General features: G+C 38.3%; 2 protein-coding genes across 2 annotated transcripts; both read left to right on the forward strand.

Moving 5' to 3' along the window:
* The first annotated feature begins 1,232 nt into the window (after positions 1-1,232).
* On the forward strand, positions 1,233-16,673 carry LOC754460 (protein arginine N-methyltransferase 5). Its single transcript, XM_030975259.1, has 13 exons — positions 1,233-1,335; positions 2,682-2,800; positions 4,149-4,366; positions 5,226-5,382; positions 6,312-6,475; positions 7,426-7,587; positions 8,468-8,604; positions 9,398-9,520; positions 11,090-11,265; positions 12,417-12,526; positions 12,986-13,193; positions 15,096-15,160; positions 16,229-16,673. Exons 1-13 carry the CDS (start codon positions 1,247-1,249, stop codon positions 16,379-16,381), a joined length of 1,881 nt encoding a protein of 626 aa, XP_030831119.1. The 5' UTR covers positions 1,233-1,246; the 3' UTR covers positions 16,382-16,673.
* Positions 16,674-21,592: 4,919 nt separating this feature from the next.
* On the forward strand, positions 21,593-49,603 carry LOC100888295 (chloride channel protein C). The gene is made up of 22 exons (XM_030976129.1): positions 21,593-21,720; positions 23,667-23,785; positions 24,570-24,819; positions 25,457-25,586; positions 26,589-26,669; positions 27,259-27,434; positions 28,516-28,608; positions 30,344-30,467; positions 31,173-31,292; positions 32,712-32,906; positions 34,068-34,153; positions 34,672-34,817; positions 34,897-34,956; positions 35,082-35,246; positions 36,378-36,549; positions 37,735-37,906; positions 38,337-38,503; positions 39,054-39,236; positions 39,915-40,017; positions 40,960-41,055; positions 41,525-41,785; positions 47,800-49,603. The coding sequence occupies exons 2-22, from the start codon at positions 23,773-23,775 to the stop codon at positions 47,842-47,844; spliced, it is 2,838 nt and encodes a 945-aa protein (XP_030831989.1). The 5' UTR covers positions 21,593-21,720; positions 23,667-23,772; the 3' UTR covers positions 47,845-49,603.
* The last annotated feature ends 10,389 nt before the right edge of the window (positions 49,604-59,992 follow it).

Below are 59,992 nucleotides of genomic sequence, written 5' to 3' on the forward strand. Positions count from 1 at the left end.
ATGACCAGATATGAAAAGGGGCACTTATAAGAATGAAAAGGGTATAAGGAAAATGTGCGTAGTTGAAAGAAAAGGGGCACCGAACAGCTTATAATAGGGGCATTTATCGGAGGTGAAGGGGGCACTCATCTGTAGTAAAAAGGAGTAACTTCTCGTACCTGGAAGGGTCATTTACCAGAGATGAAAAGGGGCATCTATGAGAAGGGGAAGGGGCTCCTTTTTAAATGGGGGCACTTATTATTAGGAAAAGGAGCACTTATTTGAAAGGAAAGGGAGCACTTGTCAAATTAAAAGAGGCGCCTCTCAGATTTGAATAGGCCAATTATCAAGGGTGAGGGGGCAATTATCAAAACTGAAAAGGGACACTTCTCGTACCCTCGAAAAAAAGTACTTATGAGAATGGAAAACGGAAACTCTTTGCGAAGGAAAATGGGAACTTGTCGGAGGAAAGAGGCACATGTCAGAATAAAAGGGGCACTTATTAGAAGTGAAAAGGGGAATTAAGGGGCACTGTTAAAATTTATAGGGGCACTTGTCTAAATAAAAGAGGCACTTTTCCCATGTAAAAAGGGGTACTTGAAAAAATGGAGGGGGCATGCACTGTGCCCCCTACCCCCCCCCCCCGGAGGGCCCCTTCTGGGCATATATAATGTAATATGACCTGAACATCACTGTGTTTTTTTCCTCTTAACCCGTTGACTACTGAATTAATTCATTTTCATAGAATACGGGGACCACCACAGGCAATGGGTTAATGAGTCCCCGACGTACCCCTTCAGGTGGTCTGAAGTGAAATAACTGTAAAATAATACTTCGGGTGAAATGGTTTGTTCCTATTAACCCCTTCCATGCATTCCATCTTGGACTTAGAAAGCAGCTGAAATTGGAGTTTTTTTGTGTGAGTGTGCTCTTGCATGGAAGATATTTCCCTAACTGGACTTGCCAGTGATCGAAAAAAAAAAATTAAAACAATATGGTATATTTTTATGATCACGATCCTTTTAAAAGTGCAATTTTGACTGAATTGCCTTAAAACCCAATCAAACACCCCCTCAGGTCACTCATGCCACCCTTACGGTCAGAAGTTGAGATATATATTTAACAAAAAGAAATAAGAATGCATTTATCAATTTTGAGCCTTGAGGAACTTTTTAAATTTTTAACAGAGCTAAAAAACATAGTCTCGCGTTAATTCGCTTAGAATATTATGAGAAACGCGTTCCATACTTTTCATTCATTCATCACAATGGCGGCTCAGCAGCATGTGTCTTGCGGGCGATGCCTCAGCTGTGTTCCCGACATCTCAAACTCGATGCAGCTAGCATCATATGCAGGGTATATCTTGAAACCTTATTTATATGTTTGCAATGTAATTAATCTTTTATTGAACATGGAAACCTAGAATTTAAGTACCTGTATATGTAAGGCAAGACCATGACGACCGCTAGTCATTTTTGCGTGTGTCACAGTCGGTAGACACAGACTATACTAGACAGACACTGAGACAGTCCAGTCTCAATAATGTGTGTGTGTATGTGTGCGTGGTGCAGGTGTGAGATGACTGAGTGATAACTCGTCGGCCTTCATCTAGCCTTCTACAACTAGTACTAGGCCAGGTCTACTGAGTAATGTGTTTTTAGCCTAGATCCTAGGCGGCTATGCCTAAATAAAGCCTGGGGCATGCCACTTGTTGTTAATGTTAGATTTAGCTTAGCCTGAAATGGACCAGGGGACAACTCGGCCCAGCTGCAAAAACGGTCATTTTTTGTCATTTTACCCTAACTCTAACCCTAACTTTAACCCTAAACCTAACCCTAAACATGCAAAAAATTACCGTTTTTGTACCTGGGCCCGAGTTGTCCCCTGGTCCGAGTTAGCCCGACTCCCTTGAAATTACTGTAATAAAATCTCACTAGGGGTCTAATCCATTTGTTATTGTTCAACAAAATTTCTTTAGGAGAAACACAGAAAAGAACCTTGATTTTCACACTATTCACTGCCGTAAGAGCATTTTCTTCCGTAGGTTTTCATTAGTTTGTACTCTTGTATTGTAGACCGGCCACACTAGAATATAGAGTCTAGCACACATAGGAGCATCACTATCCTGGCTGTGTAGTAAAAGCTGTGCTTTTGATTCTCAACATTTCAACTAACGTACTGATGTTAAAAAGAATAATTTAAAAATTCAAATTGTAAGTCTAGTGTCAAACTTTTCTTACAGCTGCATCGACATGATTGTGTAGAGTCTATGCGATATTGTGTGGTGTGTGTATTTGTGTATGGGTATAATAATACCTGCCTCACAGCATGTATGCAGTGCTAGAGGTAAGTTCGCATTAGCATTGGCTCTCTATGCTTTGCTGGAGTGGAATATAGTTGTGTACCTTTCCAGTTTTCAGGGAAATCAAGGCAAAGGGTGATTTTTAATTGTTTTCTTTCTTTGTTTTTGCTTTTGTTTTTTAATAGTCTAGATTTCTAAAATGGAATTTCATGCTACTCCATCTTTACTTTAATTTGGTCCAAGGTTACTTTTGTTTGTTTCCTTTTTTTTCTTAAAAATCACAATTTAATAATATCTTGACTAAGTTTGTACCTTTTCGCCATAATTCACATTGATAATTTCAAAAGTGGTGTTGCATCCATAAATATCTTTTGTCATGTTTTTCTCCCTTTTTGCTCAGCTTCGACTTTGTGGCAATGCCCATCGTGCACCCGAGATTCCAAAGAGAGTTTGTAGAAGGAAAAGCCAAAGACAGAGTGGCAGCATTTGCACGATCAGACTTACTATTACCAAGCCAAGGTAAGTGTATTCAGCTAGTTTTCTCTGTTGAGAGTCAGGTGGTCATTAACTACAGTCAAAGGTCATTACCTACAGTCAAACCTGTCTATAGCAACCACCCAAGGGAAACACAAAAAGTGGCCTTTATAGACAGGTGGTCTTTGTAGACAGGTTCCTTTAGTACATGATTCAATGAGAAACCATTTTCAAGGAAAACAACAAATGTGGCCTTTGTAGAAAGGTGGTCACTAAAGCAGGTTTGACTGTATTTGCTATTAAAAGATGTGAGTGAACACCCTTCTGGCATAAAAGGTTAGGTTAGAACAAGTATTGCTCGGTGGAAAGACCGGCAGTTTTCAACAGGGTCACCTCAATTACATCCGTATGCTAATGCTGATGATGAGGATTTGTAGATATAAAGGACTATTTAAAGCTTATCTGTACTAGTTTATAGGAGGGATTAGACCAACCTGCAAGGTCACTGCACAGGTGGTTATCTCATCAAATCAGCTCTTAATTAACATAAGAAAAAAAGGATCATGGGGAACCAATGGTCACCGATTAGGCACTGTTTTCTATATAGAGGGAGCAAGTAGCTACAAGTAGTAGTACCGGTACAGTGTAGCTTTAATAGGTTACAGATAATAAGGTAAAATGTGAGAAATATTTTGACAGTGAAACCGATCCTTTAGACCTTCTTTCTAATAAGTAACTGAATTAAATTTGTGATCAGAGTTCTGTCTTCTACCGATTGATCAATTTTGCTGACTTACAGATTGTGAGTTTTGTAAAAAACCTATTCAGAGAAAGCACAGATTTTCGGCTAATTTTATGATCCACATCCTAGAACAGCCTGGACACTGCAAAACTGCTCCTAGAGACCAAATAACACTTGTTTCCAACTCTTCTTAGGAGCACTTTTTATGAATGATATTAATTTATGAATGATATTTATTAGTCTGCTGGCGCAAATTATTAGGTGTCTCTTGGAGGGACAGAGTTTCGAATGAAGAGGTGTTGCATCAAGCTCAAGAAAAGCGGGTTCTGATTCAAACGATTAGAGAGAGACGGACGAAATGGCTTGGACATGTAATACGGCATGATGAGGGCTTGATGCTCAGAGTCATAGAAGGTCGTATTCATGAAAAGAAGACCTTGTAAAGGCTTTCTAGACGATGTAATCACGAAATGTGGAGCAACAGGGTATGAAACGCTGAAACATATGGCTCAAGACCGAGGAACTTGGAGAGACACTTGATATAAAATTTTGATTGGGTCACTGAACCTGTCATAAACTGACAGATCACTATTGATGAGCCTTTAGAAACAGATTTGACTTCTTTTTTTTCCTTTTTTTTTAAATTTGCAGATTGGAGTGCCTTGGTTGTTGGCAAGCTGTCAGAATGGCTGCAGGTAGATGCGGAGAACACTGTAGTACGTCAGAACTCGCAGGTTGCTCTGATGCAGGAGCTGAACTATGCGGCCCATCTGAGTCTGCCAGCTGTCCTGGTGCCCTTGAATAATATCAACTGTGTTAATCTGGCGAGGTGCCTCTACAGTCACATGCAGGGTCACAGTAACCACCAGGTAAGGATGGATGGTAGGGTTCGATTGCAAAATGGGGCAAGGGGTGGATTAAAAGGAGGAGGAAGATTGGAGAGGGGGGATTAGATTATATAAGTGTGGAAGGAGGGGGTTGGTGTATCTTGAGTCTCCTAACTGTCTTTGAACCCTTTAAAGCTTATCAGTACTAGTTTACAGGAGGGATTAAGCTGCTCTGCAAGGTCACTGGACAGGTGGTTATCTCATCAACTCAGCTCTCAGTTAACATAAGAAAAAGAGGATCATGGGGGACCAATGGTCACCGATTAGGCATTGTTTAATATAGAGAGGGCGCAAGTAGCTACAAGAAGTGCAGTGGGCCTTTAATAGCATTCACTGCGTAAACCTTGCACAACACTTCGGGGCCATATCAGTCACAAGAATAGGAAGTTGCATTAGGGGAGGGGGTGGTTTGAAGTGTTTTATCTGTGACTGCCTTTGGTCAGGTAACCTTGGGCAATTCATTGTGTTACCTAAACAAGATGTCTGTACAGCGGGTACAGCCACCTGTAGTGCCATAGCAATCACCAGGTGGAAAAGAACACAAGAGCAGGAGATTTGGAAAGCTTAAGAAGGGGGGGGGGAATATGTTTATCCTGCTTTGTTGGCCCACCTGAACAGTATTCACTTCATCAATATGTATATGGTCAGCAATTAAGAGATGGGGTAGAGGTCTGGGTGGGGCAAGAGTATGGCAGTGCTGGGTGGGGGGGGGGGGGGGGGGGGGGTGGTTGATTGACGTCCCCTCAACCTGCCAAGATATCTGCACAGCCATAGGCAACATAAATATAGGGCACAATGATGTGAAATTTTCTTGACCCATTTCGTCTTGGTTCTTTTTCAGGTATGGATCCATGTACCTATTCAAGCTCCAGGCACAATGGTCGATGATGTGGTGGAAAACCCTGTATCCTTCGATGAAACCAGCAAAGACAACGAGCCCTGGCACTGGTGGAACACACTACGACGGGCCTGCAACCATCACAAGCGTCTTGGTATAGGTATGTGATGAACACCAAGTAGACTGACTACATGAATGTAAATTTATACTATTTGAAGAAATAGAATCCATGTTTTGATGCGATAAAAGAGAGATTAGTATTTTTATTGAGGTTGATAGGTCGTCATATGACTAGTAGAAACCAAGTTCTGAGTTGGACAGTTCTTTACTCAAAGTAAAGATTCAACTAATTTTAAATTTGAATAGTGTGTTTTGATTTGTAAAAGATTCTGTTCTTTTCTTTTCATGATTTAACAGTGTCTGTTACATTGTTATCATCACATTTTTAATGTTGTCGGGATGATGATGTGAAGGATTTTCCAATACTTGTCTCATGTAACTTATTCCAGCGGTCACACGTTCTTGATGAGGAAATTATAAAATGTCTAAAATACTTCAATTTTCGCTTTTGAATATATTTTATTTCAAGACTACAAATAGCTCTCCATAATTTTTAAGTCCAACTTAGAGTTAAAGATAAACTCCAGTTCTGGTAAAAAAAAAAAGAAAATTAATTCTCACAGAATCAAATGAAACTCTACACTGAATGTTCAAGATTACAAATAAATGACATGTGCCAAACAATTTTTAAGGAAAATGTATACTGGCTGAGTAATGAGCATAGAAAGACAAGGAAATCAAGGTAGTACTAGCTCCGACACCATGTGTGTTGTCCCATATATAGCTTTCTGTGTACAGTGCTTGTTACTTTACCAAGACTCGGTCAAATTTATTATGATTTTAATGACTCTAGAACCTTGCAGCGCACACCAATACTTACGTGCTACATGATCAACTGTTTCTGATCCATTCCACACCTTTTCTTTCACAATGCAATCGCATTACCAGAACTCACCTTTATCTTTAAGTTCAACTTAGGATCTTTGTGAAACACCCCCTGACTATCAAAAGATGCTTTACTTTTTTCAGCTCTTGAAGCAACACTAGACCTGCCATCACAAGATGTGATTGACAGATGGATGGGTGAACCGGTCAAGTGTGCAATCTTCTCTACTTCTCTCTTCCTTACCAACAAGAAAGGATTCCCAGTACTCTCGAAAGCTCATCAGTCATTGGTCGTGCAGCTCTTTAGGGTGAGTCTGAATGTGAAATCCTCGGGGGTATTTCACAAAAACTTGTCATCAGTGACAAACGACAGTTTTTGTTATAAGCTTCTGAAATCCTTGCCTCTGATTTGTTAACAGCAGATTTGTCTCTGATTGTTGTAACTTGTCCCTGACAAAATGCTTTGTGAAACACCCTCCTGTTGGTTATGCCCTGTGTAGGGTTGATTGGTGTCTGGCTAGTGCGTTGTCTCTTCATAGGGTTAATTGGCCAGTGAGTGGGTTCCATGAGTGGGTCATCATCATCATTTTCTCATCCTCATTAGCATCATTATCATCATCATCATCATCAACATTATCATCATCATCAATACAATTTTTTGTCAATTTTTCCCACATTGTAGGGTTGGTTCCTTACTGGCCTTCGAAGCCTTGTGCTGGTCTTCAGGAACCATCTGGGTTAGACCAGATACTCGCATATCTTCATCTCTAAACCCATTCATTCACTCCACATGCAAATTAAGATGGAAATATCAACTTAGGGTTGGATCAGGTGATAAGGAGCATTTTCAGACAGATAAAGTTCAACCTCATAGTGAATATCACCTAGAACAATTGATACACCAGTCCTGTAATAAAAGGTTTATGACCCAATTATCATTCAGTATTATACAAATAAGTCATGTTTGTGAGTGCATTTGTGAATATGCACTGAATGCAGGTAAAGCAGCAACGGAATAATGAGTGAAGGAGTGACCTCCACACTAGTTCTTTTGAGAAAAAAATAGCTGTTATTCATATTCTTTTATATAGGTATAACTATACTAGTCTTGCTATTTGGAGCTGTTTGTCTCTCAAATGGGCAATTAAATATCATGAAAACCCAAACCCATTGGCACTACGCTCAAAGATCTCCACTCTAAACTCGGAAACTTAAAAACAACCCTTCCCCCTTCTGTCTGTATTCTCTAAATCAACAGCTAGACGTGCAGATGATGATCAAAGGTACCAACAGGCATCCGGACAAAGGTATCAAGGCGTACCAGCAGTACATGGAGCATCTCTACCAGTCCCAGCCCCCTCTAGGAGGGGTCGATGCATTCGCCAAGGGCTACGAGGACTACCTACAGTGCCCTCTACAGGTGAGATTGAGAAAGGACATTTATTGTGTGTTAAATTGTATGAACTTGTGCCCTTCTGCCACTCTGCAGTTAAACTCCAAATGCTTAGGCCACCTAGCATATCGATATGATTTTTGAGAATTTGTAAAACTGTTGATGAATTGCTCTTTGGTTGATGCATTCGCCAAGGGCTACGAGGACTACCTACAGTGCCCTCTACAGGTGAGATTGAGAAATCCTGCGTTGAAAGCCCAAAAGGCATTTACTGTGTGTTAACCCTTTCAGGACGTGATTTACTTTCAGGGCTGAATTGATCACATGTTGTTCAAATTGGCAACAACAATATTTTTCTTATATTGCTTTATTGTCAAAATAAAACGTGATACCTCTAAAAACAATATACATGGGTCTGAATATTGTAGAAAAGTTGGAAAAATTTGCCAAGTTAGATTGAATTTGTCAAATTTCTAATCTCTCAACGTGTTGCGAATTTCAAGCTTATTTTCCTTTTCTAAATTCCTGACATCGAACGCGAGATGGTCATGAAACACAAAATGGATGCAGTGTGTGCAGACTAATTAACCTTTCTATTACTGCATCCGGCATATTTTTAGGGCTCTGAATGTGGAATGATTGTCATGTTATATAAGCTGGCGCCCTTCTGTTTCTCTGCAGATAAACTCCAAATGCTCAGGCCACCTAGCACATCGATATGATTTTGTGAATTTGTGAAGCTGTTGATGAATTGCTTCTTTTTTTTGTTGCTCATAAAGTAATATTTGTAAAGGCTTGAATGAGAATGCAGAATGAAAGCAATGAGGGATCAAATGTCTACAATACCTTTCTTCAATGCTTCATTTTCAATCTCATTTTACAATTTGTTTTACAATCTCATTTTCAGCCCTTGTCAGACAACTTAGAATCACAGACGTATGAGATATTTGAGAAGGATCCTGTGAAGTATACGCGCTATCAGGAAGCCGTCTACAAAGCTCTGATGGACAAGGTTCCAGAGGCACAGAAAGCATCTACTAAGACGTAAGTTATGGTAGCCACAAACCTGCAAAATTAAGAATGACCTTTCGTGCAAAGGTCACTCATACACACGCACACATATGGCGAAAGTATCTGTCACGCTGTGACACTCCTGGGGTCTTACAGTATTACTCCGGACATAAGCTGGTGGCCAAATTTTTAGCACTTTGGCATATCGGGTAGCCATTTACAGCTAGATGGGGAACTGAGATACCGTATTTGCCGGCGTAAAGGCTGCAGTATTTTCAGAAGAGAAAATATCAAATAGTCTGGGTGCGGCCAATACGCAACAACTAAGAATTCAGCGTTCAAAACAGCACGTCCATTCAAACATATGGGACTACAATGACTACACAATAGTACATGACATTTCTAGAATAACTATGTTGCTTTGTTGACATGAAGACGAAAATAAACTTTGTAAGTTATTTTTCTAACAAAATCTACTGGTAGATCTAGATCTAAGTTTGTGTCATTGCATCGCTAAAAAGTAAAAGGGACCGATACGGACCTAGCTGCCACGCAACGCATCTAGTCGCAATTTCGTATTACACCGCACATCGTGGTAGGGGTATATGTAGGATACCAAATCTGCCTGCGATACAGTACTAGCTTAAAATTGATGAAGATTTGCTAAATTGCGAGCATTTTTGAGGTAAATTTCCATTGTTGAGGTATATCTTAACTGATCTTTGATCATGTTCGTTAATCCACAATGTTCTTGTCAATATCACTTCTTGTAATACTTTGATAAAGTGTACTTCTAAATAAACCTTCTCTGTTGTAATTCCTCCAGAATAATAATGGTCCTAGGAGCAGGAAGAGGCCCTCTTGTGACAGCATCATTAAAGGCAGCCGAGCAAGCCGAGAGGAGTGTCCACGTGTATGCCGTAGAAAAGAACCCCAACGCAGCTGTAACGTAAGTAGATTTGGCATTGAATCTTCTTTTCCTGTATTATTTTTCTGACGCACGTTGATTTTGTACCTTTGTTAAAACCTCTTTAGTACCGGTATTTTCATATCTTTTATGATCACATCATGTATATTTGTCATTGTACACTTCTTTGTTATGTTTATTTCTGCTGTGACATGATCTTTGTTATTGTTTAACTAATTGAAAAAGAATCTCTGTTGAATGACAGATGAATTAATAAATTCAATTGTCAAAACTAATTCCTAAGGTTTGTGCCATGATGAGTTTTGTGTGAACTGTTTTTTTAACGAAATCACACAAAACATTTCATGAATCTGGTGCTTTGCAGGGAAGGCAATCTCATTCCTTTTTGCCTTATTAATGACATATATTTTTCAATGCGTCAAACTATGCTGATTCTTTCTCTTGTTCTTGGATTGAACCCACTGCCTGCCGGAACCAGGTGGCCCCTGTATTAAGCCTATGGCAATAAATGAATTCTGTAGGCAGCGGGTTTTTGCTGCTACTATCTACTGCACAGCTATCGAGAAGTAATGTAGAGTGCATTTGTAACGCTGACCCAAGGCAATCTTGCCCAGTCGGTAAAGATTGAAGCCTATTTTGTGTGCCCATTTTCGGGGTACTCGTTTTAAAAGCAAAATGAGCTGTATTTGGAACAGAGACCAATATTTGTGATGTTTCATAACCCCCCCCCCCCCCCTCTCCCCTCCTTAGCCGGCACAGGCAATTAGCAAATAAGAGTGATATTTTGATTAAATGTAGAGGTGTCGTGGTCTAGTGGAAATATCAATGGATTGTGCATCACATGGTTCGCGGTTTGAGTCCTGCAACGGCACTAATGTCTTTTGGCAAGATATTAATCTGCATTTGCCACTCTCCATCCAGGTGACGTAAATGGGTACCTGGTACGAAAAAAATTCCTTGAATGCTTGAGCGCCTTATCATGGCGGCTCAGCAAACCAGGGTATTAATATGATTCTAAGGCCCTCTGGGAGAACAATATTAAAACCTGTTTGTACTAGTTTGGCCAGGAGAGATTAGACCTCCCTGCATGGTCACTGACAGGTGGTTATCTCATCAAATCAGCTCTCAATTAACATAAGAAAAAGGGGATCATGGGGGACCAACGGATACTGCCTAGGCATTGTTTGCTATATAGAGGGCGCAAGTAGCTATAAGTAGACACTATGAACATGACGGACAAAGAAAGCGGACAAAATATAGAGTTCCTCATTCTACCCTCAACAATTGCTGTGATAGACAAAGGAACATCCCTTTATTGCTATTATGTAAAAATAAGTAGCACAGGTGTCACTCACCTGTGCTACTTATTTTTACATAATAGCAATGAAGGGATGTTCCTTTGTCTATCACAGCAATTGTGGAGGGTAGAATGAGGAACTGTATATTTTGTCCACTTTCTTTGTCCGTCATGTTCATAGTGAGTGCAGTCCAGCTTTAATACTGAGGAGGCTACCCTTGACAGACAAGACATATGATTATTATAAGTTTACTATTATTATTATTATCAAAATTGAACTCTTGAATTTGTAGGTTATTCACATTGAAGGAGGATAAGTGGGGTGACTTGGTCACTGTTGTCCTGACCGACATGAGAGAGTGGGAGGCTCCCGTGAAGGCTGACATCATCGTCAGCGAGCTCCTGGGGTCGTTTGGAGACAACGAACTCTCGCCCGAGTGTCTAGATGGAGCACAACCATTCCTCAAAGGTAAAATTCAAGCGCTACTGTTTGTAGAGAATTTTATAAAGTTTGATGTTTAGTGGTATCAAGGCACTATTTACAATTACAGTCAAACCTGCTTTAGTGACCACCTGTATAGAAAGACCACTTATCCACAAAGACCACATTTTTTGTTTCCCTTGAAAATGGTTTCTCATTGAAATATGTACTAAAGGAACCTGTTCATAAAGACCACCTGCCTAAAAAGACCACTTTTTTCTTGTCTCCCTTGGGTTGTTTTTATAGATAGGTTTCACTGTATTAAAAAAATGAACTTGATTTGAATTCAGCATGAATTCAGCTTCAGAAATATTTTTGTTTCTGGCAAAAAAAAGAGAAATGCGCACCGATTTACATTTCTTTGTATCTGGAGAGCATTCTGTAGATGCACCTGAGGAGGGTAACTTTTAAATCAAAAGTGGTTGCCATAACCTTGAAATTTCCCCCAAACCCATGGATAAGAAGTTGTTAAATGTTTGTCAACGAAACGGCAGCCATTTTGAATGTTCATGGTCAAGGTAAGCAATTTTACTTTTGAAAGTTGTATAGTTGAATCTGCCATGTCAGAAAACATATTATTAGACCCTAAAATCATTAGAATCGGACAATGTTAACTGTGTTGGTGAATTTGACCACCAGTCTAAAGTGCATTGACCTTTTTTAACAAAACGCCCTCATTTAAGGTCGGAGGTATAAAAAACTATACATTTTTGGAAACCTCACGATCAGACAATTAATTTTGTATGCAATTTGATAAGGTTTACTGTGTTGGTGAATTTGACCACTAGTCAAAAGTGTGTTGACCTTTCAACGTTTTTGACCATAGCGCCCTCATTTAAGGTCGGAGGTATAGCAAACTATACATTTTTGGAATCATCATGACCAGACGAGTAATTTCATATGCATATCGACACAATTTGAATATATTTGAATTTCTACCCTGTATGACCTCTGTTGACCCCTCACAAAAATGCCCGGGATTTTCAAGGGGGCAGCCCAAGTCAAAATTGTTCAGTATTCATCAGGGAACACAAAAACACTTTCAAATCTTTGTTCCCAGAGATTGGTCACGGGACCTACAGGCTGGTCTCCTACTATTTAAAATTTGATATCCATTTTGTCTTTGTTTGTACTTTCAGATGACTGTATCAGCATTCCATGTAAATACACCTCCTATCTTAGTCCTCTGATGTCTCACAAGCTCTACAATGAAGTCAAGTTATGTAAGGAGAAAGACAAGAATCCAGAAGTGAGTATATATGAACCAACCCTTCCTATGCCGCAGGTTGCATATCGAGCAGACCTGATAATTTCCTGACTTAAATGAGTTACCCAGCTTTTTAAAATAATTTTGTAATTGTATTTATTTAAAAAAAATCATGTTCCCCCCCCCAAAAAAAAAATTAAATAGTTCCAGAGATCGATGTGAATCTGGTTTAAAATTAGGGAGGGGGGGGGGGGTAAGGGGCCGTATTTTAGACCTCTTCTGCATGGTCACTAGCAGGTGGTTATCTCATCATATCAGCTCTCAAGTAACATAAGAAAAAGGGGACCATGGGGGACCAACGGTCACCACTTCGGCATTGTTGACCCATATAGAGGGTGCAAGTAGGTACATATAGCGCAGTCCCGCTTTAAAAGAAATCTTGATAGTAAGTTTTGTCCTCATTTTGATCTCTCCTGACTGAATTGCCTGATTGCCTTCCAGGCTCACTTTGAGACACCCTACGTAGTCCGTCTGCAGAACGTCTCGGTCCTCGACAAGCCCCAATCGGTGTTCACCTTCACTCACCCGGCTAAGCCACCGACGGACAACCAGAGGTACAAGCATTTGACCTTTGACATCAAGGAGGATGCAGAGCTTCATGGGTTTGCAGGGTACTTTGATACGGTGCTGTATGGTGACATCATGCTCAGTGAGTAGTCCAGTGGATTATTTCAGCAATACTTCTCTTCTCCCTCCTCCTTTAAAAGATATATTGGATCTAAGAGCAGTTTAGGCTTGAAAAGCCAAAAAGGAGGTTGTAGAAGAGAGATATTGAAACGTACCATCGAGAGAATATTTAGGGAAAGAAGAAAGATTGACTTTTGTAGGGAATTTCACAATAGAGTATAAGCCAGATGATTCAGTTTGTGTAAACTGTCCAACCTCTTTTATTAAATCAAAATTGGAATATGCTTTCTTGCATCCAATAGAATACTTAAAATCAACCTCGCACAAGTTGTCATTGCATGTGTCGAGTAACTTCTCTTAGTCAATGATAATAAAAAGTCGAAATTTTTCTTCATAGACTTATGTGTGTTAATCCTCTGTATTAGTAGATTTTTAAAAGTTGAATAATTGCCCAAATCTATCAAATTCCTTGAACAGTTCTAAAGAAAAATACACTGAATTCACATAACATAAGTTGAATGAGACCGCAATGTTTAATTAATCACTGTCAGAGCTCGCGCCACACACAAACTTTGTTTACACAATATACCCCTGTACTCCGGACTTGCTGCCGCTTGCTCTTCTGTCCTTTTCTCTCCCTTCCTCTTGTTACCACATCTCTCCATCTCTCATGTACCCACGCCTCTCTGCCTCTCTCTCTCTCTCGTACCTGTGTTCCTCCCTCTCTCTCTCATACCCGTGTCTCTCCATCTCTTTCCCTCTCTCCCTCTCTATCTCGTACCTGCCTCTCTCGCTCTCTTTCATACCTGTGTCTCTCCCTTTCTATCTCTTACCTGCCTCTCTTGCTCTCTCTCGTACCCGTTTCTCTCCCTCTTTCTCTCGTAACCGCGTCTCTCTCGTAACCGCGTTTCTCCATCTCTTTCTCGTACCTGCCTCTCTCGCTCTTTCCCTCTCTCCCTCTCTATCTTGTACCTCTCTCCCTCTCTATCTCGTACCTCTCTCCCTCTCTATCTCGTACCTGCCTCCCCCGCTCTCTCTCGTTACCGCGTTTCTCCATGTCTTTCTCGTACCTGCCTCTCTCGCTCTCTCCCTCTCTCCCTCTCTATCTCGTACCTGCCTCCCTCGCTCTCTCCTCTCTCTGGTAACCCCGTCTCTCCCTTTCTATCTCATACCTGCCTCCCTCGCTCTCTCTCGTAACCGCGTTTCCCCATCTCTTTCTCGTACTTGCCTCTCTCGCTCTCTCCCTCTCTCTCCAGTACCCGTGTTTCTCCCTCTCTCACTCGTATCCATGTTTCTCCCTCTCTCTCTCGTAACCGCGTTTCTCCATCTCTTTCTCGTACCTGCCTCCCCCGCTCTCTCTCATACCCGTGTCTCTCCCTCTCTATCTTGTACCTGCCTCCCCCACTCTCTCTCATAACCGCGTTTCTCCATCTCTTTCTCGTACCTGCCTCTCTCGCTCTCTCCCTCTCTATCTTGTACCTGCCTCCCCCGCTCTCTCTCGTAACCGCGTTTCTCCATCTCTTTCTCGTACCTGCCTCTCTCGCTCTCTCCCTCTCTCCCTCTCTCGCTCTCTCCCTCTCTCCCTCTCTATCTCGTACCTGCCTCCCCTGCTCTCTCTTGTTACCGCGTTTCTCCATCTCTTTCTCGTACCTGCCTCTCTTGCTCTCTCTTATAGCCGTGTCTCTCCCTTTCTATCTCGTACCTGCCTCTCTTGCTCTCTCTCGTACCCGTTTCTCTCCCTCTTTCTCTCGTAACCGCGTCTCTCTCTTTCTATCTTGTACCTGCCTCTCACCCTTTCTCACGTACCTGCTTCTCTCCCTCTCTCTCTCTTTTGTACCCCTACTCTCCCTCTCTCTTGTGTGAGCCCTAAAAACAAAAAGTACCTTCAGTGCTTACAAAATCTTCTTTATCTTGTTTTTTGTAGGTACTGAACCAAGCACATATTCCGAAGGCATGTTCAGCTGGTTCCCCATATTCTTTCCATTAAAAGTAAGTATCACAAAACATTATAACAGTTGTGTCATTCCCACCACTGACAGCTGGAGGGATTATTTTTATGTTGTCTTTTCATCACTTTGACCATCGGTCTGAATCGTTTGTACTGCAATTATTATTATTAGTAGTAATTTGGCATCACCTGTGCCTGGGAGGCGAAAAGCGAACTGAATCACTGTAACCCTTGGGTCTCTCATCCCGGTAAAACTGATTGGGGGTGTGCACATGGACCACTACACCGGGGTTTCCCCCTACTATTATGCAAATAGTGCAGTGGGTTCTTAACGTGCAAAGGTGGTGACTTGCCTCTACACAGGGCCTCCATGTAATGTCCTATCCGAGGGACCACAAGATCTTCATAATTGTAGAAGGAATTGTTACCTATACTTGCTTGATATCAAGTACATGTATGTTCTAACGTGGGAGGATTACATGTGAAATTTCTGTCAAAAAATGTTGACTGAATTATGAGAAGAACCAATTACCATCAACAATGGCTTTACTGAATTATTATTAACAGAGAGCTTAAACACATGCCATCGTGTCTCTAATAATGTCATAATTGCATTCATCTAGTAGCATAATAATATGTATTTTTTCAGGAAGATCATCAGGAAGGCTAGAATTAAATCTATTCATTTTGGATAGTTATCGTAAAATGTAAAATTATCGCGAAAGACCATGGGAGAGTTTCACAAAGACTAAGATCAACTTTAAGTGGGACTTAACTGGCCTTCATGCCACTGTTTGCTCTCACCATATACTGGCATTGGTCTCTTAAGGGACGTTCAAATCATGGTCACAAATCGACAGAATTTACATTTTCATATGATTCATTATTGAAGGAAAAAATATTGTCTAAAGATCATAATGGTGAGAGGAAACAGTGGCATGAATGGCCTGCCATAGTTAAGTCCAACTTAAAGTCGCTCGTAGTCTTTGTGACCCCCCCCCCCTGAAGCATACACAATGAACTGATAAATGATCGCGAATTGAATTGAAATGAATTGACCATCATTGATTCTCTCCACTCCCCCTCCCCCTTCCCTTTCACCCCTGCAGACTCCTATTCATCTAAATGCCAACTCCAAGGTGACCGTCCACTTCTGGAGGAACGTCAAAAGCCGCAACGTGTGGTACGAGTGGTCGCTGACCGAACCCGTGGCCACGCCCATCCACAACATCAACGGTCAATCGTACACCATCAGCTTGTGATGATTGATGCATTCAAAGCCCCACCTGTTGACATTTGACCCTTAAAGATAAAGTTGAGTTCTGGTCATGCGATTGCATTGTAAAAGAAAAGGTGCGGAATGGGTCAGAAAAAGTTGATCATGTAGCATGTAATGTTGGTGTGTACTGCAAGCTTCTGGAGTCATCAAAATCATAATCAATTTGGCCCAGCCTTGGTAAAGTAACGAGCACTGTACACAGAAAGATGTATATGGGAATACACAAATTGTGTCGGGGCTACTAACCTTGCCCTTCCTTGTCTTTCTGTGCTCATTACTCAGCCAGTATACATTTTCTACCAAAATTGTTTGGCACATGTCATTTATTTGTAAACTTGAACATTCAGTGTAAGTTTCGTTTGATTCTGTGAGAATTCATTTTCTTATTTTACCAGAACTCAAGTTTATCTTTAATAATCTGAGTGTTGTCCTGTCAAAAGTTGTGATTGATTCAAATTGATCGTTACTTGAAAGCAATCGCGAGTTTGGAGTTTGTAGGTTTGCGATTGATTGGAGGACTTGTGGTCTATCCAGATCGATAGCAGCTCTTTGTCAGACAGGGCCCAGAAGTCACAATTGTAAGGAACTTATCATGTGGTACATCTATTTATGGTCATGAAAGGGTTAATATATTAGGTTACTTGAGTGCTCACTAAAGCCACGTTCAGATATGACAGTAAAAATCGCAGCGTTTTTTTTTTGTGGTGATGACGTAAAGTATCATATGTATGCATCAGATTTGTGTATCTTGTAACACAGAGCTCATTGAGTGTACGTAGGACCATTGTTATGCACAGATGCCATTCATTTACACATTTTAAAAAAAGCTGCAGCTGTGGGTTTTTTTTTTTGCAGCGCTTTTACTAGCCATATCTAAACGAACCTTATGAAGTGTTCTGTTTAATACCACAATTGCTCTTCATTGTTAATAACATCAATAGAAATGATCAACTAGTGATGTTGCATCCTAAACCTTCGTTAGCCACGCTTAACCTTCTCATTGCCACTGAGTCGCAGCTGTCACTGACTTCATACATAGTCTTTATGTCAATATATATTGATATCTAGAACTGATCACTAGCAAATATTCTATTCAAAGAACTTCTTGTCTTCATTGTTACTAACAGTGCATCCAATGCCTTTCTTGACCCCCTTATAATTGACTTGATGTAGTACGTATATTTTACCTTAATAGTGATGATAAGATTATTCTACTTGTTGCCAAAGTCATAGATACTCTTTAAGTATGGTGGTCACCGTTTTATCAAAATCGTAAATTCCTGTGTAACCACAGCAACAAATATACATATGCATGGAAATTGAATTGATATTATGCAGTGACTTGATTCCATAACTTTCTCACTGTATTGCAATAATTTGTGTGCATATTGCTTCAAGTCTGAATAGAACAGGGCCCCATCTCACAAAACTTGTTATTGGCGACAAATGACGGTTTTTATTATGCTAGTGAAATCCTTGCTTCTGATTGGTTATCAGCAGATTTGTCACTGATTTTTGTCCTTTGTCATTGAAAAAAGGCTTTGTGAACTGAGTCCCAGGTATGATGCCATTTTGATGAATAGTTGTACCAAATTACCAACGTATTCATCAATCAATAAAAAAAGCTGCAGTTAAAACCAAATGTTCAACGTGAAATTTCTCCATGATGACAAATGTTGAGGTGTAATCAGTAGAACGATAATAATAATAATAATACTCAGTTCTTTTATAGCGCATAACACATTACAGGATAGCATGTCCCTATGCGCTTCAAATAGAAAGGAAAGAATTACAAGAAAAAGTCATACAAATTAGAATATCCACTTAGAAGCAAAAAAGTACATGCAGTGTTGGACACTGAGTTCATGGGTGTACACTTTTAACTTGTTTAAATCATGGTGATTTCTCATGGAATCTGGAAGTGAATTCCATAAAACTAAGGAGGCGTGGGTAAAAGAACATTTACCGTATGTTTTTGTTGAGGTGGGAGGGAGAATGAATAATGCTTTTGAGCTTGATCTTAGACAAATGACAAACGTATAATCAGCAGAACGTTTTGATGACCTTGTGTCTATTGTGAATGAAGAGCATGTCAGTATTATCAAGTTTTATACCACAACTTGATCGTTTCTTGCGTTACATTTAACTTCAGAAATACACATGCTCTGCACCTGACAAATGAATGGATGAAGTAAATATAAGATAATGTCTTATGGTTGGTAAATCACTTCAATTCTGTTTATGATAGCTTTAATTATTTAATCTAAGGCCTGTTTATTCACAAATACTTAATTGCAGCTTGATTCTAAATGTAATATTGTCATGTCAATGTTATCATTTGTCCTTGACCTTCCATTTTCTTGACAAATTGATTTAAAAAGCTGGTATGTCATCAAAACTTTTCGGGGTATCAGATAGCATTTTTTTGGTTACTGAATCTCTTTGAAAGAGATCATAACATGTATTTTATTCATGAACCGTTCATGCAAGCAAGAATAAAAGAAATTCGTCTCATTTTGATGGTCGAAGATGCTCATTCTGATCCTAATTACACCACAATCATCTATATTTATTTAGATTCAGTCAGTGATATGCTTGTAAGTTTAACTGTGACCGAAATTGCCATTTTAGTCGATGTGAACATGCCCAAAGAATAACTTGTACCCATTGTTATTGTAAGTAGGCAGGACTCCTTGTTACAAATGTGAGGCAATGTGGATATGCCTTCAGTACTGAGTAGTGGTATTCCTTTTTATTGCTATTAGGCAAGACTCTTCTCACTGGGAACTCGATGGTGAATTAATATAATATACATGTCACACATGTCACACATGTCATGCTACTTATATCTACCAATTTGCCATGTAAGTAATACTGTGTTTCATGTTAATACAATTTGTTTCTTCTATTTCAATCAAACTGCATTCCTGATCATGAATAATACTTCAGTCTTTTTGTATTCTTGCTAATTATGTCAAGTTATGTCGGAATGTTTTTCGCTAAATAGATGGAAAATATATCAGGTACTCTGCTCTGAGGTGAAGAAACGCTCAAAATATATTGTTCATCTACATGAATGTTCAGTCAATTTTCTAAAGGTGGCATATGTAACATATATTGTGAAATGAAAGGATATTGTATTTTGTATTTTGTACTGCTAGTGAAGTACAGTGACATTTAATGACTGGCGGTTGATTGTCCACTTTATCGTTTGGACAAATATTTATTTTGAAAAAGAGTCAGATTTGACCAATGGAGCAGATTATGAAATGTTCACTCGATGTATTCAAGACGTGGAGAGTAAAGTTTGCTAGAATCATAGCAAATGAAAATACAGTGAAACCTGTCTATAAAGACCACCCAAGGGAGACATGAAAAGTGGTCTTTATAGGCAGGTAGTCTTTATATACAGGTTCCTTTAAAACATGTTTCAATGAGAAACCATTTTCAAGGGAAACAAAAAATGTGGTCTCTGTAGACAGGTGGTCTTTCTATAGAGGTGGTCACTAAAGCAGGTTTGACTGTATTTTGGTAGTTGGGAGAAACTTATAAATAAACTAACTCTTATCAACTTTGCCATATTGTATGGATATTGGATTGATTAAATGAATGGGAAAATTGCAGAAGAAATCTTTCTTTTCATCAATAGTATACTTCAATGTTTCATATATTTTGTTGTATACATTCTACCGTAGAACACAATGCAAGACACTACTCAAATACTTAGCCTGTATATTAGGACAGGCAGATACATATTTCCTTGAATGTCATAAGCAAATTGGTAAGCCCTCAAATCATTGCTCAAGATTTAAAGTAATTATTGATCAAGTGTAATTTGTCAAAGTTGGTTTGTAAGACGCTTTGAAATAATTTGGCAGTTGTAAAATAATACATTATTACCTTTCTCGCATAGACAAATGTTTTGTGTGTGAAGTTTAAAATCCTGACACTCCTACTTCCCCTAAAGTAGTTTTTTTAAGCTTCAGTATAACCACAAAGCAGCATATTTTTTCCGAGCTAAATCAATTAAACATTTTTTGTATACCCTTTTTGTGTACATTTAATCAGTGGATAAATTGAGTATGATGGCCAAAAAGTATGTTACTTTGTGCTTTGAAAAATGAATAATATCACTCTGTTTCATGGTATATGTCTTTGGTATGGTCAAATTGTGGTATTGGTATACTGAAATGATCTTTCAGACTTTCATATAATAATAAATATAAATCAATTTTTGTTATAATAATAATTGTTATATCAAGTTGAAGACCAGTTTTCTAGTTGATATTCGAAAGTAACTTAGCAGTACACAATATCTTGCTTCTTGAATAATTCAACAATATCGTTTCTGTGAACATTTTCAAGTGCATCTATACATGTCAAAGCCTTCATATTTTGTATTCGTTTCTTTCTAGTGGAGTTTTGTTTATATTTTGTAGCTTTTTACAACAACAAAAAGTGCTTCTTTCCACATCAGTGAACTGTTTTATGTCTGCTGCAAAACGGCTTGATTTGATTTAGGTCAATAAAATAGCAACTAATATCATATCTGAATTGTGATTTATGGATATGAATTTGTTTGTGGTAAGTGAAGTGTAATGAGTGGAAAGCCAGGAGGAGGAGGAGAAGGAGGAGAAAGAAGAGGAGTGGGGTAGGAAAGAAAGTTGAAAGGAGGATGGTATGAATAAGAAGGGAGGAAGAGCAGGAGCAGGAGCAGGAGCAGGAGAGGGGGTGTATGGTCTATAGCTACTTGATTTCAAAGCTTGGGTTAAAACTTGCCGTAGAAGAAGGAGAATTATTTTTTCATCATTCCCCTCTCTTTGTTTGTTAATACCCCCCTCCCCCCCCCCCCCCCCCCCCCCCCCCTCCGGTCACTAAAATCATATATTAATTATGCATTATCAAAAATGATATTATAAACAAAGTAATCTAATAAAGTAAACAAATATTAAAGAGTAATAAAGACACAACAACAGCCCTAAGTAAGAAGAATTCGTTTAAAGAGAAGGGAGGGGTCATTTTGCACAAATTTCCATCATAGTTCGGCATGAGGGGCGTATCCTTTTTGCCGGTCGGCTCCAGGTCCCTCAGATCTACGCCTTATGGCTCAGCTGCCCAGCCCAGAGTTCGGGCACCCAACCAGCTCATGATCCGTTCGAATATAATGAACATCATGCGGGTGATGCTCCGATGTTATTGTTTTGATTAACCACCGCCGCAAAAGACAAGACAGATTATCGTCGGATATCACTAAACAGTTTTCTGGAGTTGCTGTTTCAAATGATCTCCTGATTAGGAAGACTTGTCCAGAATCATTTACAGGTAAGTAGTGACAAATATTATGATTGCAAAATGTGAAGATATGCGGTTGTTTTAGACCCTCCCAGGGCACTTTTTTGACCATTCAGTCCCACGTGCTGTAAAATGTGCTGTTCAATGTGAATTCAATTTAGTGATCACTGAAATAAAACTATTATTTTGACCAGTGATCGATGTCTGAAGACATTTGTGTATATGCATGGTGTGTAAGTTGTAAAACAATTGTGCGCAATGTTAACAGATGTACTGTTATTTGGAGAAGAAGAAGAAGGGCGGAGGATCGAGGATGAGGAGGAGGGGGGGGGAGGAGGAGGAGGAGGAGGAGGAGGAGGAGGAGGAGGGGGGGAGGAGGAGGAGGAGGAGAAGAAGAGAGGGGGGGGGGGGAGGAGGAGAAAAAAAGAAGAAGGAGGAGGAGGAAAAAAATAAAAAGAAGGAGGAGGAGGAGAAAAAAAAAGAAGAGGAGATGAAGGAGGAGGAGGAGTTAGAAAAGAAGAAGAAGAAGGAGGAGGAGAAAAGAAGAAGAATATGTAGAGGATTAGGGGGATTGACAGAAGAAAAGGAAAGAAGAAGCAAGACAGAAGAAGAAGTAGACTGAGGAGAAGAAGGAGGAGGAAAAAGGAAAGAAGATTGTCTCAATTACTTTGTCTTTCTGATGAAAGTGTCTTATAATGTGTTCAATTCTTGTGCTGCTTCCTCCTGGAATTTTTTTCTTCAATATTAGGCTCTATGTTTGTGACTAGTATCAGAATATTGAATGAATCTCTCTCTAGTTTTAGATTGAAATAGATCCTAAACCCTTTTTTTCTGAGGAAAGGAGGTAGTTTACATATGCATTTGACATCTATGTTTCATATATTATACAGAGATTATTTTTTTCTTTTCTTTTTTAAAATTGTTTCACTGCCAAAAAAGAAGTGAGAGATTGGAGGTACAGAAAATAATACAAAAGGCTGCATGTAGGGATGAGAAGAAGATGAGGAAGAAAATTTGCACATTAGAAAGGTGATATGGATGGGAGGGCACAATATAATCAAATTACATTTTGAGTAGAGATTGACCTTGTTTCTTTCAAGGTAACTTTGAAATGCACAGGCATTGGAAAAAGAACTTGAAGTTAATCAGTCTATTGACGTATTATACAGATTTTTCGTCAACCAGAATATATCGAAGCAGGGCTTAATGATCAGTAGGGTTATCTGTATAGATCACCACTATCAACTGGAACTAGTGCTTCTGTGTCAGTTTGAAGTCTTGTTTTAGCTTAGTGCTTGGTGAGAAATTGTACTTTGAACCGCTTTTGGAATGTGTCAATAAGGCTGATATGATAGGGAAACAGAACAGATTTGTGATTACTGCATTGTACCCCACTGTACTGGACTCTTAACATACTTCTGTTTTAGAGTAATGTCATCAAGCCTCCAGCTCCAGGAAGTTTGTAGATTAAATGTTCTCATCAAAATGTTCATCTTCCTAGTGAATGAGTTTAATCATAAAATTATGATTCATTCATTTTTATTTTTTATTTTTTATAATTATTATTTATTTATATATTTATCATTGTTTTTGTGATGATTCATTTTTTTTTCTTTCTTCAAATTATTATTATTATTATTTCATTTTATTTTGGTTGGGAGGAGGCAAAATTTTGTTGGTGTCAAAACCATGAACAAATTTGAAAAAGATGAGCACAGTTTGACTCTAATGGGAGTTTAAGACTCCTTAATTAGGATATTTAGTTCACAACAATAAGCCTTTTCTATTTCTTACTGATCATTTATTGATATTTACTAATCTTTACCAATGCTTTTTCTCCCTTGCCCCATGGTAATTGATAACTAAAAAATGTTCAAATTAAAACTGTTTTGATGGTTTCTTCTAACTCATGTGTGTCTGTGGGGCTTCTATTCATGTGGTAATAACCTGTCAATTTCTTCTTTTTGTCGTTTCAGAATACACCTGGAATCATGACATAATTGAAACAATTATTTGTCACTGTTTCAAATAAATATCAAAGCTTCTTCTGGAGGACTGGGTAGTTTCTGTAATTGCCCACTTATGCCAACCGAAGGTGAGATCAAATGTTCAATGATTTTTATTTTTAAAATTACACTTTTTGGTGTGTGTAATTTTGTTCCTTTTTTTATAATTCATTGAAGTAATTCATTTACAGTCTTAAAAAAAAAATATTTTGAGCTAAGTACAAATATGCATACTTAATACATAATATTACAAGTGCTCCATTTTTATACTCACAAGAAATGATAGAGTAATACTTATTTTTCATGACCACTAACATATAAAGATAGCATAATTCTATTCCAGTGAATTGCCTCTCTGTGCTGATTTGACAGCACTAGATTTTAAATTTTACAGCAGTATACACCGTAAATGTACATTTGGTGAATGATTTAAGTATACTTTGACAAGAAAGATAATGAAAAATACAGAAATAAGTACAGAATGATCCATCCATTTGCTCACTAAGGCAACCACATAAGAACAAGAACCCCCAGTAGTTGTCTACCAAATACAAACCCTTTGACGTGGTGAGAATTAACTGAGAATATAATCAAGCCTGATGAATTTTTGAAAGTTCTGTTTGCATGGTAATGAATGCAATTTAGAGAGAGAGAGCTAGAGAGAGAGATGGAGGCTCAATGTTCCAAAGAAGTTGTCCATTTGTCATCCGGAGTATTCAAGGCTGTTGTACTGTCAAATAAGGCTATATATCTATACTCAAAAAGTTATGTGAGATCTATTGCTTTTATGTAAAAAAAGAAAAGGTTATATAATTGTAACTTTCATTGTTTTCACAAGAGTTCAAGTTTTATCATATTCTTTTGAATTAATAATTCCTCTCCATTCAGCGACGAGGATGAAGATCAGGGGTTCTAGGGAGTCCAAGTACGGGGTCGGAGAAGACCACCACCCGACAGACGACAAAAACAGATTCTTTGCCAAGGGGCGGGACTACGAGAGTCGTTTTGTCAACCATCAGTACACGGCCCAGGAGCGGGAGATCCTATCGGCTTATGAGAGTCTGGACTACCTCCCTCCCCACAGTCATGTCTATAAGAACTGGCTCAAGCAACAACCGGCTAGGTATAGTATATATGATGAGGATGCAGTGTCCTGGAAGGGGTCAAGTCACTATTGTTTGGGTTGAGGAGGGGGAGGGGGGAGGGGGGCATTCCTCCCCAAATCAATTGTGATCTTAAGTTCATATTCATGATGATAATAATAATACAGCATTTGTTATGCGCCATGGATCTAGTAAACGATTCCGAGGCGCAGAGGGATCCCATTTATTACCCTTGCTTTAGCACGGCTGCCATCACGGCGCTCTAGCATTTCAAGGAATTAATTTCTGCCAGGTACCGACATCACCTGGGTGGAGTGCAGCAAACGTAGATCAATGTCTTGCCAAAGGACATTAGTTGCGGCAGACCTTGTGATGGACAGTCCGGTGACGTATCCACTCAATCATGACACCGTAGAGTGACTATGATAGACTATGAAAGACGGCATAGTCTTTAAAGAGAATTCCCTTTCCTCCTCTTACTGTCTTTACATCCTTTCCCCCTTCCAATTCTTTTTTTTCCTTGCCATTCCATTCAGGAGGAGGAGGGGCAGGAGGGGGGGGGGGGGTTGGTATGTGCACCCTGCTCCCCCTCTCTGTTTATATGTCTCACTCTCCCTGTTTCTCTTATACTGTTTTTTCTTCTCGTTCTCTCATCAGACTTGATTGGGATCGTTGGGTGATGATGGGTCTGATCGGTTTCTTCACAGGCATTGTGGGATTCCTGCTCCATCAGATGATAGATCTTATATCAGACTTCAAATGGGACAGGACAGAAAAATACCTCCAGGTAGGTCAAAACTTGTTGTAGTTTTTGCTACGTGGAAGAGCCAGATAGATGTTTATTCAGTGTTAATGTGCAGTCAAACCTGCCTTAACAGGGAGGCGCCATAGCTCAGTCGGTAGAGCAGTGGTCTCGTAATCCCGTGACCCGGGTTCGAAATCAAGTCGATGCGCTAGTGCCCTTTGGTAAGGCATTAATCCTCATTACCAGGTCCCTCAGAGAGGACCTAAAGCCCTCAGTCTTCTGGTTGGTTACTAACAAGCATTTATTGCTTTCTTAGTTGCCAGGTAAAATAACCATCACCACTATCTAACCACCTGTATAGAAAGAACACATTGTTTGTCACCCTTGAAAATAGTTCCTCCTTGAAACATGTTCTAAAGGAACCTGCACATGAAGACCACATTTCTATAAAGACCACTTTTCTATATGGTCTCTCTTTTAGTGGTCTTTATATACAGGTTTCACTGTATATGAGTTAATGCCCTTCTTATCCACAGCAGAAGATCGTTTCTCTTTTGCCAGGGTGCCACTGTAGAGTGATTCATCCACTTACATCAGACTAGAAATGGGGCAACTCAATTTATTTTAAGTTCTTTCATAAAAGTGACATGATTAATATCTCTACTACCAACAGCCTGTTGCAGACTAATTACTAATAAATTCAACTCCCAAATCAACTGCACGTCCTAAAAACATAAATTTTAATCTGTGGGAAATCAAGTTGCATACAGTTTCTTCAGTTGCATTCATCTCTGACCTTTTTTGTCTTTTTAATAATACAAAATTGATTGATTTCTTAAGTTTTGTGTGTGGTATTAGTTTGTCACTTAAAAGATTAGTTAAATTTGATAAATGTCAATGAAAGCTTGCAAATACTAACTAAAATACCTGTTAAAAAGTAGCCGTAAAATCACTTTTGGCTTGAATCCTATACACTTATTATCCATCAAGTCCCACTCATAAATTTCTATATGTGTATGATATTTTCATCTGTTTTTCTTTCAGGAGAGGAGTATGGGCATAGCTTGGCTCTTCTTAACTGGTGTCAGTTTGGCAGTTGTCTTAGCTGGCACAGCCATTGTAGTGGTAAGCATATATGTGTTGCAACATACACTAATTTGTTTAGTTTCTACACTTAGTTTTTGCATAAATGAAAATTTCCTGTGAAAATCGATAGACATTTGTTTGAAATTGTTCGACACTTGATTGCTTAATTGTGGAGGGAGGGAGTTACCCATATAAATGTAGTCAAATTTACTTTAGAAAAGTATAATTTACCAAACTAGCAATTTCAGCAAGTAGGATAGGAAGGAGTCACACTTCTGCAGTGATACAGTAAATGAGTAAGTTGCCCTAACATCAAACGGTCCCAACACACCCTTGCAGTGAGGAGCTAGGTGCTCACGGTTTCATTAGTTACAAAATCATACATCTATTATTGTTTTTTTTTTTTTTTCTTTGATTTTAATTCTACATTTTTCAACATAAAAGTAATATGCAAACCAGCTACATAGATATTATTGACAAAAGTAAAAAACCATATATAATCATTTCATAAACACATACTTGACAGATCATTTCAAAATTTAAAAATGCAGGAGAAAGATAATACCTTATAAAAGATAATACCTTTTGCTTTCATTTTCTTGATAAAACCTTGTGTTTCTAATCACAGTACCTGAGACCCTCTGCAGCTGGTTCTGGGATGCCTGAACTGATTGGGTTCTTGAACGGGGCCAAAGTGCGCCACATCTTCAACGTCAAGACTCTGGTGGTCAAGTTCTTCTCCTGCATCTGTGCGGTCAGTAGCGGACTACCGGTCGGGCCAGAGGGTCCCATGATCCATATGGGGTAAGTGATAGACTGTCTTAGGGGTATGCCATCACTTTATATTTATGGTGCTCATTTCATTATTTCCTGCAGCAGGCCAAGGCATACACTTTTTGGTCCAAATTGAAGGTATTTTTTTAGGACTGTAAATACATTTTTTAATTTGATTCCATTCAATTGAGTGAAATCATAGTTTATACTTTCCTAAGTGTAGTATATGTGTGTTCACATCCAATGAATGAGCAAAGTAGGCTTGTAAATGCTTCTTGTTGACTGTGATAGAGTTTTAGACCAGGGTTTGGATTTAAAGTTACTTTCTGTTGAGGTGAAGGTCCTAGGTTCGAGCCCTGGTGCAGCAGCAGTGTTGTTTGGCAGGAGATTAATCTACATTTTGACACTCTTCACCCAGGTGTTAAATGTGTAACTGTGGCAAGGAAGTCCTTAAATGCTGTGAACACCGAAATCAATAGCCCAGCTAGAGCCGGGGTAATATTGAATTGCCTTGAGCATCTTGCTTGGTGGACATGTGCACTATAAAAATATCAAAAATGATCATTGTTATTGTGTACCATTATGCTTTGGCCTCTTACTCTTTTACCATGAAATTCTCAGTTTATTGGTCTGTAGACTCCTTATGGTACATACAGTGAAAGAAACATGCAGACCAGCATTTTTAGGGAATATGCTTGAGATTTTGCTCATAAAACTCTTAAAGACAGCAACACCACACTAGGCCCCTACAATGCCAGACTGAGTATGGAGTACTCCTCTGGCAGAGCCACCCAATTGTGCTCTGACAGTTTGGTCATCTTTAGCAGAGGATATAGTCTGCCTGAAGCTCAGTGGGGATGTAATGTGGTTCTCAATTCTCTTGTGGGCTTGTGAGGCCTATTTAAGATGCATCAGGTTTTTATCATTTCATGGGAGGGGGGAATCTATGCATTTTTTGTTTAATTTTTGTAATTTTTCTGCCCTTTTCACCATCGATATCAATCCAAACATTGTTGACGTTCTCTAAAGACCCTGTGGATGATTATGACTGTATGATGATTCCTGGATGCGCTTTCATCAATGTGTTCTTTTCCATTTCTCTTATGTATAGATCTTTGATAGGCGCAGGAATCAGCCAGTTCAAATCAGAGACAATGAAATTTGCTCTGCCGTTCTTTGAGAGATTCAGAAACCCGGAAGACAGGTAAGTTCTGTATCAAATCTCCTTTTACCCTTTCCCATCTCCCAGTCTCAACAAATTGAAAAAATGTTATGACCTGCTTATTATAATAAAGAAATAAACAGGGTTTATCTTTTAATTTATGTAGCAAAAGCAATAATATATAGCCAGAAATATGGTACTCTTTTGATCAGAATGAAACAAAAATCATTGTATCCCCAACTTTTCCTTTGTTATTGCTCCTTGATCCATAAGATTTCAATGATTTGAATTTTGTGAAACTATATTTGGGATTTTAATCACTTGAAAACATTTTGCATGAACGAATCTATGGCATTTACATGTCTTGACATCTTTGATATGTGTTGTGATATGTATAATAATAATAATAATAATAATAGATTTATATAGCGCAGCTTTTATACAAAATATATTCAGCTGCGCTAAGATAAGATGGGGTGCGTGTGGGAGCAAACGATGCTCCCATACCCACACAAAGTCCCGGTGGAAGGAACCATCCGACATAAGTCGGTTGAATTCCTCCACACAGGAGTTGAATTCCCTTAGAGACAGAGTCGAACCGGCCCATCTCCGAGTCCGTGGGAGCACAGGGAGGAGAAAGATTGCCGTGGGGAACAACCCCCGACGACCCAACTCATCCACGAACTCCCACAGACGCCGAGCCACGGTCACGGGCTCCGCATGACTCAAGTCGTTGGTACCCAAATCGATGACCAACACAGAGTGCGTGGAGCTGGCCTCCTCCAGAATAAGAAAATACCTTCTCGGGTTAGCCCGCATCCTGGAGAAGCTCAGCCCCCCCCCTCTCCGTAACACTGCACAGAACGCTGCTCAGCAGCTACGATAAGTGACAACTCCCCAGCCCGCCGGCCCAGAGTCCGGCGGACAATTCTATGACCGAATAAGAACATGACTCATAAAATCAGGACGGGTGCCCAGCCCTAAAACAGTAAAAGTTTGATAATTAAAATTATTAACTCTCCAATTTGATGTAAACGACTAATTACCGTGATAATTAACCGTCAATATTACGGTCCCTTCAATAAAAATACGAAATATCCGACTGTACATAGAATATCTCAAACTTTGTAGATAATCAGCGCAAAACTGATTTTGGTAAATTAAAAGGGTTAGAATGTCTACCCTTAGTTTGTCTTTGCGACCTTCTTGGGATGGCACCATCCTGATTCCCTGGAACATTAACATTATCATCTCCGGCTCACCCTGCTACATCCTCCCCTATTGGATCTATACCTTTAGGAACATTAGGAACCAACATATACTCTCCCATGTATTTATCTTGCTGTTTACGAGGACATACTTTATCATGTACATGTACATCAGTGAAATTAGGATCAAACCTAAAATTATCCTCATTTAACTCTACCGCCTGTGTGTCAGAGGGCACTTCTCTTAACAATTTACGATTAATCACCTTTACTTCACCTCCATTAATGGGTCGAACATGATAGACATCTTGGTGGTCATTATGCCAGATAACTAAATATAACTTATCCAAATAGACATCCTCTAACTTATGCCTCTTATCAAATGCACATCTCTTCAAAAATACAGTTGAACCAATACTTGGATTTGAAATATTATCTGAAATTTTTGAAGCAAATTTTCAAGAGTTCACAACAATGCTGCCATATGTTTATTATTTAAATGAATAAAGAGAATTTATGACCAATTCAGTTGTAATAACTCATTCTGCTTTGGGTTTCTTTTTATCAAGACGTAACTTCATATCAGCAGGAGCAGCAGCTGGTGTAGCATCTGCCTTTGGTGCTCCTGTGGGTGGTCTCTTGTTTGCAATGGAAGAAGTCTCATCATTCTGGAGTATGAAGCTATCATGGCAGGTAAGACCTTGAATGCAATACATTGGCCAATCAGGAGCCAGCTTTTGACATTTGATTGCAGATTCAGTGTTTCTGATTGGCGGATGCTATGGCAATTACAATCTAAAGTATGGTGTTCTGGCAAATTAGGTAACTGTGAGAGAAAAACATTGGCCAATCAAGATCCATCTCCTTAATCATGGCTGCAGATATCCTGTTTATTATCCAATGACAGGAACAATATAGAGTATGAAGTTCCAGTTGCATGTTTTTGCGGTTAAATTATATTTTTCATGCCATTAGCAACATTTGCATTATGACAAGTCACAGGAAACACAGTACATGGCTTTAATACTATTTTATATAATGATGCTTGGAAGGTATTATTCATAATTTTTGTTTTAGTATCTTATTGTCTATGCTACAAGCCTTTGCCAGTGTCATAATAAATGTTTGTAATTTCAATTGTACAGGAAAATTGTAATGAATACATGAAAGTCTGTTGTTTACAACTTTTCAAGCATAGATAGAGAGATAGATTGTTTGATTGATTTGAGGATTGGGTGGATAACTGAAAAAGAAAGCGGATGGACGTATAGGTGGCAAGTCTTACATGTTGCACAAAATAATAGAAGGAATATTAAATGAAAATGTGGATGAATTGAAAAAATACTTTAATCAAAATAATTCCATGCGAGTGCACGATTTGATGTTTGATAATTACAGGTGTTCTTCTGTTGCATGGTATCAACAGTGACTACAGACCTCTTCAACTCAGCTTTCTCAGCATTCAGATACCAAGGAAACTTTGGGCTTTTCAAGGCAGAGAAATACATCATGTTTCAGGTAATAATAATAATAATAATCTGGATTTGTATAGTGCTTAATAGGAAATATCATCTCTAAGCGCTTTACAGATTTCATTACTCAGGTCATCAGATTCATTCATACACAATGCGCACCTTCTCCACTCCCTGGGGAGTATTCCTACCCTTTGCTCACCGTGAGGGCATATGGCAATAACTAACACAGATGCTTTTGTTATCCTACCAGGTCTCCATTTCTCTCCTGGGTATGGAGTGGCAAATGTAGATTAATGCCTTGCCAAAGGGCATCAGTGCCGTGTCAGGGATTGAACCAACGACCTTTGCATTTTGAGTTAACCACTCGACTATGACACCTGTAAAGTTTGACCGATACATTTATCCTTTCAGTTCCTTGGGAAGAAGTATGGTATTGTAGAATCTGTCTTGAAATATCACCTCAAGAGACCCTTTGAAAATGGCCATTACAAACTTGGGCATTTTGAAAGAGGTTCTACAGCCACTTTTTTTAATATAGGGAAATGGGTCTTTGTTCTCGCCTGAATATGGGAATCATAACCACGTCATTAAATACTAGTCCTTCTGCAGTCATAACAGTCATAACAGAGTCAATGCTTTAACATTTTGGTATTCATTTACCACCTTCGTTGGACAGGTACATTGCACTAGTCATTGCCCTAAGATTGGACGTACTTAATGGTTACCTTGCACTGGGAAAATCTTGAAATGCATATAGCAGCTTATTAAAATCTATGATCATGATAGTATCATCATGTTTTGTATCACGATAAAGCACCTTCTGAATTTATTTGAATACCAATCAATTAGTATACCTGCCAACTGTCCCGATTTAATTGGAATATTCAGATTTTTCAAAATTCTTAATGACCCAAATTTTGGCTCGTTTTACAATGTGCCGCAATTTGAGAGTTCGCGTGTTGCGTGCGTTGAATGGCTGCACGATTCAGAGCAGCGAATTTGTATTCGATTTCTTGTACAGATTTACCGCGTATTGCCATTTTCACTACAGCTCTATACATGGACATGGTAAGGCAGTGCGATCGCCTGTTACGGGTACAGATTTCTTAATTTCAAATGTTGGTAATTATGAATTAGAAGTAGAATGCTTTTGGTTATAAAAGAACCGTCTATTGAGTCTTCTGACATAATTTATTCCACTAGCACCCCTTGAATGTTGTAAAACATGTTTTCCTTCAATATCCCATCATCCATCATGCATTGATCTTCTGTTTGACCTTATGTTTGATCTCATTTTTATTTTTATCATTATATATGAATGATTTATTAAATAAAGAACAGATTTATATTTTGTGTGTTTATTCTAAGTTTTGGTTGGTAATTTTAAGTCAGACAATGGCGCGCTTAGAAACACCCATATTAAGCGCCTAATAAATATTATTATTATTATTATTATTGCCAGGTCCGGGAGGGCATCGATGTCAACATCATCATGTTCATCCCCACGGTTGTCATCGGGATCATTGGAGGCGTCCTGGGAAGCCTGTTTGTCTTCAGTAACCTCAAGCTGGCCCGACTCAGACGACGCATGATCGCTCTCACGCGGAAGCCATGGCAACAGAAACTGATGCGGCTGACGGAACCCTGCATCATTATAGTAAACTCAATTATATCTAGTGTTAAACTATTATTTTGTATCAAAGTATGCAATAGTTCTTATATACTTAATAATCAATATACCCCATCGGTTCCATACAGTTTCTTTCACAATGTACTTGCATGACCTGGGCCCTGTCTTATAAAGAGTTGCGATTGATCCAAATCAAGCGCAAGCCTTTCAATCAATCGCAAGTTTGCAGTCTCCTATCTCTTACATAGTTCCAATTTGATATCAATTGCAAAAAAGTTGCGATTATACAGTAGGCTTGCGGGTGCACCATGTGAGAGAGAGAGAGAGAGGATTGATGAGTCCTAAAAAGGACTCTCAGTAATCTTTCTTGAGGTTGTGTAGTCCTGAAAAGGACTGTTTGTATAGTCTTGAAAAAGACTGTTGGTTATCTTTCTTAGCTTAAAGTTCTAAGGAGAACTATAGCGCTTGGAGAGGATGAGTAGCGGGAGTGGCTCAATGTTTCGAACAGGTTGACTATCCGTCGTCAATAACAACTCTTTGTGAGACGGGGGCCCTCTGACAAATGATATTCCTAGTTACATGTGAAGCCAAAAAGAATATGAAAGGAATGTTACGATAAAGGCCAAATCTGTTTAATTAAAGCTTTAAAATAAAGACAACTTGTGTGGGCAATTACACAATATCCACAGTATTATGGACATCCAGATCACATTGCAAAATATGCACTGAATGGTTTATTTTCCTCCTCAATGAAATTTCAGTGTAGTTAACTGAAGGAATTTTTTCTTTTCCTACTTTTGGCAAACATTGGAAAAATTTAGACTGTCTAATAAAATAAATATTGACACATTTACAAGGCTTTGAATTTTCCCCAGTTCTAGCCCTTATTTTTAAGCTATGAAGCAAAGTAAATGTGTTTTATGAAGTCTCTTTGTATCTTCTGTTTACAATAATGTGGTACCTTTGTTGTTTGTATGGGTTATAAAGATCAATCTGTAGTCTTAATTTTCACAATTTCTCAAGGTATGTATACTTCTCGGAATAAAATGTATGAAGGATAGGGTGATCATTCTTCAAACAAAATTATTTTTGTTCACAACTTTCCAAAGATACAGCAGTAAAAATGAGGAATTATTATGTTTGTATTTTTGACAATTTTTCCTTCTATGCTTTGTTTTCCAAACCCAGATCTTAGTTGCCACAGGCACCGTGTTTCTACCGGCAGCCTTCAAGTGCTCTCCCTATACATGCTACTATGAGGGCGAGAACAAACCGTAAGTTGGCTAGCGTTATGTCGTAATAAGTCTGTCTGCTCAACTTCAATCTTAGATTTTTTAAAGAACAAATATTAAGCTGGCTATCATTACATCGCAATAATAATTCTGTCGCCTTAACTTCAATCTCAAAACTTTTCAAGTGTTTACTTGGAACTCTCTGAAAGTGTTATTTTCAATCAATGTGAATATAGAGAGTTAAAAAGAAAAACCAAACAAAAAGAAAGAAATCCTGGTAAGTTGTAAGGTTATTTGATTATTGAGACCAGAAAAGAAAGAGATTGCTTCAGTAACACTTACACACACTACAAAATATTAACACAGATGTGCTCATTTATAATCGTATAATATATTTCTGTCCCATTTAGACCTGACTGAACAGCTCAAATTCATTGTCCATCAAACGCAATATGAAAAGCATTTTATTAATAAATTCCAAAATCACAAAAAACTAACTTTACAAATTTTATGTGAATGTGTGCTCGAATTGATTTTGTTGTACCATTTCATGCATTCAGACCAACGGGGTACAGTCCAAGATGCTTAGATGAACAAGCAGGCACTGGTCAATCGGTCAGCATGTATACCTGTGATCCGGGTGTGGTCCAGTACAACCCTAATGGCACCTTGGCCTTCAGTAACAAGACTTTCAATCAAGGTATGTAAATTTGTGGTCATAGGATGGGGTGGGAGGGGTCAAGCAGGCACTGGTCAATCGGTCAGCATGTATACCTGTGATCCAGGCGTGGTCCAGTACAACCCTAATGGCACCTTGGCCTTCAGTAACAAGACCTTCAAACAAGGTAAGTGGATGTGTGGGCATAGGATGGGATGGGAGGGGTCAAGCATGCACTGGTCAATCGGTCAGCATGTATACCTGTGATCCGGGTGTGGTCCAGTACAACCCTAATGGCACCTTGGCCTTCAGTAACAAGACTTTCAATCAAGGTATGTGAATATGTGGTCATTGGATGGGGTGGGAGGGGTCAAGCAGGCACTGGTCAATCGGTCAGCATGTATACCTGTGATCCAGGCGTGGTCCAGTACAACCCTAATGGCACCTTGGCCTTCAGTAACAAGACTTTCAATCAAGGTATGTAAATTTGTGGTCATAGGATGGGGTGGGAGGGGTCAAGCAGGCACTGGTCAATCGGTCAGCATGTATACCTGTGATTCGGGTGTGGTCCAGTACAACCCTAATGGGACCTTGGCCTTCAGTAACAAGACCTTCAATCAAGGTAAGTGGATGTGTGGTCATAGGATGGGGTGGGAGGGGTCAAGCAGGCACTCGTCAGCCTGTATACCTTTGATTCGGGTGTGGTCCAGTACAACCCTAATGACACCTTGGCCTTCAGTAATAAGACCTTCAATCAAGGTATGTGTATGTGTAAGCATAGGATGGGGTGAGGGATGTGGGAGGGGCCATTCAGGATGTCCAGTATAACCCAAAGGTAGTTGAGGAGGGGGGGGGGGTGGCACTCAGTATTTTTCTTGGTTCAATACAACAGCTGTGGCACTAGTGCTTTCAGCAAAAAATATATTGAATAAAGGTCTGTCGATATTGAAGAGAGGGGGGATGATATTAATAATAATCTGGATTTATTTTGCGCGTTATACAAAATACCATCTCTAAGCCCCTTTACAGATATTATAACCCCAGTCATCGGATTCATTCACGCACAATGTGCACCATGTCCACTTCTTGGGGAGTAGTATTACCAAATTGTCACCATGAGGGTATATGGCAATTACTAACACAAAGGCTTTCGATCTTCCTACCAGGTCCCCATTTCTCTTCTGGTTATGTAGTGGCAAATGTAGATTTATGCCTTGTCAAAGGACATTAATGCATTGTCGGGAATCAAACCCATGACTTTTGCATTTCAAGTCAAGTGCTTAAACCACTTGAATGCAACACTTCTACTGATGACCCTACTACATGTTCCCCTGGATGATTCTGACCCGTACACCTTGTTGTTGTTTTTTTTTTTGTAATGGCAATCAGTCAAGAACTGACTATAATCACCAACGCCTATCTTTTTAATATTAATTTCTTTCTTTCTCTTTTTTTCTATCTTTTTTAAGTATATAATATGGATAACCACTTATAAAAATAAAATATAAGCTTCTCTCTCTTTTTCTTTTTTTCCCCCTTCGAATGAAAAGAAAAAAAAGAAGAAAAAACCAACAAAACCAACACCTCTCCTTTCTCTCTGTCTTCTAGTTGCAACCCTCCTGTTTGTGACTGGTGAAGAAGCCATCCACCATCTCTTCTCCCGAGACACCCATTGGGAGTTCACCTATGCTGCTCTCCTCACCGTCCTGGCGTTTTACTTCATCATGGCTTGTTGGTCGTGTGGACCTTCCATCTCGTCCGGTCTCGTTGTTCCTATGCTGTGAGTATAAAAGAATTTGAATAGTAGTTAAAATTGATTGTGGTAGTGGTGGTGGTAGTGATAGTGGTAGGGGTAGTGGTAGTGGTAGTGGTAGTGGTAGTGATAGTGGTAGTGGTAGTGGTAGTGATAGAGGTAGTCGGTTGGTGGATGTAAAGTTGCAAATTGGTAGTAGTGGTGTGGTAGTGATAGTGGCAGTGGTAGTGATAGTGGTAGTGGTGGTGATAGTGGTAGTGGTAGTGGTAGTGGTATTGGTATTGGCTTGTTGGTCGTGTGGACCTTCCATCTCGTCCGGTCTCGTTGTTCCTATGCTGTGAGTCGAAAATATTGTGAAAAGAATTTGAATAGTAGTTAAAATTGATATTTGTGGTGATGGTAGTGGTAGTGATAGTCGGTTGGTGGATGTAAAGTTGCAAATTGGTTGTAGTGGTGTGGTAGTGGCAGTGGCAGTGGTAGTGGTAGTGATAGTGGTAGTGGCTTGTTGGTCATGTGGGCCTTGCATCTAGTCAGGTCTCGTTGTTCCGATGCTGTGAGTCTAAAATGATGTGAAAAAGTATTTGAATAGTAGTTAAAATAGATAGTGATAGTGGTGGTGGTAGTGATAGTGGTAGTCGGTTGGTGGATATAAAGTTGCAAATTGGTTGTAGTGGTGTGGTAGTGATAGTGGTAGTGATAGTGGTAGTGATAGTGGTAGTGGCAGTGGTAGTGGCAGTGGTAGCGGTAGTGGTAGTGGTAGTGGTAGTGGTAGTGGTAGTGGTAGTAATAGTGGTAGTGGCTTGTTGGTCGTGTGGACCTTCCATCTCGTCTGGTCTCGTTGTTCCGATGCTGTGAGTCTAAAATAATGTGAAAAGGATTTGAATAGTAGTTAAAATTGATAGTGGTAGTGGTGGTGGTAGTGGTAGCAATATTAGGGGTTCTTTTGGAATAGGTTGTGGAAATGATAAGTGAAAGAGTAGTTGTGGAGGTAATGGTATATAATAGGTGCAATCATAATAGTAGTGATATAAGTCAAAGTGGTGTTAGCAAAAATAGCAGGAGCTTTACAAGCAGCAGTTGTAATATTAATTTTTAAGTAGTTAACGTGCTGTTCATTCTCAACTTTGTTCTAGCGTATTACGAAAACCTGTCAAATGAACAGTGAAACTAATGTGCACCATCTCCCAAACATATCCAATATTAACCGCACAGGTACATTGGGGGTCTCTATGGCCGCCTGATTGGCCTGACGATGGTGTCCATGTTTGGGGTCCAGACCGATGAATACTGGGCGTGGATGGATCCCGGAGCGTTCGCTCTGATTGGTGCAGCATCCTTCTTTGGGGGCGTGTCTAGGTTGACCATGTCCCTCACTGTGATCATGGTGAGAATGTACTGCTGACGATGTACAGTGTGAAGTTTAGTGATTGGTATAATGTAATTAAGTCAACCTGTAAATGACCTACCATTAAAATTTTGTAGGTTTTTTTTGTCTTTCAAATGAAAATGCTAAAAATGGGAGTGGAGGAATTATGAGCAAATTTCTGTTATAGAGCTTTGAAAATAAAATGTTGCAAAATTTTAGACCAATGATTATGATCAAGGTTTAAAAGAAAACTTGTATTAAGTTTCTTTGTTTCTTTAATCTATAGCAAATGTATGAAAAGAGCAATAGCAACAGTTGTCTCCTTTTTTGGTGGGGGGGGGGGGGGATGAGGACATAGAATCTTGTGTTTGCGTGGTTCCTATAACATTTTGACCATGACATTCAATCACCATTGCCTTCTATTTTTCTTATCCATTATCTCAAACAGATGGAGATCACCAACGACATCCAGTTCCTGCTCCCGATCATGGTAGCCATCATGGTAGCTAAGTGGGTCGGAGACTACTTGACCCATCCCCTCTACCATGCCCTCCTAGAGGTCAAATGTATCCCCTTCTTGGACGAGGAACCGGTCATCATGCATCAAGGGAAAAAGTAAGTCTGCATTCGAGCCCAAACTGATGTACTATTTCTTATAGTTCCAAAATCAAAATTTCCACTTTAGAGTCTGTTTTTTTATACTAGTACAAGAGGAGGCGAGTTTGCTCTGTCAATCAAGCATCTGCCTGCCGAGCCAAAGATTGTGGGTTCAAATCCTACCCAGGCGGGTGACTGAAGCTTGTGTGTGTGTGTTCATGAGCCCCTCCCGTTTCAAAACACTCTGTCCCTTGGATAAGATGTTAAATGGAGGCCCCGTGTAGAGGAGAGTCACCACCTTTGCACGTTAAGAACCAGCTGCACTATTTGTATAAGAGCAGGGGGGAAACCCTGGTGTAGTAGTCCACCCAATCAGTTATCTAAGGAGGAGAGTTCCACAATTTTCTTTATTAGAGATCATAGCAATGTCTTTAGCCCATTGAAATAGATAATGTATTAAACTACTTTAGCACACTTAATGGCAATTTAGCTACAATTATTATCTGGTGTTTTGAAATTTGCTACTGAATTACCAATGCATATATCTTCATTACATTTTATTCAATAGTGTGAATTTAGAGTTATACCAAGCCAAACACGCCATGGCTTCACCTGTCAGAACACTCCATCAAAGAGTCTCCGTAGAGGAGGTTGCAAAGCTCCTCTTAGAGACGGAACACGGAGGGTATCCCGTCGTCGAGGGAGGAGATGATCCGAGCACCAAGAACCAGTTCTGGGGCATCATTACAAGGTAAGGTTTTAATGGAAGATTGATAAGATTTGTCAAGTGAATTAGATTTATCATTTGGTTTAAGCTTCTGTCAACCTTGATATTAACTTGGTTTTGATAGAAGCAGAAAAATGAGAGGAACAGGTCAGTGAAGGTTTGAGCAAAAACCGATTAAAAATGAGAAAGTTATGAAGTTTTGAAGGTGCGATCAATCAAACAAAAATTGGCAACAATGTGATGTATCTTGCGAGGTCCTCTCAAATTCGCTCTGTACAGACATTTTTATAAACTTTTATTTTCTTTGTTATTAATGACATAATAGACTTGTTTTATACAGGGTTTGTATAAAAACGTATTTAAAATAATCTATTTAAGGTGCATGTATGATTAAAAACTTTCTTTTGGGAAAACAGAAATTTCAGAATTCTTTAGGGCAGAGCAAATGGGAGAGAACCTCACATACACCAATTTGTTCATAGACCATAAATGGGTATGAGGGAAATTTATTTTGCTCTTGTGATCAATATTGATTTATCTATCTAAATCTATCAAATGATGTGGCCAAGAGATACCGGTACCCTCTGTGATGATTTAATATCAGAGCTCAAAGTCCATCAATTATTCGTAAGAATATTTGATTAGTGTCAGAAAGATTATTCATTCTCTGTGATGCCAAACTATCCTGTGTTTCCATGCCAGAATTGAGCTGCAAGTCATGCTGTTAAACGAGCATCTCTTCCAAGGACCAAATGAAGCACTAGACCAAGATAACCCGGAAATTAATCCCTTAGATTACCAAAAGGTAAGAAGCATTTAGATCATTTGTAATTATGTTTGACCTGTTAGGTATCATTTTGTAACCTTTGACCTGTCAATTCAATTTGATTCAATTCATTCTTTTATACATCCAAATTCACAAAAGTACATGGCAAATGGTTTTGGTCACACATTGTAAAAATACGTAATATATAATCATAAAAGAACCATCAAAATAAAAGGTAGACAAAACAGAAATATTCTTATACTCTAGTATTATACATTCAAAATGATGAAAAGGATAGAACATCAGTGTGAAGGAAGGAAGGGAGGAAAACCACGCCAAACCGATACTGATACTTGGGCCCACATGCTCCTCACTCCATTTGGTTGTACAAACGAGCGGAGTATTGAACATATGAGCCCAAATATCGGCTTGTACGACATTTCAATGAGCACATTCTCCTTCCTGACCGTACGTCGTTTGCTGGTAGCATACTTTAATTAGAGAGGTCTGATTCTTCCTGTTATGGGTTATCAAGGAGTATTTTTGCCTGATTTCATCTTCTAATTGTTCCTTTTTTACCCTTAAAGTAATATTTTTCTAAACCTCTAACCCTTTATGAATGAAGTTTGAAGTACTAGTGCAATGTTCTTACTGAGATGTAAGTGTCTAGTATATCATTCTCAATGCCGTGTATTTGAGAAAAAAAATTGAATTGTAGTCTTGTTATCTGTCTTTTATCATTTTGACCTCTCAGAAATCTTATTAGAATTGACCTTTGAACTTTGAACCCTTGAGGTATCATGCCATCCCACTGTGTGACATTTTAAGTTAAAGGCATAGATGAACTTGATTTAACTTTGATGTTTGACATTTCTGCATGCTCTCTTCAAATTTCTTCATTCGTACCCCTGTGATTGTGATTTACTATGGTAGCAGTGCATGTTTGACCTTTGACCTTTATTTCTGCCCTTTGACCTCCAGTTGAGGTTAGATCATCTGAAGGATAAAATGTCAGCCGACACCCTGTTCCAGTCATACGTAGAGGATGAAAGATACCAGAACATGTTCATCAGTTTGGTAAGATGAGGACTTGGGAGTGTAATAGTCAAGCTAGTGTAAAGCTCATAATGTGTCATTAACTTTGTTTTGAAAGTAGCATTGATGATTTATGCATGGCTTGGGTTTGTCTTTGAATTTAACAAACTCATGAAATAAAATACAGACTTTCTGATCTTTTGATAAATCAATTTGATATGTTTTACTTCAACATACAATTTACTTTGAAGTTTTTACTATATTGCATTGTGTAAGAGAGCTCCGCTCAATCCAATACAATCAATTTAACTTTTTAGATGCCATCATTAGTAATTGCCCCAATTTTGTTGATGATACACATGCACAATCATAAAAAACATGATACACTACTTTAACCCCAAAAAAGGAAATATACTAGTGTAATTGTAGTTGCCCATGTATTCGATCCACGATGATGACTGATGTCAAAAGAATTCATATTTCATTAACATCTCCTTTATGAACTCATCAGATGCCGTATGTGAACCAGTCTGCCCCCTGCATCCCTGACTACTTCTCCCTCCACCGGACCTACATCATCTTCCGCACCCTCGGTCTCCGGCATCTCACCGTGGTCGACGCCCAAAACCACGTCTTGGGCATCATCACAAGAAAGGACCTGATGGGCTTCCGCATGGAGGAGAAACTGAGTGTCGTTCTTCATCCAGGGTCGGCGTCGCTCAACAACGGTGTACCCTCACAGGAGAGCTCTACCCCTGTAGAGCTTTCAGATGTAAGTCACGTATAGGTTAGGGTTGCTGTGACTAGCAAGACATTTATTTATAGGAGTGGGACTGGTGATTGGATTAAGAATTCCCCAGGGCCCCATCTTACGAAGAGTTGATATCAATCGTAACTTATTTGCGATTGATATCAATCGTTACTGTGTACATAAGAGATAGGAGACTGCAAACTTGCGATTGATTGAAGGACTTACGATTTATTTGGATCGATCGTAACTCTTTGTAAGATGAGGCCCAGGTGTAATTTGTACTTGGTAGTGCTGCAAGTAACATGACATTGTTTTGCATAGATGGGTCTAAAAAATATATATATATTTACAGCTTACATATAACAACTCATTGATGCCATGTGGGTTTATCTGATGCTTAAATGCATCATAAGTCTGTCTAATCAGTCTTTTCTTTGAGAACTTGGAGATTCACTGTGCAAAATTACTGTGGCCGGCACTCAATGATGCTTTAGATATTTTCTTTATGTTTTATATTTTTATACTTTTTGGCTTTGGTATTACCTACAATCAATGTATTTAAACCCAGAGTAAGATCATGTCTATAATTAGCGCTTTTTCCACTTGTACAACTGTGATGAACTTATGACACCTCATCATTGATGTATAAAGTTATTTATTGATTAATTCAATTGGATCAGAGAAAGATTTTGTTTAAATTTTGCTATGTATTTGAGCATCTATTTTTCTTTAGACATTCCACATTCTTTTCACAACTCCAGTTATGGACTCATCTGGGAGCTGTTTCATAAAACTTGTTACCTATAACAAGTTACTAAACTGTTATAAGCTACTGAAATAATGGCATTTGATTGGCTGAGAGCAAATCTGTCAAAATTTCAGCACTAGTTATTGATTACAAGTTTTATGTAACGGGGCCCTGGTTGAAGAGACACATTTTGAATATCTTATATTGGGCAAAAATAGGAATTTCTCTTTTGGCATTTAATTTGTTTTTAGCTTTTCCTTCAGTCGTTTCACTAGCTTTTTCTTCAGTCGGTATTGACTCAAATCACCCATAGCCTCTTAATTACTTCCATAAGGTTCACAAAAATATGTCAAGCATGGAGAATAAAGTAAAGAAAATAGAATTATGTAATCTTTGTTTCGTCAAGATGTACAGACATTTACATAGCTTTTCAAGTACATCTGTCTGTCTGAGCGTTTTCCTCCCCCCCCCCCCCCCCCCACAAAGAACAGCATCTATACGAAATAACTATTCCCAATATTTGAAAATGATATAATGCACTTATATTGCACCATATATTTATGCTTTCATAGGCAAATGAACTATAGATGCATCTGTAGCCTCTCTGCCCTGATAAGGAGCTGGAGCATGCGAAGAACTTTCTTTCTACCGGTAGCCAAAATAACTCTCCTGGGTGGAGAGTGGCAAATGCAGGATAATGTCTTGCCGAGCACATTAGACTGCAAAGGCTGTGTACAGTGGCATTGCAAAGTGAGAGAAATTGACTAGTTATTATTGATCATGTACAAGAAGGTGGTGCAGTAAATGAAATCATCGTACTTTATGGCGTCATTTGAAAACCCAGCCCCCCCCCCCCTCCCTTCCCCCATCCCCCAAAAAACATATTTCCAAACCCCAACCCCTATATATCACATGACACATTCGTTTTGAAAGTGTTTTTGTCAACAGAGCAGTCGCCAAGTGTATGGTTTCACATCACTACTTCCCTCCGTCCCCACCCACCCCCCCCCTTCCTTCTCTTTCTTTTTCTATCCTCTTTTCTCCTCCCCTTCCCCTCCCCCTCCTCCCAACTCCCCTGGCCCTCTTACATCAAATTCCTGTCAATGCACCTATTCACAATGCTCTTGCATGTTTTTCCATGTCTTTCCTAAAAGAATCCTTCTCTTTCTAATTATTTAAAAGTAACTGGATTAATTGTAATATTTCATTAACTGGAATGACTCTAATACTTTACTAAATACAACCATTGTCATCTTGTAATAATACCCAGATAGAGAAACTGAAACAACAAAAAATCTTGGATCATTGATGTCAAATTAACTTATCTTGACCCTGTTAACAATGTTGTTGCAAAAACAAATCACCTAATCCTAACAACTTCATGTTTATTTTGAAAGGTTCTGTACCGCTATGTACCGGTGTGATATATTTCTTTGAAATCTTATCTGGACTGCAATGAAAAAAGGATGTCATCTTTTTCGAAACTCACACCAATCATTTCCTTTAGCTGATAAAAGAAGATTTATTATGACTATCTTTTGTTTGCCATGACAAGGAAATGATGATATTTACAGTCCAGAGAATCGAAAGTGGGGCGGATTCCAAGTAATGCCTGCACAACAAGACTGCAGGCATTTTAACGAAATCAGTCCCAGGGAATGTGGTTAGCCTAGCAAATATTTTAATGGGTATGTGAGTATGTCAGTACTGTATCTCCTTTATGATCAATAACCCGTGGGTAATAGAATAGAGTGTTTAAATTATTCCAGAGTTGATTTCTGAAAGTGTTAGTCCTTGTGACTAAATATTGTTATGGACAATAATTAAAAAGGAGCAACTTTTGCTGATCCTTAAAATGATTTCACAATTTTTATTCTCAATAATGAAGTTACAATTTGAGAGGAAGCCCAGTCGGTTCAGGTTTTGATTTTCCAAATAAAAAGATTTGCAATGTTCATTAGATTAAACTTTGTGGTCCTCTATGATGTCTAACTTCTCTCACACGCCTTTATTGACTGCCTTAGCTTTTTCGTTTGCATGATTCTAATACAAAATTTGCACTACCTTTTGTTCATCATGTTACTATAATAACATCAAATAATGAGAGATATTTTTAAAATCATTTTTGCTGTTATGAAAAATATATTTATATATTTTTTTTTTAAATCAAGGGTAGTTTGATGCAACTCCTAAATCAAACACGAGTCCTGGATACACACTTTGGTTTGGTAGAAAGTTAGTCGAGTTTGATTTGGGAAGTTGCGTTAGGTTTTTGCAACTCTCCATGCAAGAAAATTAATGTTGTTTCATCTTACTTCTCACTCACTTTTGCATGATTCTAATACAACACTTTGTCATTATTAAATAAATGCTGCCCATGTATGTGTCTCACTCGAATGCAAATTGTACTACTGCAATACTGAATGCACCAAAGAGCTAGATATCATGTAGAAATAAACCTGTGTGAGAGAAAAGAAGAGAACAATACGCAATGTTGTTGTGATCTTTAATGCCTGCACTCACTTGCATCAGTTCTATTGAGAAAAATATTGAGAAAATTGAAGAATATAATTTGATTTGATTTGATTTGATTTGATTTATTTATTTCTGTTTGATTTTCTTTTTCTTTTGCATTTTTACAAATATATAACAAACATTGCAAATTTACACACGACAAAAGAATATATGTAGAATAAAGTAAGACTGGCTGTAACTAATCAAAAGCATCAAACAGAAACAAGAGGGTTGACAAAGTATGCAAAGCTTGATAGTATGACAACCCTCACACTTGCACCACAAGTACTGAATAGGGCAGTGTTCTTATGCTAATTCCAATGCTGAACTGAAAGTCAAGTAGGGTTTTAATTTATATTCAGCTACTTTCAAAGCAGTAGTCAATATTCATCTCTTGTCAGTATTATTCTCCTAGCTGTAAAGACTAGAAGTAATATCACTAAAATATGTTACCACAAGTTTTCTAGTACTCAATCTCTCTTCCTTGTAATTTGTACATTCACAAACTCTGTACGAGATGCATGTGACCACAACTCTGTATTTAATATGCTAATAAAGATATATGTGCTATGCAAATAGTAGAAACGGCAAAACACTAATTGTCTCAACATGCCTCATTTCTTCTGTACTGTCATATTTCAAATGCTACTAAAAACTTGTTGTTGTTGTTACTCTCCTGTTTAACATGTTGTTTCATTGCTGTTTTACCCTAGCTTTCCTTTTAACCTCTAGTCCCAGTAATTGAGCACCCCGTCTTCTAACCTTTAACCCCAATAAACATCTACCCCACTCTTAACTCCCACAAAGCTAACACTCACCCCCTCTCCAATACCCCTCCCCTGTACCCCTTCCCTATACCCCACAGCTACCCTCATATCCAGTGATTGGACATTTGCCTCAGCATCATGTACTCTTGGCTTCATTTCGTCAAAGACATAGGGTTAGGACTAGGGTTTATATTAGTACTAGCAAAAAATGAACTGAATCACTATAACCCTTGGGTCTCTCCTCCTGGTATACCGTTAACTAAATTGGGATGTGCAGAGGGACCACTACACTGAGGTTTTCCCCTACTCTATACGAATAGTATAGATGGTAACTCTCTTCTACACAGGGCCTCCATTTAACATTCAAAATAAAGCTATAGGCTAGTTTGTCTCAAAGACTTATTACCTTCAGTGGATAATTTCTAATGAGTCTAGGGCTTCGCATTATTGTTGCGATTCTTGGAGGATATATTGAAATTAATTGCACTGACCACACACAGAAATTATGGTTTTTAATTTCTAATGAGTCTAGGGCTTCGCATTATTGTTGCGATTCTTGGAGGATATATTGAAATTAATTGCACTGACCACACACAGAAATTATGGTTTTTAGTTTTTAAGTCATATTTCATGTATAGTTAAGAAAAGGATAAGCATGACGCATTTGATCAGCGATTATTACTGTAGAGGTGTATGAAAATGGCCTTCAGCTACCAGTCATTCATAGCAAACATATCAATGGAGAATAGACAGTGATAGCAGTGGTAATAATGATGATTATGATGTTGATGATGAACAACATGTGTTCTGGGGGTTCAAGAATGTCCAAATGATTATGATGATGATTATGATAAGTGTGAGGATGGTGATGATGATGATGAGGCTGAAAATGATGAGGAGGAGGAGCGTGATGATAATGAGGAGGATGAGGAGGATGAGGAGGAGCATGATGATGATGATGATGAGGATGATGATGAGGATGGTGATGATGATGAGGATGAGGATGAGGAGGAGAATGATGAGGATGATAAATGATGATGATGACGATGATGAAAAACAACATTGGTCGTGGGTATTCAAGTGAACACCTCCCCCACCCCCATCCTCCAACCAGGAAATAATGTTTTTTATTTCTTTTTTATTGTGTCAAAAACACCCCCTCCAAAAAAGGCACCCCAAAGCATGGGGAGTTCTTGCCATATCAGAAATTATATTTACAAAAATGGTCATTGCCAGTTGCATCATCCACCAAAGCTTGAATAGACCTATAATGATGATAATGATATGAGGACTTGTATTGTATCAGATATATAGTCTCCTTCCAATTCATGACAATATTTTGCATCCTTACAAATTACTTTTGCACTGCCCCTACCATAGACTACTTCGATGGCACCAAATTTACAAGAAAAATATTCTCTGCCTGGTTGATGTAGACTAGTCTCATTGTTTTTGTTTGTTGTGTGGCTGCTGCCAATTTGCCTGCAATAGTGATCAGATTGTTTTTGCGATGTACGTCACTGTCTCGGATGAGATTGGATTCAGGGTCCTTTAGCTATTATGACAGGTGCAAAACAGAGAAGACCTTAATGATTAAGAAGGAAGAAAACAAAACAATGTGCGTCATTGAAAATTTACTTACCAGTAGATTAAAAATATTTGCAAACAACGAAGCACCAAAGGAGGAAATGCAGACTTGGTGACGTGGAATTGACCAGTGATTACTTTTTTATGCTGTAGAGATTCCCTCTTGACGCAAATTAATGACGTAAATCTGATATAAACCAGAATCTATACAATAATATTGTAATATAAATTAATCGTCTTTTTATGCATTGCTGACACGCATGGCTTTCAAGGTAATTTATGAAATAATATTTGCATGATTCTAAGGAGTAATAACAGATGATAATGTGATTTATTCAGATTGGTTTGTTCATTTCTTTTGATTTTGATTTTGATTCATTAATCATTCAAAATTAAATTCTTTTATTTGTTGTTCACAGAATTTTGAAGAGTGGGACTACTTGGATGCTAACACCGGATCGTGACCTCAAGGTGCTAAAGAGGGTGCTAAACACCATCCGTTACCATTCAAATTCGTTATAGAGTGGCGTAGCATCATGGTGCCAAAGTTTGTATGTAATGCTAACACCGCCAACAATCATACCAACCATAGGTAATGTACTGTGTAGCCTGATGAAGACTCGCCATTCAAAATGGATTCTTAACCGTTACTGCTATCTTTTTTCTGAAACATACAACTACAAACTTAGCATACTTCTCTGAGAAAAGTTTTAAAACTCAGTTACTTCTTGACTTAAGGAGATACAGTACTGATTAACTCGTTAAAGTTAAATTATTCTATATTTTGTCCCTCTTAAATGTAATCAAGTACTTTTGTATACAACGCTCTTGATTTAATTGTTTTTTTTTCTCACTATAATGGCTAGACACAGAATGTGCAATCTTTTTTGCTAGTAACTGAAATTTAGTTTTGATGTTGAATATATATATTTTTTAATATATATAACTGGTTTATTGTTAGAAGTGCAGGTCATTTATGGATATGTGTTATATGATTATGTTGACTTTGAGGTAAGATGTATAGTACGTCAGAGTGTCTTGTGAATACAGTAATGGATTTACAATTTTACATCCTGGCTTAATGTCCAAATCATTTCACATGTGCAATTGCAGGTCATTTACTCTTTGTTGAGCCCAAGTACAGTTTAGGTGAGACCCAACAATTTTATTAGGTTTTGAAGGAAAACAATTCATTCATGAAAAGTGTTCTCAGTAAATTAAACAATTCTAATGTCCTGTCAATAGTTGTATAGACCTGTTTGAGTTGAAAACAAAGATATGAGAGTATACTCCACTTAGCAATATAGCCGTAATTTGGAGTTCCTTGTAGATGTTTACATGTTACGATGAATTTATCAGAAATCATGGCTGGAACATCACAATATCTGGCACATTCATCTTTTAAAACAAGTTGATCAATATAAAACATTATAAGCTCAAATCCAATGATCCTGTTTGCAACCAGTACTGAATATCAAATGATTTTAATATTTTATTCTGACTGATGAAATACGTGATATCCAATCTTGTCACTAATACTGCGTTTACACATGTAAACACAGTATAAGAAGATGGGTTAGTTCACATTCCAGAGATAGGCATCCAGATATTTTAGTACATGTGTGAAAATCCCTATATACATGAGACTGTGACTTTCGTGAGCATACTGTTTATGATATAATAGGATATTCATAGTGTATTAATTACTCTCAAATGTACAATATATTGTATTTGTACCGGTAAACAAAAAATATATATATTTCATTTTTGTTTTACATTTTAGAATTTCATGTTCCATTGTTAGGTTTTTCTGAGAAATGTTTTGAATAGCTACATGTTTCACATGTCTTTTTCCCCCTTCTACATTCATGAACTTACTTCAGTGCATTTGAAGCCCATATACGTATAGGTCTTCTAAAGGAGGCTTTTAAAGCTCAGTTCCAGGATGTATCTGTAATTCTGTTTATATCTGAATTCCCACAGTATGTTTCAAGTCAGGCTTTATATCTCCTTACTTTGCATTTTTATGTGAAATTTGTAAAAACAAGTTGTTTTAATGTCCTTCTTGCCCTTAGATCTCAGTGAAGTATTAGTTGTTTGTAGGTAATGAGAAGATATATTTGATTATACCAAAAGTTAGCTGGTAATCAAAATATGTTGACAGGACAAGTAGATGAGAAAAAAAATCATGTCAAGGTTAAAGGTAAAGACCAGTTATGGTCATGCGATTGCATTGTGAAAGAAACGTTGTGGAATCGATCAGAAAAGGTTGATCATCTAGCATCTAGCATCTGCAAGGTTCTGGAATCATCAAAATAAAAAGAAATTTGGCCCATTCTTCATAAAGTTACAAGCACTATACACAGAAAGATGTATATGGGACTACCCTATATCTCTCACAGACCATGAGAGAAACAAATTTACCAAATATATGAATTAGTAGGCGGTTTCCCGGCAATTTTTTTATCATCATGTATTAGTAAAAACATATTCTTTCACATGATTGGTGATGAGAGCTTCCATTTCATTTTTTGAAATTGGGGCGTTTCCAATACTGGTCTTTACCTTTAATATACACCAAATTAGATGTAACACTTGTTCATGATTTCAAGCTATATTGATGACCATTTTTAATGGCCGATTATGATAAGAAAATGCAAAAGATGATAATGTTATGAGGTTCAGATAACATCAAAAAGACATTACTAAACACTGACTACCTTATAATTGAGAAGTGTTTTATTATTTCTATTTAATATTCCATTGTATTTTTCTTAACAGTTGAGCACTGTACATTGTTACATCATTTATGTTGCCGATTTGCCTTTCATGATCTTAACGAGTGCTTCAGTATATTGATGTTGCGCTTAACTTATCTATGATATGGTGAAGAATATGTGAAAACTTAAAAGATATATATGTTTATCACTGCTGATATTAAAGAAAGCCAATTGAAAATTGAAAATTGAAACTGCCGGTGGAGGTTTATGTCTTTTGTATTGTGCTGCCAAACTTTTATGTTGATACCATAAACACCAACAAATTTGAATCAATATGGAACTGACTAAGTCGCAAGCAGGAGATCACGTATTTAAACAATAAAGTCAGCACTATCATTAAGATAATCATTAAGTTTAGTATTACCGGTTTCATCCTCGTCATTGTCATCGTATTCATCAGGATTATTTCAGCAGCATCATCTTAATTCTGATGAAAATGATCATCAAATAGTTTTCTTGAATGAGATTTAGGGGCCTTCTTTAAAAAAATATCCACTCTCACCGTTTCCTATCTTCTACTCTTTTACCTTCTTTTCTCTTTCTCCTCCCAGTTTTTCTTCCATACGTCGCTCCCCTCCTTTTTTAGGGTCGCCCAAAAGGGGGGGGGGGGGTGATTTTGCCCCATCTGGATCCGCCACTGCATCAAAACAATTTAGGAGGATCAAACTTTGGGGTAGTGTAGAAGCAAGATTTTTTGTTACGTTCTCCCCCCCCCCCCTTTTTTTTTCGGGGGGGGGGGGGGGTTGCCCATGAACTGATCTCGTGATCGTATTAATAAACGTGCCTCGATCAAGTGAAAGTAAATTATTTCTTTATAATCAGTAATTCAACAGACCTTGGATGTTTTGTGACAAACAAGTGTTTTATAAAACTATAAAAACACCTAAATATAGGCACAAGTACCTTTTGACTAGCATGGGAATCAACCCGTGATTTTGTTGTTTTTTGCCAAGAATTTTTTCCCCTTTCATCGCGCTTTTGTCTTTCAGTCTTTCGTTTTCACTTGTTGTCCCGTCCAATCGACTCTTTTCGCTGAACTATTAACTGGTTTTGTTTGCACTGCCACTGGGTTTCCTACCGTGATAGAGTTAAACAAAATTCAGATTTAATAAAGCTGGTCATCTCTACATTACTTTGATAATACCGCTATACAAAATATAAAAAATGAAATGAAGTTTGTTTCGTTTGTCCTCTTGAAACTATTTGGAACCTGTAGGTTTCTTCTTATATTTATATTTATTCTATATTGTCTTCTCTTACTTAAAAGTGTCGCCTGATATAGCAAGTATAGTATAGTGATTATGTTAATATAAATCAAAGAAAGACAATATAGAAAATAAGTTACAACAACGAATATGAGACAACCAGGGGCGTTCATTAGGCTCTATCGCTCTAATGTATCTGGGGCATTACAAAGGCAAAAATGATAATTTCCCAACGCACGATCGAAAGTACTTTCGAAGAACTCAACCCAAGGCACTTTCAATAGCCTTGTGTGTTACCTATTGGAATGTGAGAATGTGGCAATGACGTATCACGTAATCTGAACAATATTTTTAGGGTATTTACAGTAGGGTTTTGAAATTGCCCTTGAGTTGAGTTTTCGGAAATAGTCGTTCATTGTTGAAAATAATAGCTTTATCTAATTTTCTAATTCAATACACCAACGCCTTTGTTTTACTTTACTTTTTCTCCTCCGCCGAAATGTTCATCGTATATAACTTGCCAATAAATATCTTGAAACCGATAGCTTGTCAAGCCTCCAACAGGCTATTAATGATGGTTCCCTTTAAAGCCCCACTGTCCTACTTGTAGCTACTTGCTCCCTCTATATAGAAAACTTCCCCAATCGGTGCCTGTTAGTCCTCCATGATCCTCTATTTCTTATGTTATTTGAGAGCTGAGTTGATGAGATAACCACCTGTCAGTGACCTCGCTGTGTGGTCTAATTCATCCTAGCCACACTAGTGCTTTAATCTTTTAATTTTGTATGAATTCATAAATGTAAGTTGTATCGTACCTTTGAAATGCTTGAAATGCTCTTTTTATATACATGTATTTTAATGTTTGCATGTTTTTATAAAAACTGAAGAAGGAATTTAAAAAAAAGAGACTAAACTGAAACTATTTTAATCAGAATATGGCCATGTGAAAGGGCGGATGCCACTTCAGTTTGGCGGAAGGAAAGTGAGGAAGTCCAACTTGTTCAACAACCCTTGTTCAGCCCATGGGATCCCAAGCATCTAGTTTCACTTGATATCCCAAACAGCATCACTTGTTTGTTTTAATTTCCCTTCCTTTTCTTCTCATTTTCAATCGCTAGCTACCACGAGACGAAATTTTGAAGGTGAAATTTGAAAGAAAATGACAGTACTGCCAATATTTTTGCCCTCAAATTGTGTTCGGCAACCATTACCTGTTAGATAATAATGTACGGATGACTGCCTTGGTACAGGTAATGGTTGACAGGGAACTCTCTCTCTCTCTCTCTCTCTCTCTCTAGCTCTCTCTCTCTCTCTCTCTCTCTCTCTCTCTCTCTCTCTCTCTCTCTCTCTCTCTCTCTCTCTCTCTCTCTCCCCCTCCCCCTCTCTCTCTCCTTTTCTCAGGTGTTCTGTCAAAGGCGGTCCAGACACTATAGAGCCTTTTTTTCAGTTCTTTCTCCATCCCTTTCTATCTTTAGCCTTCTTCACGATGTCATAAGTTATGATCTGTCACCTAGCTATACCAAGTCTGACACCGTCCCAATTCTTAATCTTCCTCTTCCCCGTTTACCATTCATCTTCATCTTCCCCAAGCATGTTACCCCCCCCCCCCCCCTCCTTCGTTCACTCACTCTTTTCAGCACTTTTTCATTGGTGATCCTGTCCCTCCAAGTAATAGACCATTTTTTAATGTAGTCAAATTTAATACAAAAAATTAATCTTTGTTAAGTGCCTCGTTACATGTCATTCACCTGAATGCTAATTGCATACATTAATTGTCTCTAGGTGGAGCAAACTTTATGACTTGTCCTACCAAACAACACGGAGTGTATGCAATTCTCATCCTGACTATTGAAAAATAATTATTCGTATAATATAATATTCTAGTAGATACAATTATATAAAACAACCTCTGTCATATGAAGTTAAATTGTCAATTAAGAATAAGGAGAAACCTTTAAATAAGTACAATATATCCTTAATTAGTGTCAATAACAAGAGATAATTTCAATTAAATTTGGCGATTTTAGGTGAGGAGGTAGGGGTGGGGAGGAGGGAGTGATCATCTGTGATGACGCTTTGTCGGGGTGAAACCAGACGAATTCCACAAGCTGGCTGCGGCATGGTAAATGCTGCCATCTCCTTGTTGCGTTAGGTGGCGTATCAGCTGAGGTGAGATTACCCCCTCCCCCCTCCAGCTTGGTTATTCCTCTATGCAGTTTAGAGTTTACTGCAGTTTGAAAGTCAAACACCGAAAACGACTAGGTTTTGAGTAATTTTGGCCTGTGCGCATAACAGAGAGAAGTCATCATTTCCACACACTCTTCCATCTGTCTTTAAAAAAGGCAAGTGAAGGCTGAATTTGACGAAAAGTATATTACAAAAAGTGTTTTAGCAATTCTTTATAAAAAAAAAACAGCAAATGAATTAACACATCAGTTTGCTAATTATTGTGTGTCGGTGATTTTGAAGAAAAGATAACAGAAAAAGAAAACGAGGATGGCCAACTTTTCGAAAACTTTTGTTAGCGAGACATGAACCATCAACATATCAAACTTCTTACTGCCGATTTTCTTTAAAAGGCTGCTTCGTTGTTTACTTACTTTTGTTTTAAACATAATTTCACCATCCCTATACCTCCTCTTCTCGGCAAAATAATACATCACCTTGTTCAATTGAGAGGGGATTTCCTTTCGAACCATCCCGGAAGATGGTCATTAATTTCACTTCATTATGCCCTTCTCGCAGGGCAGGATGTTATCGAACAAAGTTCAACTACCTGTCGACCGGCCGGGGCCCCGTGATACAGGTGCCGGCACACCGTCATGTTATTCCCATGGCCTCTTGTAATATGAAGTGGACCATTTTCAATTATGTTTAGAAAGTAAACATATCAATACTTCGATAGTTTGCATTCCTCCCACAGATGCATCCACTGCACAGGGGCGTGGGTGAATTCTTAAAGAATGGAGGGGGTGGAGGGGCACTTTGATCGGAAACGTACACGGTGTGGGATGCACGAGTTATAACGTAATTGTTGGAGCAGGGGTGAGGGTGGCAGAGCCCCTCTGCCACCCTCACCACCCCCTCCCATAATCTACACCCCTCCGCTGCGTGATTATTTAAGAATTATGTTTGTGCGTACAAGCTATGATGAGAAAGTCGTTAACCTGATTAATGATTTTAATATCGTTTTAGAGCGATATACGTCTAATTACTTTCCTTTTCGAATTTGCCAGTAACTTCCCGATCTAGGCATTATAAGAAAATCAAGGTGGATTCGACAACTTGTTTTCTTTGAACCTACCAAAAACTTCTCATGGTAGTTTGAACTACAGGTTGAATATTTTGTATAATCTACTGTAAAGTGTAGACAAAAATGAAAATGGCAATTGCCATAAAAAAAAAAGAAAGAAAGGAGGACAAATATGTGTGTGCATGGATAGGGGCTGAATGGATAGGGGTTGGAAAAGAAAAGATAATTTTCACTCCTATTATTCGACAAAGTTTTGGTTGGAAAGCGCACATAAATCATTATATTGTGTTATCCTATAATTCTGTTTTAAACATGAAAATACTAACAGTCCACCTTTCAATAATGTTTTACCAAAAAATTCTACGAAGTTGATATTTTTCTAAAATCTTATGCTATCCTTTGATAAAGTTTTCACAAACAACCACTCATAGATTCGTCATTTTATCATATGCACTTTATAAATTCATCTTTATTATTATCTTTGTTTAAACCTTGACGAATTTGTAACAATAGACCTACTCGAGTTTTAGGGATTATAGATTTATTGATCACCATTCTTCGTGATTTAGGAGAAAAAATTGTAAAAGCAAGCAAGGTTCTCACGCTAAAAACAATGTTTGAACTAAACTTCTTTCACTTTAGTTTTTGTTTTGATAAACGCAAGAGGTTGTTTGTGTTGGATAGTGTGGGTAGTGGTGATTAGATCTTAGGTTAATTGCTAATTATTACACCTCAATAAATATATTATGCTCTAGGAGGGGAAGAAAATAAAATGATGCAATAGAGTGAGTGGTCCAAGTTCCCATGAATTCTATCAAAGTTATAACCAAGTTCAAAATTGGCAATTTAGAGTTTAATGTGTATCGGAGATAACTATAGAGAGCTTCATTGTTATTTATGAAGATCTATAAGGATAAAGATAATAATGATATTGATAATAAATACATCAATACATCAAATTTGCATGAAGCGTTTAAATGTAGGTCTATTCTATGTAAGTTTCTCACTGTGGGCCGAGCGAGATTTTACGAGCCTTTAGATAAGCCTATTAAGATTTTTGTTAAACCTTAACATGACTTGAAGATTGTCCGAACTAGTAATATGTAGGCCTTCAAACAGGTTTTGACCTTTAAATGTGTTAGTTGACATTTTCATACAACTTTATTGACTGCAGGGAGTTGTGGGGAGTTTTTCTTGAAAATGATGCGGCATAAAATTGCTGTTAACATTTGCGTTGGATGATAACTGACCAAAATGTCCGGTGACGAAATCTTCCGAGTCACCTTTTGCAAGTTAACAATTTCGCGAGTCATAATGTTCATGTAAGTAACTTATTGGATGTCGCAATGTCAGGCAATCGTTTAGAAATGTCCATTGTACTTATTTCGTAGTCGTCATAAGGTCACTTCAATTGACCAATTTTCGTAATGTAACCAAATGTAATGCATACGTCTTTTGTGAAGTGCCTCCTTACAAATCATTTCTTTTACCTGTTTAATAAAGAATAATTTTATTTCAATAGTCAGAATGCAAATTGCATACATTAATTATTGTTAGGTATTATGGCCTGTCCTTCCTTACAGCACAGAATGTATATTTTGCAATGCGCATTCAGACTATTGATTACATTATATTCGAATCAAACAGATGAATGAAATAATTTGTAAACGATTTGTGCATTAAATTTGATTATATTACGAAAATAGGCTATTGCATTGAAGAACAGGTTACATCAAACTGAGTACATTTCTAACCGCAGGTGTATTTCAAGCCTGATTCAATGGTTAGATTTCGCACGTTGCCATGGCTACATGTGATATGTTGCAATTGTCGGGCGAGCCTTGTGAAAGCTTGATAAGAGCATTTTAGACATATAATTTAATTCGAAATGTAATTGTGATGGCAAAACGGTAACTAGATATACATTTTCCAAGTCATGTTGAAATATCAGACAAGCCCCGTCGTAGGTTGCAATGTCTGACAATCATCGTGCAAGCTTAATGGATCCCGGAGACAGGAGTCATCCTGTGACATCATCTAAATGGGATAAGTAGATAAATAGAAGAATTAAAATAATGTCCATTCATATTCGGATCTTTCTTAATAAAGTCAGATTAACCGGGCTGTGATAAAGAGCACACCTGTCGAGCTCGCAAACGAATTGGGCGTGTTTCCCGCCCATTTCCCGCGCTTAATTAACAACTTTCTTCTTGGTTATATCATGACTTGACATTCATCATCTGGTTAATTTCAAGAGAGAGGGAGGGAGAGAGAGAGAGAGAGAGAGAGAGAGAGAGAGAGAGAAAGAGAGTTGAGAAATAACAATGACGTTTGCTCTTATTCATAGTCGGAAGAATCATCATGACTTGTGTAAGTGCAATGACCTCTATCCGATTGACAAGAAACGTCTTCATCACACCTTCGTTGTCATCAGTCAGATAGTAACATTACGATAGTCTAGCGTCCAGACGAAATGAGTTGTATTCCTTTCACCGACTGCAGAGGTGGGCCAAGAGGAGATGGGGGGGGGGGGGGGTCAAACATTTGCCTGTGCATAATTTTTAAATTTTTAAATGTGTGTTCTCCGCCCTGCACTGTCCCAGCCTCGGCCCTCTACTGAAAATTTTGACAATTTAGATGTTAGTCTTTTAATTTATTGCTTCATAGAGATATCTGATATTCTTCTTCTTCGTTTCAGCCTTTTTTTTCCGAAGTCGGAATTTTGGTCGCATACTTGCGCTGTTATGCCCTCCTCCCCCGGTCAAAGAATCCTGGATCCCGATCCTACATCCGCTATATTTAATGAAAACAGGAAAAGTGCGTTTGATTATAAAGTTTGGATTATATAGACTAACCCTTTACTTCTAACCTCACTATAGATGTGAATATTTTGGGATGGTAGGGATTAGTCTACAATACAGACTCAAGACATAACAAAACTAATCACATTTCATTGACAGGGGGAGAAAATCTCCTTTAGTCTGTGAGCCAGACTAGCTTTACGGTCAGGTGGATGATCTATTTTTGAATTGCCACTGGCAAACCTCATAAGTAAATATCATAACCAGATGAATGCGGTCATGTGCCTTTTCTTGAAAATATTGACGGATACAAATTAGCTGCATGTCACATGATTGTATTCTACCAGACATTCTTTGTTTGTTTCCTTCCTTTTTTTTGTATTGTTTCGATGATTGAGCAATAACGATTGAAATTTCCATTTCTATAGTATTTTTCATTTGTATAATCTTTCTTTCATGATTCGGGTGAGAGGTATATTGGTCTTTTAAAATGGGGGACGGTGCGAGGGAGAAGAGGGTGTGTGTGTGTGTGGGAGGGGGTTGAGGTCATTACATCTTCTCCTTCATGTATTTTTCCCCATCCCTCTTTCTTTTTTCTTTTTTCCTTCTGCACAAATCGATGGAGAAATACTTGCCTTTCCTCCATCCCTGAAACTACACCACTGGAATGATAAAATAAATAAAGGGAAATCCGTCGGCTATCGCTTTTCATGTTGGCGACTGCTTATTGAATAAAACATAAAACAGAACGGTTTTAAAAAAATTATAAAGTCTTCAAATTTATAGACGCTCCCATTCCCAATAACCTTGTAATTGAACGCATCTTTGGATGCTTCTTGTATTTCAATTCGTTGTTGCTATGCTGGGCATGACTCTAGCAACAGACCCGGCAGACAGTATGTGTACAGTTTAACTGGTAGATTAATGTATTACTTTACTGACGAGCAATAATAGACCGGCTTTCTAACATATTCAATTGTTATGCATACTTTGGTAGTTCTCTGACAACCTGAAAGCTTCTACGAGGCTTGCCCAACATAGCAAAACGTAATGTATGCAGACTGGATATCAAGTATTGTAGTTCATTCATTAATAAAAGGTTAAAGGAATAATTCGTCGCTAGGTCCACATCCCGGGAAAGAAACATCCATTAATTTGAATCGTTAGTAAACTGGTCTAATGCATTTACCTGTTTCGATGATCAGAATTCAGATTCTATGCTTTATTGGTGTTGCTATGTCGGGCTAACCCGCATGAAATTAAAATACATCTGTGAACTGCATAGGAAAGGATTTCTTGAGATAAACATCTTTCAATATCTATTTTTGGCTAAACTTGTTCTGTTTGGACACTTTGGTACCTGTCTAATTTTGAAGGTAAAAAGCATCATAATCTCACACTAAAATTCAGCGTCTATACATTAAACTATTATGACGTCGAGTTTGATTAAACTAGGGATAGTCAAACCATAGTCAAACCATTGACAAACAAAGACTAGAGTGTACAACCTGGGGGTTCGTGACGCATGCACAACCTGTCGACGATGGGGGCGAGGTGCGGTACGTATGTCAAGTTGATTATAGAGACATAAATACACACACTCATGATCATTATTAATATATCTCCATTCCAGCCGACAGGACACATCCGCAAATTACAAATTACAAGTATGGATGTATTTCCTCTCGGCTCTCGATGAATTACATCCTCGAACTTGCCGCGCACGTGTCGAATGACAGGGCGTATTGGGCTTGCATCACCACCGCATGAGCTGCACAGGCACGGCGAGTTTCCACCTGTTTTTTGGTTGTTACTGAGCCACCTGTAACGCGGAGGTGGGCGTGTCGCTCTGCAGGGTTTAATCTGAGCTTAAACGTGAAATGTATTGACTAATCCGAGAGTGTGATGATGACAAATTACATTTGATTGACGACGCCAAAATAGTTTTTTGTTTTTTGTGTGTGAATGCTGAAATCTGTTTGGCAGATTATGCTGGGTGATACAAGTTGACACATGGTGAATCTTCAGATGATTGTCTGTCAAATTTGTATACATGTATCATTACAACTCCCTGCATGTATATATATTCTGGGAAGTAAACGTAAGACGTTTTCAAAACTACACTCATCTCTTACGCCAAATAAATCATGAAGTATAAGAACATGAGGCATTCTCGAAATTGTTGACCTACATATTCTATATTTATAATTGTTAGGTTTACCGCTTTGATTTATTGTTGTCTGCAAACAGCTAAATTATTTCAAGCTTGCAAGGTTAAAAAAGTGAACAAAGTGTGAAGATGAATGCTGACATTTCTCGCTCTTGTAATCTGGGGTCAAATCCCTGAATCTTGTGAAACAAGACAGAACGGAACAAACGTGAAAATGAATGATGTTGATATCATTTTAGAGATTGCTTCACAATAGACCAGTTCACGGTTAGCACATGGCTGCAATGACCCCGAATATCCACAGATCTTCAAAACATAAAGAGGTTCCACTTTGTACATTTTGAAATTATCACTCCTACAGCGATGGAGATGCTACATACTTAGCCTTTGTTTTCCCTTTTCA

Source organism: Strongylocentrotus purpuratus, unplaced genomic scaffold, assembly GCF_000002235.5.
Source record: "Strongylocentrotus purpuratus isolate Spur 01 unplaced genomic scaffold, Spur_5.0 spur5_scaffold_8, whole genome shotgun sequence".
NCBI lineage: Eukaryota > Metazoa > Echinodermata > Echinoidea > Camarodonta > Strongylocentrotidae > Strongylocentrotus > Strongylocentrotus purpuratus.

Bases quoted from the DNA above. Each gene is read 5' to 3' on its own strand.
- LOC100888295 (XM_030976129.1), top strand. The intron at 34,957-35,081 runs GTAAGTGGATGT...CTTGGCCTTCAG, and splicing joins TAACAAGACCTTCAAACAAG to TAACAAGACTTTCAATCAAG. The intron at 35,247-36,377 runs GTATGTAAATTT...TCTGTCTTCTAG, and splicing joins TAACAAGACTTTCAATCAAG to TTGCAACCCTCCTGTTTGTG.
- LOC754460 (XM_030975259.1), top strand. From the start codon at position 1,247: ATGGCGGCTCAGCAGCATGTGTCTTGCGGGCGATGCCTCAGCTGTGTT. The intron at 6,476-7,425 runs GTGAGTCTGAAT...CTAAATCAACAG, and splicing joins TGGTCGTGCAGCTCTTTAGG to CTAGACGTGCAGATGATGAT. The intron at 13,194-15,095 runs GTGAGTAGTCCA...TGTTTTTTGTAG, and splicing joins GTATGGTGACATCATGCTCA to GTACTGAACCAAGCACATAT.